Raw genomic sequence first — 71,551 nt, 5'->3', positions numbered from 1 at the left:
ACTCGGGCCGCACCCCGGAGCTCCGGCAGCCACCAGACGTACCTTGGACATGAGTTTGAGACCTCGTTCTATCCTGGGCAGGGGCTTTTTGTCCAGGATGCCGGCCTCGTACGGGGACACGATAGCCGGGTTGACAAACCGCAGAAACATGGCACTGCCCACCGCGCCGATGCTGTTCTGAGGAAACCGCTGACTCACCACCTGTGTGGGGGAGGAAAAAGGGTGGAGTGAGGAGAGACAATGGAAGGTGAGGGAGGGAAATGAAGAACAGATGGAACAGGAGAGAACAGTGTGAGAAAGGGAGCCCGTTGGAGCAAAAGGAAAGAGAAAGTACTGCAAATTGATTTGAGCACATTGAAGAGCAAAGTGGGGAATGGTGAGAATAACAAAATGTGCACGTTTCATTATGGGTGACGGCAGAATGAGCTGAGCCAAGGCCAGAACGGCGAGAGATGCCAGGTGGAACGGTGGTGGGGAAGACAAATGTAGGGGAGACTTGGAAACAACCCCAGTTCTTTCTGGGCTGTAACAAGAGCTTAAAGAGCTTCATCCTCTCTCCAGTTACAGCCCAGGAAAGACTTAAGAGAGAAATAAAGCAGAACAAGAAACCTCTCTGGTGGTGAAAGATGGAGGGTTGTTATAAAGTAAACGATGGCAGGCGACAGACGTGGAGCCATGAGTTGTGGTGCGAAGCAGTGGAAGGTCCAGCCACGAGCGACCGTCCGCATACATTCCAAGCTGCACATCACATGTTGCTTTGGAACAAAGCACAGCCGTGTGTGATGCGACTTCAGGCAGGTTGCAGAGGAACATAACGAGTCCCTGCATAGGACATCGTGGTCCATCTCTCAGTCCAGACAGTGGAAGACCACAAACGTTATAAAATAAAAGTTTGTCGAAGGTATTCATATTAACAAATGCCCACAACTTGGTAATGGATGAGATAAGTCATCAGACCTACGTCCACACAGATAAAGATCATTAACCGAAGACTTTTTATGAAGGTTTTCTCTTGCCTACCTAAACTAAAAATGATTGAATCGGGGTCAAGAACGACCACTTCTCATAATCAACTGGCTCTACAACTGAACCTCAGACAAACAGTCTAAATATATAATCCTAATTGGGACTGCCTTTGCCTTTATTATCAATGAAATTTAACATAATATAAGGCCACGTCCTACTTTACTTGAAACTGGAAGTTCCCATCGGTACAACTTTCAGGCTTCTTGCCTGTAAGAACCAGCCCCTAGTTTGAGTTTATGAGGCGGATTACCCCCTTTCCTATAAGATCGGCTTTAAAATCTCCTTTCAGATAAAAGTTTATAGGGCTTGCTCAGGGCACCCTTATCTATTCATTATTTATGTAGCATGACTTTTATCGCGCGTCTTTTGTCCCAAACAGATTACTTCCTTTTTTTTCATTTTTTGCTCCCTGCAGATGTTTATTAGTTAACTGGCCACTGTGTTGTAGTTTATTCGATCATCCAAGTTGTGTCATTACCACAATTGCTCCATTTTGTTTTTCCTCTTCCAAGGCAAACTGTTGTAGCTCTTGATCTCAATGTGTTTCTTTTTTTCTCTTGGATCTTATTACATTAAATACCCCGCTGAGTAAATTAGAGCAACAAAAATCAATTTCAATGGAAGTTACAGATTTGACAAGTCTCGTCTCCATTATTTCTGTCACTAGTCAGTAGTGGATAATATAGATTGTACATTCAGCACGAGCCCAACATTTAGGTGGAGTATAGATCGTCAAACCAAAAACAGACTGAGAGGTGGATCAAGAGAAAGTCATGTCCGATCAGGGAGCGCCCACACTGAACCGATACAGCACATCGACTCTGCATGCACGAGCACACACACAGTCCATTCGCCGTCGAACACTCCAGAGTTCGACAAATGCAGAGTTGGGTGTGACTTTCAATCACAGAAACTGGACTGTAAGTGCAAAATCCAATGCCGACACGATAAACAGACAAAAAGTAGAACAGCTGCACTGATTAAATATGGGTCAATCTTTGTTGCAACTAGGGAGACGAGGTCATGCGTGTCGATGGCCCATCAGGGATTTTACCCCTACACAACTTTAAAAAAAACACACCAAAAAAACCAACAACATTCTATTCCTGCTGGGGAAACAAATAAAAGACATAAACCTATGTTTTAAAATGATATGAGAATAAACCAAAAATTAAATTAACCCTTGTGTGAAACAATAAAACACCATTTACCAAAAAACCTCAACCAACCAACAGAACTCCTTTCACCTCCAATTATCTATGAATTCTCTTATCTGAAGAGGATCTCGCGAGAGAACTGGAGAGAACTTTAAGCTCACTAACTGTGTCATATCACTCGCCAACATCACTGCAACAGTCAGACTGTAAACCAGACGAGGGAATCGAGGAACACCGTAAGGTCGTAAAAACTTTGCATTAGTTCTGCTGATGTTGCAAGACGTGATCCTTCCAGGAGGAATACTGAAATGAATGAAGTTCAAATAATGAACCGAGTACAACGAGAAGCCTTCCAGTTGGCTCCACTTGTTACAATACGGTGTTTCCCGCATTGGAGTCACGTGTGCATCCTGGACTGTTGAGTCTCGTATCTAAACTCATCTTTAATTAACAAAAGAAAAAAAAAAAATCGATAATCAATGGCCGGCTTGAGATTGGAACGGTCGTCAAGCCAAGGATGTTGAACCTGGGGCTCACAAGGGGGGGGGGGGGGGGGGGGGGGGGGGTGACAACATTCTGGATCTGACAGATTTTTAGTGATCTGGCTGCAGCATAAGTTAAATCAATATTCAAAGAGCAGACAGAGCAGATCTATTTACGCTTTGTACGTCTACACATAATAAATGCAGCTTTTTTCCCCTTCCAGTAGCTTGAGTCCCTCGCTTCCCGTTTGAATATGGTACCATAGCAAGATATGTTAGGTCCGGTCGTAGTTCCTTGTCACCACACCACCTTGTGGTGCACGGTGGTATGACAAGACACTGCGACGCAAGGCTGGTTCGTTAGCGTGTTAGTTTGAATGCTTTCGATAAATGTGGCAACATGGGAGTCGTTCTCTCATGTTTCATTCATTTGAGTTCACCCAAACAACACTTGTGTGAATAAATGTCTTAAAAACTACGGAAACTTAATCAGTACTTTACTATTTTAGTAATGAAAGTCATACAAGATCTATTAAAGAATTAATGCCGTCAATGATGTAGAGCCTACAAAAGGAACTGTTGCAACCAATAACTAAGTAATTTTGGCCATTCTGAATGTAATAAAGCCATCTTGACCATAGTTGGGAGTGTTTGAAGAATTTCTATTCTGAATGAGTGAATATGACCACCTTCCATTCTCTACACCGGTTTTTTTTTCCAAGCAAACTGCATAAAATCTTCAAAAGCCCAAAAAGCTATTTTCAAGAATGTAGCCATATTTATCTATTCTTATATTATCGGAAGCATTTATATTTTAAAAGTAAACTCAAGTCATTTAACTCATAACATATATGGAAGAAATGTTACAATAATGGATGAATAATCTTATCACACTACCATCAAGCTATTGGGTTTAGTACACTGAAAAAGGCCGGAATTATTACATCATCAGTTCACAGGACCCATTCTGCACTCAAAATAAATTAAGAGGGGTTTGTTTATTTCACAACGAGAGCACAGGTCACATCTGGGGAGCGTCTTTGTAGTTCTTCCAGCGACAAACTGCATTAAAGACTTCCAGTAGACGTTGGACTAAGAGGTGGCTCTTGTGTGAGAAAAATGTAATTTCTGAGTAGTGAAAGTCAAGAAAAAGTGTTTAAATGCCAAGCAACCAGAATTTGAGCATGAGAGATGAGTTTTGAAGGGATATCACATGTAAAGAAAAAGAAAAGAAAAAAAAAAAGCACTCTCACAGTCATATATGGCGGAGAAATGTCACCATACATCTGAGGAATCCAACCCATGACAGACGGAGGCCAATTTATCAGAACATTTCATCACTAAAAAAAAAGAAGAAAGAAAGACGTTGTGTCTTTCATGAAGCCAGCAGCTTAAGCAGCTGAGTGCGAATGTGTGCGTTTACATTTGTTTCTGAAAAGAAGCCAGATGAGATGGAGGAAGGTCATTTTTAGTGCAGATGAAATGTTCTGAGAAAATGTCTCCTGAAGTGCAGAGTCCAGAAAGAGACGAGAGAGAATGCTGCTGTTCTCCCGAGAACTGTTAATTGAAAATACATTTTAAAAAAATGGCGCCGATATTAGTACGATGATTTTAAAGAAAGGGTTGTACACAAAGTTGAATATGGGGAAAAGAAAAACAAAATTTCCAGAAAAATACAAACAAAACGAAAACCCACCAAATCAGAACCAGATTTTTAACGAAATAGAAGAAATCAAATTCAGAACTCAAGAAATCAAATGAATAAAATGCAAAAAAATATTTTTTTTTTGCTTCAGGGGAAAAAAAAAAAATAAAAAAATCTGAGGGAAAATAGATTCTCCAAACTTACGGCTTTTTTGTTTTCCTTTTTTTCTTTTACTGTTGCTTTATTCAGTAGAGAGTGGCAAGTAGCCTACAGAACAGAGATGAGCACAATCATGGTCACAGCACCAGCTACACACACACACACACACACACACACACACACACACACACACACACACACACACACACGCACACACACACACACACACACACACACACGCGCACACGCGCACACACACACACACGCACACACGCACACACACACACGCGCACACGCACATGCGCACACGCGCACACGCGCACACGCGCACACGCGCACGCACGCACACGCACGCACACGCACACGCACACGCGCTGCGCAGCCCCTGGCCACTCGAGGTGCACACACATTCGGATCTGGTAAAACACAGGACAAAAAAAAAAAAGTATCAAAAACTCCTGTTAGAAAAGACTTCATCACTGTTGCGGGGACAGGAAGCGTGTCCATGCATGCGCCGGCGTGCTTGAACGTCAGAAGACTCCGCTATCGTGTCTGTGTGTGTGTGTGTGTGTGAGTGGCCACACGCTTGCAAAAGGGAATCCAGGATGAAAAATGAGAACTCAAACATGGTCAATACATGAAAAATAACAGAAGAATCCATCATTAGATAACAGCTTTTATGCGGTTAACATGAATGAGAGCGGAGAGTCCTTCCCGCTGTGGTCGGAGCGTGGAGCGGCAGCGGTGTGAAGCTGCATGGACACTCAAGTTGAAAAAGGCAGGAAAGGGTGTGCGCGGTCAAAATGGTGCGCGTGTGTGGAGAAACTGGAGGACGCCAGCATGTGGAAGCATGATTTGGAGTCGACAGCTTTGATCACACCGAACCGAAGGGGAAAATCAATATTCCTGATTTCACTTGAGTTGTAATGTAAACGTGTCCTGATGAAGCCTGCGGACTTCTATTGTGATATTTATAAACACTCGAGCAGATGAGATTACTGTCTGACTTGTTTTTTTTTTGTTTTTTTTTTATAAATACCAGTACGCTTTCTCTCGGCCCAAATTTATACCAGTTATAACTGATTTTTTTTTTGCTCCTCATCATATTGCCTCTGCAGTTGGCACCAGCAGCATTGTTTGCCATTTTTAGTAGATTTGCTTCTCTTATTTTTCACCAGGTATAAAATTATTTGAGCTTTCAATCAATTAAACATTTATTTGTAATTTTTTTTAATTGAATCATGCAAGTTTTTTGTGGCTTAATCACACTTGGGATTTCAATTTACAGAGCAATGGGCTGCACAATATATTGCAAATGTTTTGTAATCATGGCATCAATATGCACAAAATGCATGTAAAAGACTGACTGAACTGTGATAAATCACGCTGCATTGTACTGCAAATTGAAATCTCCGAATTAATGATAAGAGGTGTGTTTGGATAACCGATGTGGAGCTGAGGCAGGCAGCGGTGAGCGGAGCAGCGTTGGGAGCTTGAAATGTTTGAGTGACACTGCGCGCACACACACACACACGAGTGAGAGCGGAGCGAGTGGCTAAGCAGCTGTGGGGGGGGGGGGGGGGGGGGGCATGGTGAGAGAGAGCAGGAGAGTCATAGAGAGAGAGAGAGAGAGAGCAGAGGGGAGGGGTTTACCTGGTAAAGACAGTGACACACGCTGCGGAGCTGTGGGGGGAACTCGCTGGAGGAACCGATGATGGCCTGGAAGAAACGCTCGGTGATCTGCAGCAGGTTCCTTTGGTTCTCCTCCAGGTTCTCGCCCTGCTCCAGCCTGATCAGACAAACCAGCGACCACACGCTTTAAACCACACGCTCCGTCCCGAACGACAACCCACGACCCAAACCAAACAAATTGACCAGCAAAAGAGAGAAAATAACTAAAATAATTTTTTGCTCAATTACCTGCATTATAATGAAAATATAATTTCTTCTTCTTCAGGAAATTCAGCCATTAGGAACAAGTTCAAGTTTTTTGCATTTTCGTTTCGGAAAAGTTTCACGTTTACATGGCAACGTTTGAAAAACGTTGTCCGTTTACACTACTGCGCATGTGCAGTTAGCTGTCAACGCAGAGGCGGAGTTGGAGCGTTTTCAAAAAGTTGTTTTCAGTGTACACGGACAGTAATCCGATCAAAAATAGAGAAACCAAAGTCCTGACCTGGTGGGGTCCACCTCGAAGCTGATGTGCTCTGGGGTTGTGATGACTCCTCGCAATAACGGCTCCAGTAGCTTCTGCAGGTAGGCCGCCCCATAAACCTAACACACACACACACACACACACACACACACACACACACACACACACACACACACACACACACACACACACACACAAAAAAGAAAATATATCACGGTATGCCGCGAGGAGACAACCCAAGTCGTCAAACAAATTCCACAACAAGAAGTCGCCTTGATTTCTTCTCGCTATTCTTTTGTACCTTGAAGCAGAAGGTCATGATCTTGCTGGCCAGGCTGTTTCCTCTGAACAGAGTCTGCATGGAGTCGGCCAGCTCCACCTCTTTGGAGAACATGTTCCACAGCAGCTGGTAGAGCAGGTGGCGGGAATCGAACAGGGTGACCAGCACGCGGGCTAACTCGTCCTGGAGATTAAATGGAACGCGCGCTTCAAAAACACACTGTATGGATGCAGTGTCATCAGCAGTGCTTTGCTTCAAGGACGACAAACAAACGGGATGTGTGTTGCCGCCCTCTTAAGGATTTGTGGAACATTTAGAATGTTCAAAAAAAAAAAAAAAGGAGGAAAAATGGAAAGTCCCTCTTTCAAACGGCAAACAAAACTTCCAGTTGCAGTTTTTTTTCCCCCATTTCATTTTTCAGAGTAATTTAGGAGTATTTCCATAAGTAAACACTTTGTGGGATTTGTAAACAATAAAACTCATTCAAAAGAATTACTTCAACCAAAATAACACCCACTTTACCATTTCTATAAATCTATACATTATGGAGGTTTCTAGTAATTCTGCTTTTTTTGTCTGTTTTTAACTTTTCAAATGGCTTGAGTGGTTGCAGTTTGTTTTTTTCCCCCCATTCTTTTCAGTCAGCCGATAAGAAGCCTTCTGAAAATGAGCGCGATGAACAAATTAAAAAGTGAAAAAGGTGACAACACATGTCGGAAGCAGGAACTACCTCAATTATCGGTGTGAAACAAATGAAGAGAGATGCAGAACGTGACTTGCTAAATAAAGGGCCAATCATGCCGCGTGCAGATTCGAGATGAACTGTGGATGTGCGTCTGTGTGGGCTCCGTACCCACTGCGACCCAGGAACCACGTTGGCCAGGGCCATGGCGATGGGCAGCTCCCCCTGGTCCCCCATCATGGTGACCAGCTCCACCAGCCTCTCGAAGCGGTCCGCCAGCACCGTCTCGGCCAGCGTGTCGAACTCGGTGCCCTGCTGCAGGATCTTGGTCAGCACCTCCATGAACGTGGCCCGAGTCTGCAGGTCCTTGTGGTATCCTAAACCTGGAGCGGAACCAAACACTTTTCTCACGGCGGACTCGCTCTCCGACGGGCTTCAAGCCTTCGAGGCTCGCGTCTCGACTCACCGATGGAGTGCATGAGGCCGCTGTCCACGTTGGCGTTGAGCAGGTTGGACATGGCGAGGACGGTGCAGTGGCGGAGTGACGCCAGGCGTCGGGACATGCCTCTCTTCCTCCCGCCCACCGCCTGACCCTCGTCTTCCACCTCGCTGCAGTCGTTCAGCAGGTTCATGAACAGGGTGAAGTACCTGCAAACCGCAGCAGGAACGTCGGGGGGGGGGGGGGGGGGGAAACGACACAAAGAAGCATTGCGGGTGAAAATGCAGCGTCTCTGCGTTTCGTTTCGGAACAGTGTCGTTCTGTTCCAAGTCGCGAATGCTCAAACCTGGAGCTTTGCAAGAACGTCAAGATTAAATGACACGAAAAAGGTTGTGGAAGTCTTTTCAATTAAAATTCGTGCAAGTATCACTTAAATTGGGTTTTTTATAGAGTATAAATGTTTAATGAAATATTGCTTAATAATACAGAACAGTAGGTGTTACTGTTAAAAATCTATCTGAAACATTTAAATGAACAAAAGAACGAATTATACAGCAGTTATTGTCATTTTTCTTCATCACTAACAAGAGAAAAAAACTATTGGCATATAATTTTGACAGCAAATTAAATTTGATATATATGTATATATATATATAAAAGTGGCCCACAGGCCAGTTTAAACCATCCGCCGTGTTTGGCTGCCTTTCACAGTTTAAGCCAAAACAGACTCCAAACGGCGTTCTGTCAACAGAAGGAGATCCATGTTGGTCTTACTTGAGGAAGAGCTGCGATTTGGCCTCCATCAGCTCAACTCCGTCTCCCTCTTCAGGCTGCAGAGGAAGACCAGCTAACAGAGAGACCACCGCCTCCATACTGGCCTGGTCCAGGTCCCTGCACATTAAACACACACACACATACACAGGACATTGATGAGAAGAAGGGCTCACTCCCGATGCCTTCAGTGTCGGGATGAGGCGAGACCGACCTCGTCAGGCACTTGATGTCGTCGTCTGCGGCTTGATTGGAGGTTCCCATGACCCAGTCCGTCAGGTACTCCACCATCTTGTTCCTGAACACGGGAGCGCGAGTGAGAAAACGGATGCAGATGGAGCTCGACAGCGTGCCGCTGTGAGGCGGCGTCACCGACCTGAACTTCATCTCCTGGCAGAAGGACAGGTCGTCCCGTCTCTCCATCATCACCTCCACCAGTTGGCACAGTTTGGTTTTGATCTGGATGGCGTGGACCACGTTACCCAGGATGCGCACGTACCTGAGGGTTTGGGTTCGGGTTCGGGTTAGCTACTGCTTCCTGTGCACTCACGCGGTTGAATTACAAAAACACTGCATCAAACAGTGCAGGGTGTGCAACGTTTTGGTCCACAGGCCAGAACTGTCCGGTTTTAGTCCAGCGCAACCCCCAAGATGACAATTGCCAGCTGTGAGTAACACATTACCTGCAGTACAGTTATGTGACCACCAGGGACACACTTTAGTCTGTATTATGTGGCGAATCAGTTCAGGTGATCAGGATTATCACACAGATGTAGAAATGTGTCTAATTAAATATTACTTCTAGAAATAATTAGTCTGGTTATATAAACCGGTTGACCGTATTTCCAAGTTCTAGCTACATGTGGCCGAATGTTTTTAAGCCTTTGTGACCTAAGCACATTGTGAACTGAGGCACAAAATTGTTGAATTTACAATTCTTTTATTCACATTTACCATGCGTTGTGTATACGGACAGTTCAATAATTATGAACTTAATAATATATGAATAGTTTGTTGCATTATAATAAAGACCTATTTCGATTAGTAGCGGTTTGGACATCTTAATACTATTACTTACTGGTCTGGAACACTCGAGATTAAATTGCTCTCGAAGTAAAATGAGTCCGACATCTTTGAACGAGTGGCCGACATCCAAACTGCCGTATTTTCTGTGCTTCTGCCATTTGCACGTGCACATCAATTGTTTTCAAAACATTGTCTGATCGCGAAACTCATCTAATCTCACGTGAAACCTTCAGTGTTTGAGGTCCTACCTGACCAGGTTGAGCATCATGGTCTCGATGCTGGCCTGTCCCAGGTGTTCGGAGCTGCCTTCTGTGTGGTTATCCAGCAGGTTTTTCATGATGGCTATAGTCTGCTCCACAAACTGGGTGTTAGTGTCGTTGATGGGAACCTGCGAGCGTGAGAAAAAATAAATAAATAACCAATACGTGTCGGGAAGATACGATAACAGAAACGTGGCCTAAATAGCCAAGCAAAAGAAATTATACAGTGCAAATCAAAATCTGAACTTCAAAGCTATGCTATTTAAATAGTCGATGAAATCCTCAAAGATACGATGATGTACTGAGAGAAATAACCCCCCAAAAAACTGACTTGTGACTGAGGAACTCGCAGAAAAAGTTAAAAGGTCCTACTTGTGTTGCTTTATTTTTGATATTAACAAGATATTTAACTCGCTCCGAACTGCCTCCAGCACGCAGTACTATATTGTACTACAAGGTGGCGTCGCAAGTCCGCGATTAAAGAAAATCCTGAAAAAAAAAAAAAAAACGTTTCTCTTCTTTGCTCTGGGCAGCACTGACCGGGCCCTGGGCGTCGAAGAACTTCCCGATGCTGTTCCTCAGTTTGTTGAAGAGCATGGAGTAGAGGGCGGGGCTCAGCTCCAGCCCCAGCAGGTCCTTCACGTTGGTGCGGACGTGCAGGCCCACTCGGTCGTGGCCGCACACCAGCAGGGCCAACAGCCGGTCCACGAAGCGGCTGACGAGCGTCTCGCTGGAGGCCGACGAGGAGCAGGAGCCGCTCACGGGGTTGGACCCCTCGCACGGGCCCATGGAGATCATGGAGTGCTTCCGCTCGCTCAGGGGACCCATGGGCGGGCTGTACGTGGCGGGGGCGGGCATGCTGCGCTGCTGGAGGCAAACGCCGCCAAGGGCGCAGAGGAAGCCCGTCATGTTGATCCACTCCTGCTGTGAGAGGAGGGAGGTTATATTAATAATGGTGCAGCAGTCAGATGTGTTACAATTCAATGGTGCAAATCGGCGCCGCCGACATACAATATGTGAATTGATGAGATCTGGGAAGTTTTCCAAATGGAACAACCGACATTCTCTGAGGCTCGAAAATTATTTTTATATTAAGTAGAAGATTTTGATCAGTCGTACCACTAGCTCCTCATAAAAAACATGAACTATTTTACCAATGCCACCCCCATTTTCTTTCTTTTTTGCTTCTGATAGTATTATTGGTAAGTAATGCTCATTTTCCTTTTCTGTGATATCGCCTGAATAAAAAGCAGCTGGACGGATTACAAATGACGTAATCGTGAAATGTGTAAATCAATGTACAAGTTGTTAAAACCAAAATAAAACTCGGTAAAAATAAAAAAAATACAGAAAACACAATGTTGAAACTGATGAATTTTAGATTCTTGCCAATATTACGCATATTCTTACTTTCTGTGAGATTTTGGCTGCATACTTGTTTTTTAATGCAGGTCTGGACTTCCTCACTAAAAAGCCACGGAGTCATCTTTATAAGCAGATTGTGATTTTGCAAGTTACAGAATCACATTTCTTTAAATTAAAGAGCTCTAAATACACTCTGCACATTTCAGTGACATCACAAAGATAAAGCAGCCCCTCTGTCCTGCATGTCACAAACTGGGCCTCTGTGAAAATCAAAGTTCATTCATGAGATGTTACAAGTTCCAGCAGCTGTTTTTACACAACTTTTTACAGTTTTTGAAAGCGGTGGATTTGACAGGTTTCCACATGAATAGGTTGGCTTCACGACTAACAACACGAGGTTTGATTTACTCAAACGTACGCATCATCCCATTTACAAAAGAGTGAATCCTTACCTGCCCGTCGTCGCCCTTGTTTTTTGGGGAGTTGAGGACCTGCTTGGTGGCCTGGTCCCATTTAGTGTGCGTATCCTCCCACGCCTGAAGGTGGAGGCAACACACGTTAAGAGAATCCATTGTTAACGAATGAATGCTGGGAATTTTCAGAATATGCGAGTAAAATAAACCCCCAAAGATCATCATCATCATCATCATCATCAAAAGACTCTGATGAAGGAGGGCCACTCAGAGAAACAGGAAGTGAACATTACGTCAATGTTTCCTGGAGTCGGGTGCTCTATTCTCCGCAGCAAGGCCATCACCCTCTTCTGTAAAGTGGAGCGGCCTGAGGAAACAAGAACTCATGATTGGATTTCATTCCGATGGCATCCCATTCATTCTTCACCTCTGACAGAAGAAACAACAATGTCTGGAGCAGGGTGTTGAACACATTTCGAGTCCAGCGGCAACATGCAGCCCCGATTCCATCTCCGGGGGGGCGAGAATGATGAAATAGTTGCGGCTTAATTCTTTTTTGACGTGCGGCAGCAGCACGGACCTGTCCCCATCATGTTGCTGACGGACGCCAGCTCGCTGAAGGTGGCGTAGTTGGGCAGGATTGTCTGGACGGGCACCTCGTCGGCGGCGCTGCGGATGTCGGCCTCCTCGCAGAGGTGGCGGAAGCAGGACATGGCCACCAGCACGGCCTCGGTGTCCGGACTCCACAGGAACATGTAGAGGCTCACCTCCAGCTTGGTCTGCGCCTGGCGGCAGATGGGGATGCCACTGCCCTTCGTTGCGCACTCCTGCAGGACAGCCACCAATAGAAAAATCAAAGAATAAAGCTTAAAGAATGGAGAAAATCCCAATAATAAAAGAAACCCATCCAGGCAGAATATAGAATCCCAGTGCAGGTTGCACCAGTTATGCTTTTAAATCTAATTTTTGCACCTTGTTCTTGAGCAGAAACTTGTTCCTGCAGATGAGAACCTCCCTCAGCCACTTCAGCACTTCGGTCCCGTTGACCAACTGCTGGCCGATCAGTTTGGGGCAGATCAGGAAGAGCACCTGTGAACTGGAGAGGGGAGACGGCAAGCGGTCAATTTCTGACATTTAACATAGCCAGAAAACCATTTTACTCGCTTGTGTGCATAATCACATTTACAGTGCCAACATGGCTGTGAAAGCGCGATGGGAGAAATATGTCTGTTTGGCTTTCGGTATCATAACTCCACTATTCACATCACGATAGAAACCAACTGCATCATTCCTGTACGGGAGACTTAAGGATCAAGTCATGGAGACCCCTTTTCATTTCGGTCATCCTGGCCAATTCAGCTTTAAAATGGCTAAACAATAACTTCGAAAATCTTAAACCTAAAAGAAACATTCAGTACCTGATGTCCCAAAAAGTCTCGATTGGAGCATCTGGGTTCCATAACTCGATGGTCTCCGGCTGGTGCAGAACCAACAATGCCTGAAAACACAACAGGACACGGAGCATTGACGAGGAGAAAACTGAATTTTGTTCCAAATCATCATTATCTTCCATAAACTCACTTACATATTAATTTATCAATTTCACTTCCATTTACTTCTACTGAACAGCTTCAGGTTTTTTTTCTTTTTTCTAATGTTATTATAAATATTGTTTTTTCCATTACTATGTTTTTCTAGTTATTAGTTGGGAAATGTGTGTGACTCGTGTTGTACATTGCTTTTATCATCTTAATCAATAACCCCCCCCCCAATTTGTGTGACTGAATCTCTCTGGGGAAAAAACCCAATAAACAAGGTTCGGGGAATTTTCCAACTGCAGAAGAAACTAACCATTTGTGCCACAAATACCTTTCTTAAGTTTGTGTGAGGACTTTCTGTCAGAGGATTATTGGACAAGCAATTTTTTCCCAATGGCAGTTTGTGATCCCCCCCCCCCCCCCCGATCATGTTTTTCCAATCAAACGCATGTAACTACTGGAGAAATAATAAGTTGCTCCTTTGGACATTATGAATGAACCGTATTTTATTTTGATGCACGCGTTTATTATTGTATATTTATTAATGATTTGATCACCAGATTATTCAGGCTATTTGAGTGTTTCGTGCCACTTGTGAATAAAAATATGATATTCAAGGTGAGGTGTCGAGCGTGGCTCCTCCTCTCTGACCTCCATGGCTTCTTGAGAGAGCTGAGTGGTGTTGGTTGGAGGCACGAGCTGGACGAGGCCGGTGATGAGCTCCGCGGTGCTGCTCTGCATCTCCGGAGCTTGTTTCACAGGATTCTGACACACAGACAACAAGCAGACCAGCCAGTCTGTGACAAAATTCGACTTCAAACGGGATGTTTTTGACCCAAATATCTCCCAACGGTGTGAGGAAAGGAAAAACCAGACTCACGTGCAGCATGAGTTTGGGGTCTGCATGGATGAGTTTGACCAGAGCGAGGAGGAGGCACTTGTAACTTCGCGTGTCCAGGTCTGTGGCTTTCTCTTTGAACTTAAGGCTGGTGGTCTTCTTCCCGATAAAGGTCAGACTCTGCAAGGCGGGGGGGGGGGGGGGGGGGGGGGGGCAACAACATAAAGCTCCAGTAGCTTCAACAAGTTCAACCAAATTCATTTCACCTTACATGGACTCAGATCTTGAAGAACTTCTCCAACGATCACAGATAATGCATTAAAAGTTACACTGCAAATCAGAACCTGATGTCTTAAAGAGCCTCTAAGTGCAGCTTCATGTGGTTTGCATTATAAATTGATGCTTTCTGTGTTCATCAGTAGCTTCAGAGCATTTACAACTAAATATAACGTTAGCGAGAATATTTATACAGACATCTCAGGGCACATTTTACAGCAATGGAGTTGAGATTTCGTTCGAAATAAAATACAATGAATGAATGACTAATGCTGAGAAATGGAACGATTCCAGTGCCAACACTGGTGATAGAAAATGTTCACACGTTATACGAATAAAACATTGAACATATTTTTAAAAACAGGAAGCGAATAATCACAGTATTTTCAGATTTTTGGAGAGGCTGACCTACTAAAAAAAACAACAAAAAAAAAACACTAAATGAGATCCAATGAGTTTGTTTTTAATACAAAGCTCTCTGTGTGTGAGACGGCGTAGCCTCACCGGCGCCATGCGTAGTGTAGGGTGTGCGCCGGCGCCCTGGATCACCCTGTTCAGGGTGTCTGAGAACATGAAGCGAAGCTCTCCGGAGTAGCAGTACACCGCGTCGATCTTGGGCCACCAGTCCAGGTGAGACTGGCAGGAAACAAAAACACCATTTAAGAAAGGAGGAGGAACACGATCCCAGAGCAGTTCGCCGACTGCGTGAATGGGGCCGCGTGCACTCACGTTGGTGATTATTCTGTGCAACGAGTTGACCAGGACGAAGTGGAAGGTGGAGGATGAGGAGGCGGCCAGGCAGACCTGCAAGGGGGGCGGAGAGGAGACGCACGGTGACAATCAGCCGCGGCGACAGAGCGCCGCTTCCCCACCACCCCTCCGACGCCGCCTCACCTTAAAGTGCTGATTGTTGTGAGGGTTGAGTCGGAAGCATGAGACGAAGCAGTCCATCATGAGCTCCACGTCTGCGTTCTGACTGCCCGTCCCCCTCCAGAAGGGCTTGGCCGGGTTGAAGAGCAGAGCCTGACGGGACACGGCGCCTCGTCAACACGCGTTTGGAGAAATCACACCAGACGTTGCGAATACGTTTGGCTAATATCAAATAAGGTCGAGTTCTTCGTTCTCAAACATGATTACTGCCCGTCTGCGTGTGTGGTGCGAGTTGGGTTTTGGATTACATCGAAACGGGTTTAAAAACTTGTATGATTTCTAGTATGTTGTGAATCACACATCTGAAATAAAACTCATTCTCCTCACGCCAAGTGGTAACTTATTATGAGATTTTACATGTTAAAGCCTCATGTTAAAATGAGAAAAGGATGTTAACATAACATTTTAATCTTGTATACCATGTGCCACAACAGAGGAAAAACCCTGTGACCTCTGAACTATACCCCCGCACCGAGACAGGAGGCATTGAGTGTGTGTCGAGTTTGATATCCAGACAAAAACATCAGCAGGGACATGATTTTTAAAGCTTTCGGCTCATTTGATTTCAGTGGTTATCACGAAAAGAAGAGTGTGAGACCTTGAGATCCATGACGATGGACTGCACCAGGAGGAAAATGGTGGAGTGGTCCTCCCAGTTGATGTACGTGGAGGCTTTACACAGCTTGACGCAGGCGATGGCGGCGCTCTCCATCAGCTGCTTGCTGCCTCCCTGCCCGGCTAAAGCTTTCCGCAGACTGTCCAGGAAAAGTTTCTGCCGACGAGGGAGGTGTGTGTGTGAGCGCAGGATTCACACTCTGCCCGGTGTGAATTTCGGGTTTGTCCTCACCTTGTTGGCCTTGCTGTCCTCCACCGTGTCTTTGGAGATGGTGTGTGTGATTTCTGGACAGAGGATGAGGAGGATGATCTGCAGCGGCCACACGGCGGCCTTCCTCTTGGGGCTTTCGGCGAAGCTGTCCACCAGGTCGAACAACTTCTCTGCAGCTTCTGCAGAGAGGAAAAGTTCCACAGAGACAAAGGTGGAACATTTTCAAAATGGTGAACAGTGGATCCGAGTAGATTTTATTCGCGATATTTGAAGTTGTACACAATCTTCAGCCCCAAAAAGTTGGTGAAAATTTTGCGACTCCTGTCCAGTCATTGCACCTTTCATTGGGAGCTGGCATCTTACCTGCCATGTCGGCCTGCGGTCTCTGGTACAGCATGGTGAACTCGTCTGGGTAGTTCTCCACCCAGTTCCAAAACGCCTGGAGTGGACAAGAGGAAGTCGTTACTACAGCACATACTACAGCTTTTTAAAATACTAGATGATCCATTTCAAAGTCAGGATAACGCACCTTCTCCAAGCTATTGATGACTGCGAGCTGCGCCGGCTTCTTCAGCGCTCTGAACTTCAGGACGGTCTCTGAAAGAAAACATCCGTTTATAACAAACACCTCAGATTTGGTGTTTCTCCATGAAAAAAAAAAAAGACCTTTACCAGACATGGTTATATTAGTGTAATACAATATTTTACTTCAAAATAATGATTAAATGGGGAATACAATTTGGAAAAATCAAGTCAGCTCATAGGCTGCCGTGTGTCGAGTCTCTAAGAATTTAGATTTTTGATCAATGAACAACAAGGCTGAGATGGAAACACAACACGGCTTTTAAAGTTAGAATGCTAAACCAGGCAGAAGTGGGAACAACAGTGAAATATTTAGCAAAAAAAAATAAAAAATTTAACGACTAACTTGGTACCATTTACTGACTGAACTCGGTTCAAACTGGCTCAACGTGAATGACACTGACCTTGCAGGAGCCTCTTTAGCTTGGAGCAGTCCACGTTGATGTACTGCATCAGCTCTATGTCGTGAACGTCGACGTTATCTTCCGAGCACACAGTGAGCTCCTGTAGCCTGAAGAACAACGTGCAAAACGCATCAACACAGGAAGTCCTCACATTTCTACTGGAAAATAGTTTTATATGCTGCCAGGTGACCTCATCCCGGCTTGATAACCTCTAGAAAATGCCAGGAAAAATAAAAACAAACTTGTACAGACGAACCAATATAAAAAGGTTTGCAAGAAGAGAAAATGAGAAACAAAAAATATTGCATATTTAGATTTGTTGATGTGTAAATCCTGCCTGGATCGCCAGTGATTGTCGGATGAATCTCCTCAGTTGAATTCTGGCAAGCCTGACGAGCCACAACTGGCGGCCCGTTGACAGACTGGAGAAGCGAGCTTACCTGGTGGAGATGCGGCTGAAGACGGCGTTGAAGTTGTTGCAGCTCAGAGAGAAGAGCACGGCGGAGGCGGAGGCCCGGAGCTCGGCGGCGTGGTGGTGACCCTCGCGGTACGTGTGGATGAAATGGCAGATCTCGGGCAGCAGCTGTTTCACCAACATGGTTTCATCCAGACGCAAGCAGTCCTTGGATTGCTGCGGACGAGACAACAACATTTTGAGAAATTAATCTGAAGATGGAAATGAGATTTTTTTTTTTTTTTTAAGTACAGGAAGTACAGGAATATAATTTGGTTATATATAAGATTTTCTAGTAGTATCATGCCAACAATCGTGAGTCAGACATGTGCGGAGAGAAAAACTACGTACAAACAACCTCAAATGTCTTCAGCTTGAATAATGAAATAAAAAAAAAAAAAAGTGCTTTTTTGTTTGTTTGTTTTTTTTCCTTTTCTGCTGGAGCAGCATCTCTAAACTCCATTTCATCCACCACCAGGAGGCGTCCTACATATTTTGGCCTAACTTTTGGGGAGCGGCCTCCACCTCCACACAGGCCCTTGGTGTATGGGAAACATAAATGGAGCAGCAGCTGGATCGTGAGGCAGTTTGTTTCTTTCTTCTTTTTTTTTTCTCCCAAAAGCGAACTTGGACGCCGCTCCGTTTCGGGAGCGCGAAGCCTGCGGCCAGACGCACGGAGGAGAAGGCTGCTCCGTCTCCTCCGACTGCAGACGCTGATGACAAAAACCTGTGCAGGAAACCGGGAGCAGGTCCCAGAGCGTGTCGGGCTCCAGCCATCTGATGGGAAGTGCTCTGCAAATGTAATCCTGCTGGGGGGGGGGGGGGGGGGGGGGTTTATTCACCGAAGAACCTCCCAGAGACGCGGAGAGGGTGATTGATGGAGGATAAGTACATTAACAGAGGTCTGCTGTGTGCAGGAGCTCCGACTGCGGCAGCCTGGAGAGATACAGTCCTTTCTGGAGTTGTTTTCGTAGTATACAGAAAGAACCGGGGCGGATGTTTGTTTTCAAATCTATTGAACAACATTCAATTAACGTATCTCACCCAACAAAAAAATTTTTTTTTTTTTTTTTTTAATGATAGATGGAGGTTTTCGCACAGGGTGTGGCTTTAGAAATTATTATTATTATTTTTTTTTTTAAATAACCTTTTTTCCCCACAAAATTCATGTGCTAACTTTTGAACTCTTCATTGAAGCAGCATCCTAGATTAGTTTGACAATGATGTAGCGTGTCTTTAAATATTAAAAACGGTTGCCTCCATGGTTGTAGATTTGCCAGGTTTTGGCTCATTGAAATCGATAAAAAAAAAGAAAGAAGGCACTTTTATGGTGTTGGAGCTCTTTATTCCCACTGATGCACATCACATGTGCTTCAAGAGGAATAATATAAGCAGGCTGGAGTTAGTAGACGATATTGGCATTAAATTGCTCTCAAAGAAAACTGTGAATTTGATCATACTGGAAATTGATTTAGATTTGTTTTACACGTAAATATTAAGGTTTTCATTTTGAGGCGTTTGAGCCAAACACTCTTAAAGCCTTTTATATGAACTTTTTACATTTTGTACTGCTAATAATTTTAATGATTCATTTGATTTCTTTCTATAAATGTAACATTTTTAGATCCAACTGCTGATTGTTAGTTAGCGAAATGTGCCAACAAAATCTGAGGCTCAACTTGTTTTTCTGTCTCGCTGATGATAAGAGTGCAAGACTGCCACCTAGAGGACAAACACGACACGGTGCTGTTTGACGTTAACGACGGATGCTGGAGAAAGCGTCTTGCCATGTCTTTTGATGGGATGGAATTAATAAGATTCCGAAGAAAATCACAGCCCGCATTACTTTCCCTGAATTTGTTTCCCCCCAAAACAGACCAGTACGTCTGCACCAAAGCAGAGACACGATGAGGACAGAGGAAGACTCACCCCAGCCAGGCACTTCTCCAGCGTGTCCAGGATGATGAGCTGGGAGAGGTAGAGGTTCTTCTCGGAAGCTTCTCCAAATATTCGCTGTGAAGACGAGTCGAGTCAAAATCAATACTCACAACTTACACCAGCCATTTCTTCCGACGAGAAGGGTATCAATAAGAATTCTGGACATGCTTTGCTACTTCGAAGGGTTTGGACTGCTTGTGGAATTCATTCCCCCCCCCCCCCCATCGAGAAGAGCATTTGTGAAGTCAGAACTGAAGTTAAACCACTCAAGTCGATCCGTTTTCATTCATTGGTGTTGGGTACGTTTGAATTTAGCTGCTTTTTAAGCAAGACCAGTCAAGTTGCTCAGAACCAAAGACAAACCTCTTGACTTCTGTTTCGCCAAACTGTTCCCACGAACGAGGAAGGCTTACATTTTGAGTAAAACCTAATATAACAAGTTATGCCTTTACACAATCTTTGTTTCTGGGCAAATTAAGCTCACGAAGGAAGTCCAGGAAATTGTTGCACTTTTAAATTTACTGCAACTAAATTGCAAAGGGTCAGGGGATAGGCTTCAGACGAATAGGAATGTATTTTGTAATAAGACAAGAAGTTGTGCCTATTTTGAACCGAGGCGGCAATACCTCTGAAAACACAACTTTTTGAAAACAGTTTCCAAAGCGGACCTTTTTGAAAATACTCAGGACTTTGTGGAAACGGGGAATAAGGTGGTCATTGTGTGCATATGTGGGTGTTTATTACATATAAACAGCACCCACTCGTGGCCCTACGGGAAAACTACACCATTTCCACTTTTTTCAGCCATTTCTGTGTAAAATGAAATGGTTTTCCAAAACGTTGCCATAGAAACACAACTTTTCTGAAGCAAAAATGAAAAAAAAAAAAAAAACCCAAACAACATAATTTTAACCCGAGCTTGAGGTTTGTTTTGTGTGCAGTTTGTGTTTTTGTTCGTGTGAGTGCGTGGCTTTTCTCCATTAGCATTGGTTTCCTCCTACAATCCTTCAGAAATTATATTGACCGATGACTCGTGAAGGTGAAGGCAAGTGTGTGATTGTGTCTGTTTGCACTGCAAAGGGCCAACGTCGCCCAAAGTCTGCTGGAATTCGCTCCGACGCCTCAAGACGCTGAGCTGGACGAAGAGGAGATATGAGACTATAATGCAGTCAGGTGGACTTTGTCACACGCCTTGAAAGGAGCTTAACCCCTCCTCGTGGACAGGACCAGAAGCTACCTTCGTCTTATCAGTCTGAACGGCACGGTGAACCGTCATGAAAACGCCGCGTACGGAACAGGAAGAATTGGAAGAAGCCCACTCACCATGTTGTTGACATTTTTTAGGATGGTGGTGAGGCCGCTGATGACAAGGGAGAACTTGTACTTGGAGATGTTGATCAAACATTCCTTGTTGTGCTCGGTGCTGATTTTGGTGTGGGTGTTCTGATGTCCGACTTTGCTGGGAAGCTGCGGGGGGGGGGGGGGAAAGACAAAGAGAGGACGAGGACGAGGGTGAGGTAAACTGCTGGTCTGGCTCGTTCTCGGCGGCTTCTTTTCAACATGCTATCATTTCTGGGCCTGCGAACGTTCTGGATTGAAGTAGACGCACCGCGAGGCGAAAAACCCAAGAGCAACTTCAAAAACACCACACACGTTTGCGACCCCCAAAATCCAACGCAAACGTTTGCCATGCGTACATGAACGTTGAAGTGCGGTGACCAGATTTTCTTTCCGTTCTTTTTTTTTTTTTTTTATGACTATCATTACATTTTATCACAGTTTATCAAACCGGTGACCGTTTCATTACTCATCCCCTGCTGCTGTAAATGGTGAAGCAATAAACAAACCACGTGACTCACAATTATAATCCACAATGTTAAACAGGCCAAGCCTCTGTTTGCAGTCCAGTGCTGCACAGCAGGGTCAGTGAGCTCTTTGTTTCACCCCGCCAGGCCCAGCCGTCTCTCCAAAAGGTCACACACACACACACACACACACTTAGTAGGTTACCAGTTTAAGAGGTACATCTATCTTCAAGCTATGCCAAATACTTTCCAAAGATTGTCGTTTAATCTGTATTTCAAGGTTTGGGACGGCCGGCGTTCGGGGCGTCAGCATACAGGAACGGGGGAAAGTGCACCATGAATCGGGAAGCGGAAACGTAGATTTTCTGCACAGTTACGTGTAGATCAAATCGAAAAAAGGCAAATTCAAGACCAATTTTAAAAGTTGAACATTTTTAAGCAGGCCTAGGTCATGATGGACAACCATTTTAAACTACCTGGTGTTTCCACCTGGAGTGAGTCAGACAAGATGCGTATGAATTCACAAAGCCATGAGAGTTTTGTTAAAGAGCTTCATGGTCAATGGATGTCTTCGACTGTATCATGTATTATGTTCAAGTAAAGGCGGCGAGAAGGTAGATGACCGAGTGGAAAAGCTGAAGTGTGTCGACCTTCAATACCATCGTAGTTCAGATTTTATTTGTTGGTCTAAATGCTCACAAACGCAGCTGTAGAAAGGCCAGAGCTAATCCTTCTACAGGAACCACCGCAGTGATCTCTTTACACTTTAAATAATTCAACATGTATGACAGGATTCACTACTGTATCTGCTGCCGATAAATCTCCGTCTACAGCCCTCGAGTTCCTTCGAGCAACACCATCGGCAGTTTGCCCACAATCCTTGTGGTGCGATCGCTTTCAAACAAATTGGGGAAAACCTCGGTTTAAAGCACCGTGGTCAAAAAACAACAACAAAAAAAACAATTATATCATGTTCCAGAACCCTTTGTTTTGGATTCCTGGTTCATTTCAAACACGGTGGAAGTTGTGACGCGATTGAAACGCTCATAGTTTTTTTGCCTAGCGGCACTTCAAATATATACGCAAACATGAAGTGGGTTGTGATTAAAAGCTACTTCAATAGCAAGATTGGACAAAATACAGCAAATGTATTAAAAATGAAATGCGTCTTTATTTATAAGCCTGCACAAGTCGTGACTTTTTTGATCATTTCATATTCTTTTCATTATGTTTATATTATATTCAAGTTTTAAAAAATGTTTTGTTTGCCAAAACCTTTAACAACAAATGTGACAAGTACAGAAAACCTAAAAAACATTTTGAATACCAACGTTTGATTGGAACGAGTTCAAAATAAATTGAGGTTGAACCGAACCCTTGTAGATTAAGTGAAATGTTCATCCAACTCATTTCACTGCTCGTCACGTGTAAATTCACCCGTATGGTGCATGAGTGCAGATTCCTTTGTTGCAATTCCCCCCCCCGTTAACTATATGTACAGTACTTGTCAAGAAAACGATGCAGGATCGTCCATTGTGAAAAGCAGTGACGACCTTCATCCATTGTATCAGGGATTCTCATCGCGGACTGAGGATCATTCAGCTGCGACAGAGCTGGAAGCCGGGACGTAAACAGGAAGTGGGCCACATCTTCCCAAACCGGATCGTGATTTTTAAAAGCGGGCAGACAAGACTTCATTGTACTGCTGAGCGAATGGTCGACTCCTGCTTTTGGAGTTGCAACTTTTGAGGCAAAATGAGCCGTGCGTAGTAACAGTAACAGGATGTGCGTTTTGCAGCTTTCGAAGCAAAAAATAAAAAATAAAAAAATCACACCAGAAACCTCAACAGAAGCCACGGGCTGTGCTTTTTCCCTGCAAACATCTGGATCGAAGGCGATTAAGTCAGTTTCAATACTACAAGATGACAACTTAATGCCTCAAGCACCAGATTCAGAAAACATGGTGACAAATACCACCAAGTGAAGTAATATTAGTCGTTATTAAATTAAGTGATCTGTCGCATTGAAACTACAACAGGTAGGTAGAGTATTACAAGTCTAAACTCTTCATAGCAGTTTGTAAAGGAGCTCCGATTTCTGCAAATCATTTCACTTTACCCACAAATCTGAACTGAAACTTACTATTTAAAGGATAAATGCAGATTTCTGTTCTTTTGATTCCAGCCCATTTGACCCGGACTGAAGTGAAAACATAATAAAAGTGTCCAGTCGTGAGGTCAATCAAAATATGATTTCTCTGAAAGCTTTGAATGCTGTATCCTCTCAGTAATCCCGTGCACGAGGTGTGTGTGACCTACTAAATTAGATTTGCATGTCAAAGAAAACAAGACTGGGAAACTTTTTTTTTTTTTAAGGCCACAGTTACGCAATGTTTAAGCGAAAACAGAAAATGTTTGTGTTGTTTTGCATGTCAGTTAACACAGCGTTGTGCGATTTCATTGCATAAACCACCAACAGCGCCCGCTAGTGGTCTGGCATTCTACCAACATACATCATTGCTACGTAAATTTGAAACTCTTCTGAAACAAATACCGACAAACAATGCGTTTTCACTTAAAAGTGTAGTGAAAACAAGGCCTTAATCAAGATCTGCAACCTGGAAAACTCAATTTATATATATATTCTTTTGTTCCTCCTTGTCTTTGTTTGAGATAAATTGATTACTAAGGTGCATGGAGACATAACTTATCACACTCCAGTCTATCCTTTTGCACATGCTGATATCTCGATTATACATTCGCAAATATTACGCAACAGGCCAACGTTTGACTCCACTGTAGTTTTTTACAAATCGAAAGATGAAGTAGGAATACAGGTTGAGAACTACCGTTTTTCCACCTCATCATCAACGCACTTCAAAAATCTGCATCTATGATCACGCCATGGGTATTCGTGCAGTTTGCATTGGCCAAGAGTCTCATCCTTTTTCAAACTGAACTACGTTTACAAACTTTGGTGGAACCAAAGTGTATCCCCCCCCCACAGAATAAAGAGCGAAAACTCAGAAGTGGGAGCATGCCACTGTTATACCATGTATTACTTGCAAAAATCTGAAATGAAATTCCATAGTATCAGTATTTGAAGTGCAGTTTTTGTGCTTTAAACGCTCCACTTTTTTTTTTTTTTAAACAAGCCTCAAAAAAAAAAAGTTTACTGAAAACTAGACGAGGTTTTCATTGCAGCTCAGGCAACAAGGAGCTGTAACACTTAAAGCCACTTTTCTTGGAGCGTTAGTAATCCGAGCTGAGCCTGCTAAACCCCCGGATCGGAGCCGCGATTTGTGCCTTCCCAAGCAAAGACTTGAGACGACTTAACCGGACTCAACGACTTTTAAATGCCGCGCAGTTTTTGTTTGGGTCAGACTCGATCGTTTAACCATAAAGAGGCTTGAAGGTCAAAATCTTTAATTTTAACTTCCTCAATTTAGAACCACAAGATCGATTCACCAACATCAATAGTTTTAGACACTGCGATGGGTGGATATTTTCTGGAGCGTCTGTTTATGGTGAAAAGTGCATTTTGAATCGAAATGCATCAATGTGTTGAAAAGGGAGAGAGATCTGATGATGGTGGTGATGATGAAGCACAGAACACAATCCTCAGATACTGGGATGAAATGGAGGTAGAATCAGAAGAAGATGGGGAACACTGATCTGATTATATCTCTTTTGAAATGTTATCATATGCATGATCAGTAAATTTGAGAATTTGCCACATGCAACCAATTCAAAGAGCCATTGTCACTGTTGCAACTTCATTGGCTTTCAGAAATTATCTGAAGGGGTTGCTCTAATGAGCAAATACATGCAAGGTACAGTTAAAATCATTACTCATGTGCAAACAAAATTACAGACGCTTTTCTGGAGCCCCCCCCCAAAATTTTTTTATAATGATAAAGGAAAACAAAATACATTGAAAATGCACTATTATGGTAGAAATCAAGACTATTGCTGTCCATCAATGTCCAAGTACTTATAAGGACTGCACTCGTACTTGTAGAGAAAAGATAACGAAAAGTTGATGCACAAACACATTGCAAGATGAAATGAGTGATTAATCTAACATCACCTGTTGTTATGTCTTAATTTGTATGGATTATCAGTGAATCAAACTATTGGGACTCTTTTGCATCTTCAACTCCAGTGATGGTACAGCTGCAGGGTTGTTCGCGTTTGGAAAAAAAAATGCACGATAGAGTAAAATGCATTAGATGCAAAAGAAATTAGAAATGCTTTTGTGGACCAAAAAAAAAGAAGAAAGAAATCATAATATTATAAGAAGACTGGATACACTCAAGTTGCATGAAGGTGTTCACGAGCAGAACAGACTAGATAACAGTGAAACGGTGATGCTGGAGGACATTACATGAGGAACTTGGTGACTAAGCCAAGATCATCTGTTAGCTCTGTCCGATTCCTATCTCTTAGGTTTTTTTTATGCTTGAGATCAAGTGGAACTTCATTGTGCACCAAGAGTCTAATGATAAATCATGTGCACGATGATGCAGCTGCAAGACTGAAAACGACATGCACGATCATAGTGAAATGCATCCGGTGCAATGGGGGAAATCGGAGAGGATCTCCTCGAGGAGAACATGAAAACGTAAAGTTTTGTTGGGACAATCGGTTGTGTTGCGGGCCGTCGTGGTCTCCGTTTAATGAGAAACACAAACGTTAGCCTGAGAGATCATGGGCATCTAAAGTGTGTCTCTAGGCTGGAAGGAACCGGGGCTGACGCTTCCAGGGCTGGATGACACATACAGGCTGACAGTGTTTGCAGAAAGCCGTGAAACCTCGGCAGCTCGCGGGGATGAAGCGTGCTAACCCGCTCACATATTATTTGTTTACATTAGACAGCCGGGCCTGCTAACGTTAGCCGGTTAGCTCACCGTGGAAGGGGACGAACTTTAAAACAGACACAGACGCACTCAACGCCGGGTAACTTCTCCCCGACGTGACGCGGATTGTCAACAGAAAGAATTAAGAGGTTTCGTTAGGTAGAAAATTGGATGAAATGCGAGACAAATGTGCTAATTGGTGAAGGTGGAGGTGGTGGGGAGACGGCGCGAGCTCCCGGAGCTCCGGGGTTGTTGCAGCCGGGACAAGCGAGCTCAGCTCATCCGCAGCGGGGAGAGTTCGAAGAGGAAGCGGGGGGGTAGCGAGCACCGGAGCCCACCACACCCACCCTCACCGGAGGTCGCTACACCCATCCCCGCTGAAGCAGCCCATCTTACCTGCTCATCAAATCTGGTAATCACGGCCTGGACCCATTCCACTGGTTTGTGAGCCGCCATGGCCGGGCGGAGGAACGCCGCGCTGCTGAATCCGAGGAGCGAGGCCCGAGCCGAGCTGCTCACTTAGGCATGAAAATCTGTCCCGAGTCTGTGGGGGAGGACGGAAGGGGCGAGTATTTATCCCTTTCTGTAGGATTCACCATGCCACCGCCATGACACACCACCGGAAGTCTTCTTCAGAGGAATTGATGGGAGGTGTTGGGAGAGCGGCATCAAGTTAGCTGTAGTGCGGGCAACCACTTCCGGTAAAATGCGATTCATTATCAAGAGTCTCACAAAATAATATATTAAACATCTCCATAAGATCCACCCCAAATACCTGATTTACAAATAGATTACAGGACATTCCCCCCACTTTCCTCATTTGTTTTCCTTTTCATTATCCCTCGTTTAGCTCAAGGCATCTTCCAATTTTTGATTATGAATAAATTATGCATATTAAAAACGTTTAATCTGTAGGAATACACAAAGAAAACCACACATCTGTATTTAAATGATCTGCAAAAGCGTCTATGTGACATTCTTTTGGTTTTATTTTGAGGAATGCGCCAACTGACTTCCGCTTTCTGTGTGCAGAACAGGATGTCTGACACAGTGAGGCGCGCGATGTGCGCATGTGCAGCAGGAACAGAAACGATTTTAATGTTTTTTTAAACAATATTATGAAAAGGTTCAGAACGTTTAAAGGAAAACAAAGCAACACAATTTGGGAGATTTAGCACCAGACAATTAAATAATGACATTGTAGAATAACTGGGAAACATTGTCTCATGGTCATTTAATAGATTTCACTTAATTTTTGATTGTCCAATTCTTGTGAGCTCATAATATTCAAAATAAACTGGTCTATCTACCCCTTTTCCAACTCAGCATCTCTGAGGCTCAGATGCCGTTTATTTGAATCATATAACGATATGATTCAAATAAACGGCATCTGAGCCTCATATCAATCAGAATCATGACATAGAAGACAAATGCCTTTTTAGTTGGAAATGATCAAATACTGGTATTTTTATTACATTTATATGGTCAAATCATCTCAAGCAGACTATTGCATTTTTGGGACCCCCACTATAATTAAAGTTGCCCCTTCCTGGACTCTTTATTGCCTCTGGATCCCCAAACCTGTGAATAATATGAGAGACAATAGGAAGTTTAGCATTCAACCAATATTACTGCTTGGTATCGCACCAAACACTGTTTATAACTTAATCGGAAACAGCAAAGACGCTCATTCCCATCAGGTTTATGTTTTTAATTTATAAAAAGTTATGATAATGACTCAGGATCACAGTCGGTGAAGTCAGATTCTACCCGATCACTCACATTTTTTGGTTGGCAGCGCTATAAAGAAAATTACAGAGAAAATAAAGAAAAGGTGCAAAATATATAAACCAAACTCAGCATGAGTCGAACAGAAAATAAGCAATCATTTAATGACTCTGTTAAGGCACCTTGTTCCATCTGCGGACGTTGTCGACAACTGAATGGATTCACACTGAACACAACCGGGTGTGGCTAAAGCGACGTGGGACGAAGATCCGAATACTGAAGAGTGAGTACTGCGCTCTGCTCCGATTGGGAAATGTTTTTTGCGACCAAAACTTTGGTTTCGTAAGACATCGATGACGTAGAAGGCACAACGCCCCCCCCCCCCCCCCCCAGTCCTGCTCCGAGCAGGCGGATGCTCTTTGGAGGAAGCCGTCATGAGACAATTCCTTTTGGGCACGTCAAGTCTCTTTGGGTAAAAAAAAAAAAAAAATCTCGGCTGTCTACTCGATGGCGTCGGGCCGCGTGGCCACGTAGACGAAGAGCACGATGAGGAGCACCACCAGGGCCAGCGTGGGCAGCACCACGGTGGAGATCTGCTGCCGGGCCTCCTGCATGGCCTGCTTGCGCTCCTTCTTGTCTTTGGACGTCTCCTTCTTGGGTTTGCCCTTCAGCTGCCTCATGATGCGTCGTCGTCTCTGCGCTCGCGGCGATCTGAGGAAGAAAACAAACAAACAAAAGAAAAAACAAACATGCTGCTGGCTTCGATTTGGTGACAATGTGACTTAAAAGAAATAGCTCACCTAAAACCCAAGCTGCCCTCGATTATGTTATAACTGCATTTGTTTGAAGATTTTTGTGCTTATATTCATCTTTACGCTAAAATCATGGCGCCAAAAGTAATAATATAAAAAGAGAAGTTTGTCGCCAAATACTTTATTTAACTAAACGATGTGTCAAGTGAAAACACAGAGTTTTTACTTCAGAAAAGTCTGTTTGCATGGCAACGCTTCAAAAGAAATGTCCTTTTAGATGCGATCGACAGAAACTCTTATGTCGTTTGAACAGTCGGTACTGTTGTTGTTTCTTTTCTTCGAAAGTAGCAGTAGCAGCATTTCAAGTTGTGGTTTTCCATTTCCATGGCGACGGAATTCGAGTGTCTCAAAAAAAAAAAAAAAAAAAAAAAAAGTGCTTCACCTTGGGGAACAGTTTTAAAAAGGTTTTCAGTGGCTATGAGTCCCCACAATGCAACAGGAGTTTTGCATTTCCACTTAAAAACATTGCGTAGACAAGTCCAAAGTAGATTTTGTTGCATTGTTGTCGTTTTTTTTAAAACCCATGTAACACCAATTAATAATGTAATTATTACCTGCATCTTCTTACTTTTAGCTAGACTGAATGTAACAAAACCAATAATATAATGTCATAAAAAATTATAGCGAGTGTTGCAGGTTGTTTACTCGATTATCTCGTCCACAAGACCTATTTCTTTAAGCAAACCATTCAAAACCTATTTGGCGTCTATTTCCAAGAAATGTAGATTTATTTATGTATTATTACTTTATTGGCTGCAGTTATTACATGTTTCAAGGTTTTCAACTTCAATCATATAATAACACATCATTGGCAAAATGTTATTGCGATAATGGATTAAATATATCGTTACACTTCTGTAAAATTACTATGATCTGGGCTTTATTATATTGAAAAAGGCCAAAAATACATCATTGACAAGTATTGCTGTCGTGCTGGTTACATACACACCAAAATACTTTTTCTAGTTTCTGAAACGCCACGGTACTTTTATTCTACTTCATTCAAGTAAATAATTGTAATTCCCCCCCCCCCCCCCCCCTTATTATTGTAACGCAAAGTGCTCATTAAATTAAAAAAGCTGTGGATCTTTCTTGACATTTCTGAAACAGCGCCTTCCTGAGACCAGAGTCTGTCTCTGCCTTGTGATAAACTGCAGTAGTCGAGTACTCAAAGGTTAATCTGATTACTGAGCAGGCCTGACAGTGTGTTTTAGTGACCGGCCACAAAGTTGTGTTATTGCACCATCTAGTGGCCACACAAAGAATTTGAGTTGCAGGAGAAAGGCCTCCATAGAACATAAATGACCATTTGCAGTTTATTTTAAATGGATTCTTTATTGAGTCCCTTCATAATTAATCTACGATGAAGTTTGAACTAATTCACATCTTTTAAGGTCAACGTATGCAGAGGATTTTAGGATCTGTAGCAGTGATGTCAAACTCAAGTTTGATGATTCGCGGGCTGACGAGTAAACCTGCAGCCTTTTAAATGCACATTTTCTGCCAACTATTATTCTTTTGTACGATTTGAAAACAGTCTATCAATTGGAGGAAAAAAAGAACATTATGCAGAAGAATTGTTGCAAATGTAACATATCAACTTTAAACGTCACCAAGTGTAAAATATAAGATAAACCTACTTCAACTGTTGCATTTTGCAGCCTTCAGGTATGTTGGGTTTTTTTTGTTTTTTTTGTCACATTCACTCCCAAATTTAATGCTAATGCTACGTCATTAGCAGATACGCTGCTACAATCACTAATAAAGGGTAACTTCGAATCAGAAAAAGCACAGACTTTCATTGAGAATCTTATGTTTTCATTCTAATTTATTGGGCTTCAGTGCATTTTCTGGCAGTCTGGTCTTGGTGTTTTAAACAGAAGAAGAAAGCGCCCCCCTTTTTTTTTTTTTTTTTTTTTTTTTAAAGACTGTGCCCACACATTACAGTCGAACTAAAATTAAAAGAAAATTCCCATCGCTGCCTTTTTAACCCTCGTGGACATGAAAGAAAAGCTTTGTTTTTGACTTTGTCCTCCATCCATCGATCCCCGACACCAACGCCATACAACTTCATCAATCAACAACGACAGAAACGCTGAAAACAATGTAGTTCGCATTCCAGGCCACAAGTCGGCACTGTTGGTCGTTTCCCCTAATGAAACCACTTGTGCGCGGAGAACAAATAGCAGGCCAGGCCATGGACCATTTATCTGAATATGCAACGTTGGAGACGGAGACACTAACTTGTCCCCAACAGCTGAGGAAGAAGACGTTTCATGTGTTGTTTTTGTTTTCATGATGAGAAAAGGGGGATTAAAAAAAAAAAAAAAAAGGTCCAGGAACAAGATAATCCTCTAAACTGGCTGTTCAAGGCAGTGTGAAAACACAGATTGACATTCGCTTTATAAAAGTTGTGTTTTATCACCTACAGTTTAATAACGGTGCCATTTCTCTTGCCCCCAAATCTTCTCACGTTCGACCGGGCGAGTTTCAGGGTTTTTTTGTTCTTAATCTGCAGTTTCCCCAACAGCTATTTTAGAAATGGAGCAATTTGACGACATTTTATTTAGTTTTTCTTGATTTTTGTATCTCTATCTCATATTTTTAAAAATCAATTGCAGAATTTTCATCTATCAATCACGACTATATAACTTCTATCACATTTAAAATGGTCATTTTTAATACGCAGAACATGCATTAATGGAATTTATGTTGATATTGTGATAAATGTGCTATATATTGAACACCATATTCAGCCTAATCAACATTAAGTACTTTTCTGTCGTGTTTAGTCTGTCCTGTCCAGAAAATTGCAAACGGTAATACATTAAAACGTAATTTGTCAGTTTATTTGCAATAAGTATATGACAATAGGTTCATATAGCATCACATGATATGTGGTATATTGCACAGCCTTAAATATTAAGCGAATATAATAAGCCGAAATTAAGTAATCGTAATGAAATTTGTAACTTTTGTAAGGTTTCATGTTAACTTAGTGGGATTAAATCAACTGGTTTAAATGTTTAATAGAAATATAGTTGATATTGTAACATGTCCAAACTCCTCTGTTTAAGCGGAAGTTTTTGATATTAAACTCTGAAACTCTTCGCGGAATATTTGTGATTATTTGTATAAATATTGCACTAAAAGTGTATAAAAAGTACTTTTTGGGGGCTGTTGAGAGCAGACTGGGGCACACCACGGAGGAAGTCTTGCTCGCGGAACTTAAGCCGGGTCGCTGCGGGCCCGGTGCGCTCGGTAACCCGGCTAAGGTGACACTCCCCGCGGACACCGACACCGACACCGACACCGACACGCACCGGGGCTGGAAGTGACTCTACCGCGGATACGAGCGAGCTAGCTGTCCGCCCAAGAGCCCTCGGTGAGCCGGGGAGCCATGAGGCGGGATATCGCCCCTCTCTCGGGGCGGGTGGGGAAGTTAGGCTGGTATATCCGGTGCTCCTTTTACGGCACGGTCTAACTTTAGGAGCAGCGGCCGGACTTAAACACCGCGGGGCGGCTGAGTTCTTACAGGTGGCGTCGGAGGCGGGACGGCTACTCCTCCGGGGGCTCTGCCGGGCTCCGGGTGGCCGGGAGTGGTGGCACGGCACTGGCGAGCAGTTACAGGAGGTTCCGAGCCGCTGGTCCTCACGGAACTCGACGTGGCAGGTCCGGAGAGGCGCTGCTGCCGCTGGAGCCCCGCCGTCAGCACGCTGGAAGCAAAACAAGCGCACCTTCCTGCTCCGCGTTCCAAAATAAAGCTCTGCGCGAGGGCGGGGCCATAGGGAACACGCGCTGTCTGATATTGATAATAACAAAAAAATAGCAATGAAAATAAATATTTTTGGATATACCGTAAATACTGTATAAATAATCCTTAAAAATATCTGTAAATATGTATATATTTAGGGTGTTGAACATTGTGAAGGTGTTGCAAGGCAACGAAGGGGCAGACATAAGAGTAAATCTTCTGTTCTGCTCCTTTCTATTCAAAATGTGAACTGGAAGCATTGCTCCGAAAACTGTATTTTATTTTGTTTTATTTTTTTTAACTTTTGCATGAAATAAAGAATTATATCAACAACTTCCCACTTGGGAAGTAGGGACTTTCTGAAAACTGTCATTTAAAAAATAGCTTCAATAAACATGAACAATAAACATATTAAAAGTGAAGAAAAACGTATATGGATCATTTCTTGAATGATAATTCCTTGTGGTAAAAATGCTTTTGAATATTGTCCAACTGGGAATGTCCTACTTGGGAAGTCTTACTTTTTGGTTCATATAATACAAAATGTAAATGTACAACGTATTATAAATAGTAATATAAATATATATGGATTGCTGCCAAAATGAGAATACCCAGTGGGAAATATATATCTAGTAAATTCTGTCCAACTGGGAAATTCCCATTTGGGAAGTAGAAACTTTGAGTGCTCAAATAATAAATGCAAAGCTTCAATGTTCAATACACTAATATTTGTATATGTTCTTATAAGAGATTCAATATAAAAGTAAGTATTACCATTATGAAGAGAGATAGGAAATACATATGGGTCATTCATAAAATTATTATTCCCAATGGGGGAAAAAATATTTGAGCAATTTTCAACTGGCAATGTTTCAGTGCCAAAATAGGAAATATCTGAGTGCTTCGATAATGAAGACATTCAAAAGATGATAAAAGATTGATTTACAGTATATTGGTCATTGAAGAAAATGGTAATGTGCTGTATTCTTGACTAAGTAAGAAGTGGGACAGGTCCCATATGCTAGTGGGAATAGAGACTGCTTTCCAAATGGGAATTTCCCACTGGGAAAGTAGCATGATTCTGACAAGTTGATGTAATGATGATCTTCATCGTTCACCCTTTATAACAAAAAAAATTAATCATTTACGTCGATTCTTTCAGTTTTGAGGGAGTTTTTCCTGCTTATATCAACATTACTTTGGAGAAATCAGTTTGGACTTTTTCATTAAAGTCTTTATTTAATAGACAAGATGATATTCGCCATAACACAATTACAAAAATGGGAGAAGCTTACGATGGCCTTTTATAAAATAAACAAACAAACCGCAAAACATAAATACCAATGTCATATAACTGAATCAGCAGGCTGGGCGTGTGTGTAATAAGCAGATATGGACTTTTATTGCCTCTCTAACCTAATGCCTTCGAATTAACAAAGACAAACTGCTGAAATGCATTGAGTTTCTTGAATTGCTCAATAGATCACTCCTCCACGCATGAAGACATCATTCGCCTATTAATATGCATGGCCCATGAATCATTTTGACACCACTGTGCCCAACTTAAACATGGTGGGAGTCGGATGCGAGAACCATGTTGGTTTGAATCAGAGCTTTTCACCCAGTTTGTCAATCTCAGCTGCGAGATTCACCTCTTTTTATTAATTTTTTTTGCAGATCAAGTTGAATGACTTGCATCATGTACATTTACTTCTCAGGAATTTCTCATTAAACATTGGAGCACATTGTTAATAGCGCACTTTTAAAAATGCTCATTTCTTTTAACATGAATTTGTCCTTAAATGTCATCTGATCCACAAAGTTTAATGAACCAATAAGTGGATGTAAAGCTGATTGAAACTAAAATAACTAATTAAAAAGGTGACATTTCTGTTCACAAGATTTTTTTTTTTTTTTAAAGTTGTTTTTTTGGAGGGATTTTCTTTTATGTTGAGTTTTTTTTTTTTTTTTTGAAAGATGTGATCCTAAAGACCGAGATGAGATGTGGTGTTGTGCAGCGGAGCATCAAAAGACTTCACCTCCTTCACCCGGACAGAGCAACACGGACAACCAAGGCTTGGCTTTCTTTCAACGTCACATTTAATGTTCTCACCATCCCTTTCCCCCAGGTGGAATCTCTCAGGCGATCCTCACACGCTCCAAAAAAAGTGACCAAAAAAAAAAAAATAAGTCAACTGGATACCTAGTCATTAACTTCGATTTACAGTGCTTGAACGCAGAGTTTAATAGATACATCTATGTACTGTATATACTGTAGGTTTTATTCAAATTACAATGCATCTGATTAAAACATCAAATATACAAACATTGTTTAGGACAGCAAATTAGAAGAATTCAAATAAGTCCAGTAGTTGCCGAGTTGTGGTTAGTCTCTCTCTCACACACACACACACACACAAAAAAAGTTGTATTTATTATTACTCTACAATTTTCCAAAAATGAGCTTTTTATTTTTTTCATTCAAGTACTTCATTCCAACACAAAGTTAAAACAAATAGGAAACTACTGTATCTACACAAAGTTTCTAGAAGATGGGGAGAGAGAGAGTGACTGCCTGTTCCACCGCCTGCTGCGTTCATTCCTGAGAAAAGTCCCATTCGGATTCCAATAGACACTCCCAGCGCTTCTCGGATCTACCGGCTCCTCTTTACTCATTGGTCCTTGTCGAATGGGGGAGGGGGTGAATTCAATATACGTATATATAGCACAACGCTATCAAGGTCAGCAGATTCGTCACAGGGAACCAAAGTCTGTTCCAGAAATAGCCAAAGAAACAAAGCTATGTTGGGTTCATTTCACACCGTTAACATAAAGATACGCAAAATGTCATAAAGCCATATCAACCAACGATCCACGAGGTAACTTAACCAAGTTAAATTGGTATAAATAATCTCTATTCCGATGAGCCGGATTTAATCCAAATGATTCGAGATTCATTTTCAATTTACGTTGGTTGTGTTCAAGCTGCAGTGTGTGTATTTTCCAATGCTACTTTTGCACACCGGGTGGCAGTAGTGAGTCAACGCCGGGTCCATTTCATCCATTTTTAGACTTTCCAAGCTTTGATCTTTGGTGGTTATAAAACGATTCATTATTATTCTCAACAGGATTTCTTATGAGTAACTCAATCCACCTTCTGGTGAAATGTGGTATTGCAACCTGGTGGTTCTCGGCGATGGTCTTCTGTCATTACCTGCCATCTTCTCACATCGTTTCCATTGTTTAATCCATTTTTAATCATGATATATAGTAAATTAGATCAACTTTAAAGTATTTTAAGAGCCCAAATCTTCTGCTTTCAATCAAAAAGCCCCATCAGATCTTTTTCAGTTGTTGAGACTCTCCTGCCACAGTGCACGCTCTGACGTTTGTAAGATTTGAGACTTTTGAGTTATATTAAGTTATATTCAGCTTTCGTATGAATCCTTTCCTACCAACTTGTTTGCAGTTTTCATTGGATCTATAACAATAACTATGACTATAATAAATCATTCCAACAGCTATGAAGCAGTGACAAATTTGGATCCATCGGTCCAAAGCAAACGGCTTGAAGCCAGGACACTCTGTGCCCTCCAAATAAGAAAATAATGCGACAGTTACCTTAAAGCTAGCTTCGGTTGCTTGATCCTGCACGTGAGATAAGCTATAGGGAGGAATGTCTTGACCGAACCCCCCCCCCCCCCCCCCATCTGTTGCTTCAAAGAAAAGCTTGGTCAAAGGTCAAAGGACCTTCCAATGCTTGAGAGATTTAATACTGTACTCCTGGGTTTTTTGCTCTGATCGTGAACAACACAAGCTGAAGGACGAAGCGTGAAAACACTGGTCCCATTCTGGATTTTGACGCAAGCCGAGTCTTGGATGCTGATCTTTGAACGCAGCCTCGGTGGCGGAGGCAATGACTTTCCCGCCCCATCGGGACTTGTATCTTATCAAAGAGTGAAAATTGACTAACAGTCAGGTGACCCTTGGCTATCGGCAGGGCTTCGTAATACAAACGGAACATTGCGAAACTTCAGGTGGATGGAAACATTTGAGATGAGGAGATGCGGGGCGGGCGGGAGCCGTCTGTGTGTGTATTTATTTTTTTATCATTTAAGTATAAAAGCTTGAATGGACATTCAAGTGTTTTTTGTTTTCTTTTGAATCCGTCCCCACATATAACAAGAAAACACGCGGAGGTAAACAAAGCAGAGTTATTGAGCTCAAGAGGTAGAGACCAACACGGTGAATCCTTTATATACATATTCACACGGTGTTGCTATGATGAAATAATCAACGATAACAGAAAAAGAAAAAAGAAAAGGAATCCAAAAAAAAAGGCTTCTCTTTAGATATATCTACAACTCTGCTGTACACACACGTTACAGTTAACATGACTGTGTATTCTGGGAGTCGTTTACAGGATCCGGTTGTCTCCTACACCTCCTGGCCGTAGGGTAAAAATCAAGAAAATATATACATTTTGTATGCAAGTTTTAAAAATAAAATTAACTTCACAGCCTTTTCCAAATGAGCAGGCTAATACAATTTCTATACAGTGGTACTGGGTTGTGTTTTTTTTTTTATTTAGGTCAGTGTGTAGATTTGCTTCTCTATTTAACATATATACACAATCATACTTTTGAGGTGAGAGGAGGATGCATGCCATAGGACACAAGGACAGTAATAGAAAACAATTCTAAAAATATATTAAATAATTTACTTCAGAGCTCTTTTTTCTCATTGACAGTGTACATGTATGAAGAGGAGCAGGGGGAACACGAGCACTGGATTACCATTCAGGAAAACAAAACAACAAAAAGAAGGTGAAACCATTTATATGCTACTTGTTGCATGTCTGTGACGAGCTGCTTGAATTGGTGACGTGACGAGTTGGTCTTTAGATTCAAGTAGACAGAAATAAGAATGATATTGCTGGTTTAACTGCTCCTTCACCTCGGTTGCTCCTCTTTGTTTTTGTTCGCGACCCGAGACGTCAGCTTCTCAACGCCGCCGCTATGCTGGCGTAGCACTCCTTCCTCACCCCCGATTCTTGAAAATCTGGGTCTTTATTCCGAGGCGAAGCGACAAAAATTGAGGAGCGCATTTGAGGAGGAGGACACTAGTTGATCAATAAAAAAAATAAAAAAAACCCCAGCATCACTGGTTCGAAGTCGCGTTACTCTGGCGTACAAAGATTTTGATCCTGAAAAAGCTGGAGCGAGAATTTACGACATCCGAGTCTCAAATTGGAGATATAACAAGAAATACTTGTTGAAAATATATGTCCCTTTTCCCCTTACTTTGTCTCAATATCATCCTCCTACATTGTTTTCAAGCCCATGATCGTATTTTCTGCGGCGACGTATATGCGTTTTTCTTCTTCACGAAACTTTTTTTTTTTATAGAGGCAACTTATAGTCTAGAAAATACATTATGGTCCGTAAGGTAATCCGGTAAGTCTTCGTTAATGTTCAACTTGGTCACAGCACATTGAGTAGTCAATGATTTCTCATGTGGGGAAACAATATAAAGTTAAAGAAACACTCATGTTGGGCCTTTGAAACAGAACAAACTGAGATCCACCCACTCAACATGACAAGTCCTTCCTTTTTTTCTTCTTCTACAACCTCATCCGGCCTTTTCTAGAAAAAACAAAAAAAAACAAAACAAAACAAAAAAGAACACGTTGGTCCATCTTTGGGTTGATCTGGAAATTATGCACGAATGCAACACGAAACAAGGTGAGTTGAAAGTGGAAAACCTGCAACTTACGCAAGAAAACGGCACCAAAACACAACATGTCGTAAGATTCAACTGAGGATTTTCTTCATCATCCAAAAAGTAAAGAGACGTTTGAGTTAGATTTTAGCAGCGCGAGTCAAGACGGGTTGTGAAAATTTAAATAATCTTCTACAGTGGCCGTGCTGCTGACAAAAAGAGTGGTTTTGTCTCATTTTGCAGATTTAAGCATCTTTTCTGGTAAAAGGGACGTCAGATTGAACAAATTTGCCTCCAAAATTGGTTAAACTTATTCTGCTGGAGAGCTTTTCACTCACGCGACATTCAACATCGCACCCAGAAGCTATGGCAGACAATCTTTTTAATCCATGAGTCGATTTCTTTTTCTTTTTTTTTTTAACTAGAGGTCACTGTCGAATCAGCCTGCGTGCAGAGAAGACATTTTGTTTGTGCTTGCAGTGATGAGCCGTGGTCACAGACGATGGTTTTCTGAGGACGTGATGGTTTTTAACTACAAAAGGATTTTTTTTGTTTTTTTTGTTGCAGTACTACCTGAGAGCTGCAAGATCACAAACATCCAACATCAGATTTCAGCTTTAGGTTTGCATAGAGAATTCTTTTAAAATAGCACGTTATGATATAACCAGGCGGTTATGAGTCTCCTTCCACAAAGACAACAGTATCTACCTGGCTTTTCTGTGTGCAGGTTGCATGTTCTCCTCCTGCTTTCTTGGGTTTGTTTGGGTTTTTTCCCCCCAGCTACTCCATTTTCACAGTACAATAAGTAGCATTTGAGACCATTTGACCTGAAATGGGTCCATCGTGATAAAACCACCATGGACTTCACAACTTTGTGCTGAAATCACTTACTCAATAGTTGCGCCTCTGCACACAGTCTAAGAGAGTCAAACTCTTCCTCCTGAGTATTTCTAAAGGACTCGGATTTTTTGAGATGCACTTTTCACTGTCATGTAACTTACGTGTTGCTTCTCAAATTCACTAAAATTCCCCAGTATCCTCTTATGACATGTAGCTTTAGTGTTTTTATATATATATATATATATATATATATATATATATATATATATAATCGCCGGCTGATTTCTGCATTACAGTTTGGTTTTAATTCCATAAAAAAAAAAAAAATACAACTTCTCCAGGACTGAGGTTGTCTGAACTGTGTTGAGTTTCTATGGAAGCTGAAATAACAAAAAGCAGAGAAGCCTAAATGTTTTCATTCGTTCGCCATAAGAATAAGACCCAGATTTTAAAGAAGCCAAGATTTCTTCAGGAGTCTCCCCTCCTCCTTCTCTTTGGGGTTAAGTTTCATCCGAGTGTGTGAGGAGTTCCCTTTCTGTCCAAGCAGGGACTTTATAGGAGGCACACAAGTAGACGACACACATTGCTTCATCAAAAACAACGACGTCATGACGGGGTTTTCTTTTTCGTTTGCCCACAGGCGAGTAATGAACTGGAGTGTGAGCAGTGGGATTAAAAGCCGAGTCCGAGGAAGGGGCCTCCTCATCGCCGCCGACGCTCTTTGGGGAAGTCGGCGTTGGTGCGGTCGGGTTTCGGAAACGGGACATCGCTTTACGTCGAATCCAAACTTCAACCTTCACCCTTCAACCCTCAATGATCTTTCCCGACACAGAAATCAATCTTCTCTGGGTTACAGGACTTCAGCCACAGTAAAAAAAAAAAAAAAAGGTGAATTGAACCAGTTTCTTCGTTCGGAGGCCTCATGTTTATGTATCATCACTGGAATCGCTCCCAACACAGCCGGGGTGTACATGTAAAACTTCACGTGTCCCGATATTAGGCCCCGTTTACGCGACTGAGTGAAAACTCGTAATTTTTGGCATTTTCGTTTCCGAAAAGATTTGCGTCAACACGGCAAGGTTTACACAGAAACGTTGAAAACGTCATAGTTGGCATGCCAGGCTACAAGTTGGCAAATGCAAGGACATTTGAGTTGTTGGGGGTTTTTTTTCGTTTTGTTTTGCGTCGTCGTCGTGTAAACGGGGCTTTAAACTAGATTTGTGCAGGTATCATCTATTTTTGTTTTGGATACATTTGTGCGTCTCCTCTCATAATTTTTAGTGAGCAAGTGACGACTTGTTGACTTCATGCAGCTTTTTAAATGATGCCATTTTCAGAATAAAAGTTTTGATTTTAAAATAGAAGCTTCAAATTGAAGATTTAAACAAATTTGAAAGGTTTTACGCACAGTTCAGCTTGATCACGTCCGTTCTTTTTGGCTATTAATCGGTAAATTACACCAATAATCGGTTAAAAGCAGAGTTGTGCCATTCAAGAAGGACGATACAAATTTGAGACGCACACATATCAGCCATAACTTTATGACGACCTGCACAATATAGTCGTTTTGTCCCACCGGGACTCCAGTACTTTTCTTAAGTGTCACAATTAAAAAAAAAAAAATGTCAAGATGACCAGAGCAAAAAAAAAAAAAAATTTTTTTTTTTTAAAAACAACCCAGTGATGATGCATAATTCCCACACAAGTATCACAATCTTTGGCAACCTAATAATTTTTTGGAAGGGGAAGGGACAGCTTAAAGCAAAGCTTTTCTAAAGGTTACAAGACAAATGTGAAATAATTGGGGAATCTGACAATCGATTGTCTGAGAAAGAAGCAACGTGAGGATAAATTCATCTTCGGGGGGGGGGTTCAGTGCAGGGGAAGCAACATTGTGTAAAAACTAATCAGCGTGTGATCGAAGGAATTTTTAAAATACACATCTTTTAAAATTAGTAGTAGCATATATAGCAAAACAGATGTACTTCATTACCTAAGAGTTAAACCTTATCTACCTGGAGGTGACTAAGGGTTTGTTTTAAACATTCTCATTTGGTCTAACGGAGCGTTCGGACTTTTGCATACCGACTGTTCAAACAAGCGAACCCCCTCCTGTAAAAATGCCATTGAACAATGGATTTCCTCTTCATTTGTTCCATTTTTCAGCAGACCTGCGAGTCCCGCTCTCCAGTGACATGCTACACAGGTGATAGAAGACTTTAGAGACGCTTTTCTTGTTCCCACTTTAGCAGCTTGTCGATTGGGAAAAAAAAAAAGAAGACGACGAAGAAAAGACGATGACACACAGCGGCGGCGGCGGTTATTCCCACACCAGCGGAGATGGAGGCATTTCAGACGGCTGAGCCACGGTGGAGCTGTGCGAAAAGCAGGCCAACAAGTGGGTGAAGTTAATATTAGCTGCCCGCCTGCTTATGAGCTCAAGGCATTTGTTGTTTGAATGTCTGGTGGTTAACTGGTGCCGCATTCCACACGGCCGCGGTCAAAGCTTTGGTCACTTATGAGCTGAGTCAATTCATCTCATACTTGAATCGATCAAAGCCATATTTATTTATTGAATGAAAAAAAAAAAAAAAAAACACAGAATAGATGCATGGAAAAGGCAAAAATCAAACTTTAAAAAAACTGCCTTTTTTTTTTTTTTTTAAGGATGGAAAGATCTAATGCAGGGGTGTCAAACACATACAGCCGCACCAGTGAAATGGTGACAAATTAACCCTCAAATTTAAACTTTAAAGTCTTTTTCTGTCGAGTGAAAATACAATTACGACCAAAAATGAGTCAAATCTCAACATGAGGCCAATTTGTATGAAACCTCCTGGTGTAAAACACAGAGGTAGTGAGCTTTCTTGACATCTCGGATCTTAGTGTTGCTTCGTGTTCACGCAAGTGTCTTAAGAAATTTAGTTAAGAAAAATACTACTGCTAAAAAAACAAAACAAAACTTTGACTAGTTTTTTTGGGAGGCTCTTGCGGGGCCGGGTTTTGGCCCACGGCCCTTCATGTTTGACCCCCCTGATCTAAAGTGAAGTTGTGGATGTCTTTGACTTTGACACGGGATTTAAAAAGACGCGCTTCCCTCAGTGGCCTACAGTGGCGTACCGTTTGGTTGGTAGATAGAGGTTGTCTTCTTTGTGCTTTGAGATTTGTTCTTAACAGAAATTCTGCAACTTTTGACACATTTTTCCGAGATTTTCTTTCTCTTTACCCTGGAGCCAACATGTGTATATTATTTATAACAGTCATATTTTTTAAGGGGATAATTGCACACTTCTATGAATAACTCATGATTAATCACACTTTTTCCTTTTTATTTAAAATTCTATCTGTTTAAATTTGCAGAACTTGAATATACAAAGCATGCAAAGGCAATTTAATGCAAGAAATGCATTTTTTTTTAAACGTCGATATCATGATTAATATTGAATTAGTGATATTTTGTGCAGTTCTGATGTGCTTTTGTCTCACAGGATGAGTCAGGCCTTGGTATTGCTTTGTGGCGTTTGCATGTTAACTTCACTTAAGCGCGACAGTACAGACCTCATCCTATCACTCGATAGCAGTTGGAAATTTAACGTGGATAACCTGGTTATAGTAAGTAAATAGATAGATGAATGGACCGCAAGTTGAGGTTCTGTGCAAAAGCAGCAGCTGTCATCCTTTGCACATATTCTAATCAAAGTGAAATATTAAAAAAAAAAAAAAAAAAACCTAATCCCAGATGTCTTTATATCCCCTGCCAAGCTCAAACGCATCCACAAACTTTGTTGTGAAGGCCTCACACGGCTCTTTAGATCTCTGTGTGAGGCGTCATTAAAGTCTGCTGTGAAATATTTCAGGGTTACAAATGAAACGCATGCATGAGAGCATTGAACCAATGTGACATCCAGAAACTCTCCAATTCTCAGATCACCAACGTTACGTTTGCTGAAGTAAAGATGTCTAATGAACAAATATGCAGGAGAAAAGAAGAGGTTACCTGATGAAGCTTTTGAACGCAGCTGACTGAGGGTTTATGCAGAGTGGAACTCGACTCCCCTTCTGCTGCTCCAAAATGAACTGATGGATGATCTCTGTGAGGGAAGCACAGCACATCTTACTGATCGACAACTTAAACCGAGACACGGTGGACACAGCGGCATCAAAGAGGCTCGTTTCCTTAAATGGCTTGATGATTTCGGTGAGTGCCGCTTCAGAGAGAAGCGGCACGTTCAAGTTCTTGTCACAAAGCACAAAGAGGGTGAACGAATTACTTTAACAGCTTGGAAAATAAAATGGATCCTTCTCTTTCAGTGATCGACGCTACTTCCTCTGCCGACCAGACAAACAGGTGTCAAATTATATTAAAATAAACTATTCCGGTTTATACGGAAAAGGCAGAAGTGATAAAAACAATGTAGTGTGCAGGTTTGGCCACCAGTGGGTGCTCTTGTTTGCGTTTGCGCAGAGAGCAACATGATATAAACAGTAATGAGAGTACATGGACATTCTATGGAGACAGCGCATAAACGGACACTCAAAGCACAACAAACGTTTTCTGTGTTCCCTTGAAAATGTTGTGCAAATGGGGCCTTAGTTTCTAAACCTGAAGCTAAATGACTCCTGGTTGATTTGGAGTATTTTTCCAATAGAAAATGTCATTTCTAACAGCTGATCCCGATTTGTTACTTTAAAAAAAAATACCAGTTACATTGATGTTCGTGCATTATACGTTACTTTATTTGACACGCACGTTTCCCTCTTTATTCCTGCTGTATGTTTCTCTTATTGCTTGTAATAATTCTGTTATCTACCCCTTTGTGTTGCTGCAGCCGTGAGTTTTGTCTCTCGAGGTTGCAACTATTTATACTGTTAATATCAATACGAGTAGCCTGTAGTAGTGACACTGTCGTCTCTGCATCTTATTCACGTCTCCTTTCCCCATCAGACTCTTTGGAGGAAGGCAAGCTCAATGTTAAATCGTTCAGCACGATTGCGGCGGCAGACGTGCGTACCTTTGACGTGTCTGACAGAGCTCAGGTTCTTTTCAAACCCGTCGTCAAACTTGGGGTTGGTGACCGGCTCAAAGTCGCTGGTGTAAACCCGGCCGGACGACGTGGTGTAGCAGCATTTGCACATGCACGTGTGGTAGCGCAGTCGACCCTCGTCCAGGTACGGGTGAGCCAGGGCGTCCTTGGCCGAGATCCGTTTCGACTGGTCAGACACGTTAAAAAAAGGAACGATTACATGAAAGGGGGGGGGGAGCGAATGGCATGCTGTCAAGCAGGATGACCGTGACATTAAGAACGCTGACTGAATGAAGAGTTAATAAATGTCGGGGTCTGAAATAATACGCGTGAAATTAAATGTAAATGAGGTCAGATGAGGCGGAAATATGTGATCAACCGATACGCACTGGCATTTAAGTGGCAAAGATTAAATAAAAAAAAATAAAAAAAAGACTACGAAGCAAGTAAGAATGCAAAGCTAATTTCATTTGATATACAGATTGTAGAAGCTTCAAGGGGTTTTCAACCAAATCATACGCGGGAGGGTTTCTTCCAGATTTTGTGATTGCGAGATCATATTTAACTGATTACGAAGTGAAAACACAGTCTCCTCGGTACTTTTATGATTCCCCCCCCCCCCCCCCGGGCACATCTGTGACCTGTAAAAATCCTTCTTTTGTCGCGAAACACTTGTTGTACAGTCTGTGCGCCGTCCCACACGGCGCCGGCGTGGCACTGCGGTGACTCCTGTTTATTCATTTGCAACACATAATGCAAAGCGGCTGCGGTGACTCACCGGATCAAACACCAGCATCCTGCAGAGGAGGTGCACCGCCTCGTGTGTCGCTTGGCTAGACAGTGTGTAGAGAACAGGAAGTGATGGCTGCAGACAAAACAAACATCCAATCAGCTTTTACAGTGCTTGAAAGAGCAAGGAAAATCCATTTATCTGCTCATTAGACCTCATGGATATTCATTCCAGATCAGAGTCTGAACTGGCTGCCAGCTGCTCGGAGTGCTGCATCGATGATGTTCAGGATTTGTTGCTTCAATTGCACATGAAGTGTAATAAGGATTTATGCATAATCATGGATCCATGACTTCTAATGCACATGGGACACCAATGCTTTTTAGGATTTGCACAGTGAGAACCCCTCGAATCTCTCCGATCTCCAAATATAAGCATGAGTTGGACCAGACATATCATGTAGACGAGGGTCGGGCCACTGATATTTGATCCTACCAAGTAAATTGTGACCCAACATGTGTACAACAACGGATACTTACAATTCAACATCCCCACCCCCCCCTCCTCCTTCAGGAAAATCAGATCAGCAGGGGCTTTAAAACATTTATATTACTTCAATCTGAATATCGCGCAGTCAATTAAGGCCGTTGACTTTTGATCTTTTATTCTGCTAACGGGCTTCATGCCGCCAGATTCTACTTCTGCATGTAGATGCATGCCGTTTTCAGCCTCCGCTTCTCCAAAACGTGCCCTAAAAGTGAGATATTTGCTCTTCGTGAGCTCGTCTTGTGCCGCTTTCCGTGGTCCGCAGCTCCATCAGCTGACAGCCGTGAGTGATGCGTTCAGGTGCGTCACATAAAGCCGCCCCGCGAGACTCCATGGCTGAGAAATCTTCCTCCTCAGAATCCCAATTAGCAAATAACCGATAAAAAAACCCCAAAACTTTATCAATAGAGATAAAAACCCTCGGTGACCCCCCGCGGCTCGCCCTGAACATACGGTACCTGCTTGTGAGGTCCTCTGAGAATGTGTGCGCGAGCGCCTTCGCACGCCGTCCTCATCGCCTCCATGGAGGGAGTCCCCAACAGGTCAGTGATTAAATCCAACTGCACGCGAAAACATTCCAGTTAAACATTGCGGGAGAAAATAGCCCGGTGTTCCGGTTGGATTGGCTGAAGGAGCGACCTGCTGGATGGGACTCTGGGCCTGGAAGAGGATGCGTCGTCCCAGCAGCTCGGCGAAGATGCAGCCCACAGACCAGATATCGATGGAGTTGGAGTAGTGGCGGCTCCCCATCAGGATCTCCGGAGCTCTGTAGTACTGCGTCACCACTTCCTGAGTCATGTGCCGGGACTCGTCCGACTCCTCAACTCGCGCCAGGCCAAAGTCACAGATCTTAAAGACGAAAGCATTCAGAGGCTCCTTACAGAAAGCCACATCGGAAGGATAATCTGCGTTTTGTCCATAAATGTAAGGAAACTAGCGGCAACTTGAATCTGACCTTAAAAATCCATGTTACTTCTGTCAAAAAACAAAGCTCCGCATCTTTAATGCACTAAATATCTTTAGAATATATCCAAATGAACATCTACTACATAACTCCCATTACAGATTTAAATGATAATAATGACTATAGACTAGAAATGACTTAATAGTACAACATTTAGAATTGTTTGAGGATAAGTCCACTTTCACAGAGCTTAAAACACATTATTCCACCAAATGTACCTTTTAACATATTTTGTTATGGCAAAATGTAGTTTCTGGTTGAATGTTCGACTTTCTTGATGTCTTTCATATCATAAACTTTTCATAGAAAAGCAAAAAGAATCAGTAAGAGTTTATATTTTAAATACATGTTGAGTGTTCAAGCATTTCTTTTTACATTTTAATCCATCTGCATTTCACTTAAATTGTGTTTTTTTGCAAAATAATTCATAGTTTAGTCCAGGAGTATCAACATAAAGCTCATAAGCCAAAACCAGCCTGTAAGAGGCTTCAATCCGAAATTGTAAACAGTTTTGAGAAAAATCAAGATTATTATTTTTTTTTTTTTAAGTTGCGGACACAACACTGAGACCCGAGCTGAGATGTCGGCATGACAACTCGCCACCTTGTTGTTCAAAGGTTTGGAAATACATGCATCATGCAACAGTTATAGCAGATTTTTCTTTGACAATTTCAGTGTATTTTGCACCAGAAAGTATCTCTAAAATTGGCTTCATGTTGAGATTGTGCACTTTAAGTTGAGTTTATTGCGTTTACACTTTTGAAAATCGATTTTATGGCTTTTTCTTTCCAAATGCAATTCCATTGTTTGTATGGTGACATATGGATGACGACAATGAAAGGATACTGATTGTAGTTATATACTATAGGAATTGTTTGATTATGGGAAAGAAATTGGGCCGTATGTGGCCTCTGAATTAAAATGTGGTCGACACGCCGGTTAAAATCTATTTCTTCATCTTCTGTATTTTGGGTCTCTGCTTTGTTCAAACTGCGGATGTGTACCCCTGAGCCTTTATGCTACATGCTGTACACGAACCATCAACTCCAGATTGTTAAAGCACTGTGATGAGAAAGTGTCTTGAAGGATTTGTGTCTGGTTCAAACACGAAACACTTGACGCTTAAACATGCTATTTATAGCCGGAGCGTTTCACCGAATTTGCACAGATTTCTCTTTAAAGTGACGGCTTGAGCTCGGTGGATATGAAGAACCGACGCTCCTGAGCTCACGTACCTTGAGCACACAGTTGCTGTTTACAAGGAGGTTGCCAGGTTTGATGTCTCGGTGGAGGATTCCAGCTGAGTGGAGGTATTTAAGTCCTGGGGATGACATGCAGACAGCGCCAGTGGGTGAATGCACAGGCGGTTATCACGAGTCAAAGCAATACATTTCCCGTTTTGAAGGGTAGAAAACACTGTTGGAGTCGCTGCATATTGGACATGTGCAGGAGTTCAGAGGACGGCAGCCCGGTCGGTTCTTAATTGAAAAACTAAATACTTTAATGGGATTTTTCCACAGGGGTTGGGCAGTCACACCAAGCACTGGAGCCTACTCCGGAATAAAGCTTTCCATGGGAACCTGCGTGCACTTATTGACCGTTTCATTCAGTTAAATGAGCAGCTGACAAAGAAAAGGGCCAGGTGAGGAAAAGAGCGTTGAAATTCCAACAAGTCTTTCAAAACTAAGGAGGGCAGAACGTCCCCACAACATTGTCATTATCATCATTGGCTGATCCATTAATGAAAATGCATGATATTCTCAACTTTTGTTTTAGAAAGGGCTTCTGTGTGGATAGAACCCAGAATATTGGGTTTACAAGCTTTACATTAACCGATGAAAATAACGACTGTCGATTTTGATCAAACCATGACCAAGCACTCCTACATATTCAAGGAAAATATAGCCACTGAGTTCATGAAAAAAAGCCAACTATGTATGCAAGTAGTTTAGTATATCACATGGAGCTTATCTTTCACACATGAAATGTGAATTATACAGTTATTATAAAGCATTTACTGTTAACATCTGGTTTGAATGATTTCAAAACAAACCTTCCTTTCATTATAACTTGTGAAATCACCCCGCAGGCCACAGAATGGGGGGAAAAAACAGTTATATGACCACATGTTAGTTGCCCACGTCTTATTAAATTAGCGTCATCCTGTTCAGATTTGACAAGAGTCATAACAGCCTCCCTGCAGACACGGAGACTCATTTTTGGATCAGCTATTCTGCCAATGGGCTGACTTTATTAGCAGCTGCATGAAAAATCTAAACTAATTACAGCATCCTGCTCACAGTGGGGGTTTTTCCTCATCATTTTGAGGTATTAAAATCTAAAAACTGTGGGCCACACACTTTCATAATCTTTCTTTTAGAGATCTTGAAGATCTTCCCATGACTGGCAAAAAGATCAACCACAAACAGAAGTGAAATATCCCTTCACAACAAGGTTAATTTACACCCAACCTGAAACCACAACCCCAACTTGACAATTTTTTTTTTTTTTTTTTAATGCTGGAGCCCAATGGATGCTTAAAAGAGAAAAAAAGAACTGAAAAAGTCAGTTTCATGTGTCGTTTAAACGACCGAATGGCCCACATTTGTCAGAAATCAGTTTACCTTCCACAGTTTTCAGTAAACGGTAGTAATTAGAAGGACCTACCTCGCAGAATCTGATAAAGAAAAACTTTGGCGTGGTCTGAGCTCAGAGGCTGTGGTGATACGATGATCTTATGGAGGTCACTTTGCATCAGTTCAGTCACCACATAGCTGAATAAAGACGAGTTAAGGTTTACCAACAGCATAAAAAAAACCAAAAAAAACCCCAGCACAAACGTGGATCTAACTTTGTGCTACTACAAAGCCGAGACTCGTGTCAAACCACGCACGAATTAGCAGGTTTGTTCCATTTCCCTTATGGCACCAAGTGCATTATTTTCAACCTTGAAGGTTGTTAGAAGTACACTGAAATGGTAATCGGCATGTTCTCACATGCTTTGTGTTGCTTTGGGACCAGAAAATCTGTACAAAACAGGCTTTAATCACTGTAGCGTCCAAACACCCACAGTTAATGTGCAAAAGAAAATCTAGTGTTTGTCTGCGTGGCCTCGGGGCCACATTAGCAGCAGTTTACTTCCCTCGCCTCAATTCCATGTCGAGTGGAAGGTGCTGCGATGTGAAGGGAGATGAAAAGAAGAGGAGAGCAGGAAAAGGAGCAGTGTCGAGGAAGAAAAAAAAAAAACCTTGAGTTGAATTTTCTCATGTTACAACCTTATTCCGACATGAATTAAAGTCATTTTTCTCCTGAAAATTCTACCCGTAAGGACAATGTTGACAAATAAGGAATCACATGTTGGCGTTCACAGCTTTTGCTCAATACTCTGATGCACCTTCAGCTTGACATTCCAGCCTCAAATCTTTTTGAATACGTCGCTACAATCTTTGTGGTATCAGAATATGGTGTAAGCACACAAAAAAAACGGAAAAATAAAACCAGGGTCTTGTCACAGCTAGTATAAATTAGAGGCAAGAGAAAGAGCACAGTTACTCATAAAAGACATCAACATCATCCCTCTAAGAGTTTGTATTTATCACGAACAATACCGTTATTTCAATATTCGATAAAACCATTACGTGTTCATACAATATTTGTACGGCCCTACAAGGAATCACTCATTCAAATCCAAGTTTGAATGCATTAGTTAACTGAGGTCAGTCGGTGTGGATTAATCAAAGGAGTCATCATCCAAAAATGGAATTACAATTCGCACCATGGTGTCGGTCCTCAGTTGAAACGCTTGAAAATCTGGAGTTTCAAAGCAGCTAAGTTTTTTGTTTGGGCTCCTTGTTCAAACCAGAATGAATTTTAAAGAAGCCTACTCATCATGAACATCAGCTGCTTCTGGATTCTACAAAGCTTTAAATAGTCTTTTTTTTTTTTTCCTTGAACAATGACAATAAATTCTATTTCGAGTGCAGTTTTTTTGTAAATAAGTGCTCGTTAATCACACCATGAAACCATGTAGAATCAGTTTCGCTCCAGATTCGAAACATTAATACTTGGTAACACAAAACCAGAATTTTGAGATGGAAAAACAAGATAAGCAAAGTGTTGCAATAGTGATGTGAAGAAGAAGAAAAAAAAATGCTATCTGTGATGCAATGTGGTCCATGCACTTTTTCCACTGCCAAGCTTTTTGAAACCCTGATTTGAAACGACGGAAGGAATCCTTTAGTTTCCCTCTGGAAGGGGTTGGTGGTCCACACTTCCTCAAAACTACCATGTAATTTGATTCATTTCTCCAAGTGTTTGAGAGATCACGCTCACAATTCTGAGGGAGGTTTAACATGAGCCCGACATTACTGTAGGCGTACTGGGGATATTGCATGAAACAAGAAATACTGATAACACCCTCACGACTTCAGAAGAACTTTAAAACTAATTCAACTCATTTCTGCTTTTTAAATATGATAAAAAAAAAATATATATAGCAGTTATTCGACTGCTTGCTCCCTGCACTTTGCTTATCTTGTTTTTCCATCTCACGTAGTGGCCAGTGAGTACAGATCCACAAATCATTTGGCCTTGGGGGGGGGGGGGGGGGGGGAGGGTTGTGGTTCCTTGAAGCCTCTAAACCACAGGTTTCGTGCAAAGATCCAGCGTTACACGTGAAGTCCTGCACAGCTTATTGTGTTTGGGCTCACCGGCAGGTCAACAGCTGCTCTCTAAAGCTGTCAAAAAAAGACACTTTGCCTCGGATCACAAGGGTCTTGCTCTTTGTTAATCAGCGAGTACAAACAGAGACTGAAATCAATAACTCCCCGTTGTTTTTGGGGTTGGTTTTTTTTTTTTTTAAGCAGGCCTCTCTCTGCATGCACCACTGAAGCTCGCAAGGCTAAAGCTTTCACCTCTGGATGCACGAATTAGCCAAAATCCATGCAGCACTTTCCGCGACGGGACACTAAGCCGCTTCGTTCTTTTTGTATGAATAATGAAGCAAGCTCAATAAAAGTAATTGGAAGACGACGTTTCAAAGGGCCCTAATGGCCGAAGAGTGCTCGACGTGCAGAACGCCCGGGCTGCAGAGGGAGGAAGCCGCCAAATGAGTCGATGAGGGACATATCCCGGCTACAGAGAGTCACAGTGAGCGCCTCTCTATGTAAACAGCATCTGATCGTTAGTGTGGCTGTTTGGATACGAGATCATGGACGCTAGATTACGGAGAACTGAAACGCTCGCAGCAGTTGTGAAGCGAGCGAACGTCGCCAACAAAGAGGTTTGTTTCCATTTGGTGAAGACAAAAGAGAGGGATTGTTGAAGGGAAAAATACGTTTTACATTCTATATCTGCAGAAGAACAAATGAAAAAAAAATCCTTAAACATAAACACTTCCAGACAATAAATACTTATACTTCCTGTTGTAGGTTAGGGTCAGCCTACCCCTAAACCTGGATTTATCTGATGCCAATTTTATTCAAAAGTCTTATGACGACGACTGAAAATCCAACTCCTTTGTGTGCACATTTAAATATTTTCAATCAAATACTAAATTAATTCTCTTCAGTTCCATGGGCCTTGAAGGAGATATATATATATACACACACACACACACACACACATACACAGTATAATTTGTGGTTCACAATAACATAATTATCAAAACACTTCACTGTATTTACAAGTACGTAATTACACAAAATAGCTTCCAAAGGTCAGTCATTAACATACAACGCTATCTTACCATCTTCACCAGTTAAATGTGCCATGGTCATTATTTATAAAGAAACAGTATTTGTTCATTTTTCCGCATGCATCTGTTAATGCTGAGGGTCCCCAAAGACTATCTGAACCTCGGCAAACTGTCAATAATGCTAAAGTTATCCTGAGGGGAGTTTTGGCCAAACGCCTGAAATTCAAACGTTTCAAAGAGTGAAGAGAAAACTTATTGATTTAAAATTCTAATTTGGACTGAAACTTGTGAACTCCCACTCCTATACAGGAGCACCAACATGATGTGTTCCAAGACAGAAGACATTCTGCAATACGTTGCATTAAAAACAGTTTGTCCCACTACAGATCATTTGCTACCTTTCTTTATATATAGATTCCCTCCATAAGATGTTCTGATCTACAGATCTGCTCATGTACGTCCTCACAAAGTGCAATTGCCACGATAAACCAACTTGTAAAGGAGATTTCAACTGAAGTTGTGCAGATATGGTAAAAAAACTGAACTTTTGGTCCCGCTGCTAAAAAGCCCAAAGTGCAAAGTCAAACTTAACTCTGATATCAAGCGAGAAAACACCAGAGTGGAATTAAAAGGTTAAAGTCAGAACTACTGTAAAAGGATACATTTCTTCAAAGTAGTCGATGTGTGGAGGTTGCAGTATGTCCAGAGCAGAGAGCACCTGAGGACCAAGTCAGAGCAGAGGTCAGACAGATCCCATATTCCTCTCCATTTCTGCGAGGCCGTGGTTCAGTACTCACATTTTCATGTTTGAAGAAGCACAGCATCTTCAGCTCCCGGAACACCCTCTTGCAAGAAACGAGGTTTTGGAAGACATTGGGCATCTTTTTGAGAGCGACTCGCTTTCCGTCTCGGGGGTCCGTCACTGACCTGGACAAGTTGGACAAACAAACACAACAATTTCTCGTGAATACTTTCATGCAGCCGAGTGAATTTGATGTCTTGGAACTTGATTCGGTTTCGTTTCTGTTCACGGTGCGAGTCAAGGCAAGAGAACCAAAAATTATCAGAAGTTTTGGCAATGCTGTGGTGTTTTTTTTTAGTAGCTCGTTATGGTTCTCTTTCTTTCCCAAAAAAATCCAAGAAATGTCAGCAAGTTGCAACTTTTTCCAAAATGTTTTTACTCCTTGTTTGGGCTACATTTTGCAAGAGTGAAGCGAAAGCCAACGTCTCGATATGCGAGTGCTCTATAGCAACAAAAGGGCTTCACAGTGACATGGAGATGTGTGTACCGTAGTTTATCAATGTTCAACAGAATCATACAATGTCACTTACATAAGCTTTCCACGAGAGAGAATTTAAAAAGAAAGCACTCAAACTCGCTCAGTAAAACAGAAAAGTAGGAGTCAAAATCAGAATTTTTGAAGAAATAGTGGCAGGGTCGCCATCGCGTATCACTTATTTATTTGGTGTTAAACCGTCAAATAAAGTCCGTGGCAAACCAAAACACAGAAGGAGTCTGAAAGAGGAGAGTGGCAGGATCGAGTGGGACATTTTTTTTTTTTTTTTTTTTTTTTTTTTTAAATCAGTCATGCGTTTTCATTACTGTTTACTTCCACTCAGCTTCATAAATAAATTCAGCGCCGATCACGTGATGATGCGAGGGACTTCACACTGTGAGGAGATTTTTTTAAAAATGACCGAGCCTGTACAAGGCCTCTCGTATTAAAAATCCCTTTGATTATTCCAGTACGGTTTGGGCAGATTGATGAGCTTCAATGTGCAACACAAATAAAAGGGTTGCAACTTTCTCACCATCCTGTTATGGACGTACATGTTTTCCCTGATTAAATTACAATAAACTTGTTTGCATTACGCTTCACATTGACGCGTCATCTGTCAAAGTAGTTGTCCAATTAGAAAAAGCCGCTACGTAGAGGAGAGTAGCTGAGGTCGTGGGGTGCTTGGAGAGAGAGAGCTTGGCGAGCGTGGGGATGGTGGAAGGGACACCGTCAAGGAAAATCTGGGCGACGGACAACTCGTGCGCCAACCCCGGGCGAGGCGACGCTGCAGGACTCGGTATAATTAGCAGTCCTTTCGGGACATGCTTGTGGTTACACCTGGAGCAAATCGATGTTTCCACTCTGTGGACAATATGGCCATTTTGGGCGAGAAGCCACGTCAAGACACACACAGAACATCGAGCCAGGCTGGAGACTTCCCACACAAAAGGATGAATTCAATCTCATGTGGTCAACTGATCATATCTCAATTTAAAAAAATAAAAAAATAAATAAAAATCAAGTCAACAACTACTGCTTTCTGAAACGCTGCGGGTGGGAACTGCAGACGTCCATATGATGGGGAAAAAGAAACTTGTTCCAGTCATACTGGCAAGCAGAAATTTCTTATAATTAAATAACCTAAAGATGATCAAGAGGGCGTTTCTGACCGCCGGCGAAGCCAGAAAATACCCTGAAGTGAGAGTGTGACCAGGTGGTCGAGAGATCAGGCGAGTCAAGCCTCCACGACTGTGATTGGCTGAGTGCCGGGCCCGCCGATAAGCCGGAGAACCTTTAAGAGCAGGAATCAGGAGCTGGAGGCCTCGTGAGGCACCCGGCAGGTGTAAGAGCAACTCCACCGTGCGCACAGCTCGCTGCCGCGCAACCTTCAGGGAACCTTCTCAAATAGGATCAGTCGGAGGAAACAGATGGCTGCGGACTAAGGTCCCAGGTTTCACCGAGACGGTGATCCAACCACACCGGCGATAAGCTCACCGGCTCAAAGCCAGGCAACTCCAAAGAAACAAAAAAACAAAAAACAAAAAACCAAAAAAAAACACCACCCAAACCGCAGCATAATTTTACTGACAGTAGTTCACAGATATGCATTGTTTCGATCCACGAGTGTTGAATATACTACCTGTGTTTTGTTCCGTCTGTATCTTATGTGAAGTCACCATTAGCGGTTTGAAAGGTGTATAGAAATAAAATACATTATTATTATCATTCCGATCTCAACATTAATATCTGGATACCGCCACAACAACCAATTTAACATAGCTCACCTCCTAAGCAGGTCAAGCGTGTGCAATGCCGTTGTGATTATTTGACAGGTCATTAGAATTAACTGCAGAAAGTGGTGATAAAATTAATGGCAGTAATCCAGCACTCTCCTCATGGAAGAGTCACAGTTCAAAGCCTTGGTTTAGAAGATTGTCGAGAGCTCTTGAGATGAAACACTTGATGTATAAATACATCCTGTTAAATATCACTCATTAATTATTCAAACCCAATGTGGAACCTCTGATCCCAACCTATGTGGATTTTATGACACGATAAGGAGAGGATTACTCAAACAGATTTGTAATTTATAGACAAAAATGGCAATTTTATGTTCCAGGAAAATGTTTAGGCGAGGATCAAATGCCTCATTGTCCAAACATGCCAAAGAAACAGCAGCGCTGGTGTCATTTTATCATTTCCTCTCCCCGAGCTGTGGCCGCTGAGTGAGACGGAGGATTTACAGGATCGGTGGACAGAGACGCGGGGACGGAGCCGTAGGCACCTGTCAAAGTGACGAAACCTTTTATGGGAACAACAAACTCGCACTCTTGCCATGTGACATTCTCCAGACGCCACTGTCTTTCACACTGTACAACACGTCTCGGTGCATGACCCACACTGTGATGAGAACATTAATTTAGAATACTTTAATATAATGCAACTCTGTTCAGGTTGCGCTGCACTTTGGCAGAAAGCTCTCGAGCTTCCTCAACGCAGCTTGTTTATTACAGTAATGAACAATAAATCACAAAAGTAACCATCTTCTGATGAGCAGCAGACGATATGGACCAATGCCGAGAAGAGTACATATAACATACACAGTAGACTGAATTATTACAAACACCTAAAGGACCAAAGCATGAATGGCAAGTTTAAAAACATCCATGCTTCAACTTTTGGTATTCGGCTGCTCCAGTCATCAATATGGTCAGATACATGTTCTTATACAAACTGTACCTTTTACAAATGCATATGTAAAACATGTCACAAGTTCGAAAACTTGAATCCAACTGCAGCTCCAAGCCTTGGACTTTATCAAAACAACTGTGTGCAAAGCAACGGTTATATTCTGGTTAAATAGATTGATTTGATATCAGATCGTTTTAAACACTGAAACAGAACTTGACGGACCAAAGAACCTGTCGAGCACCATGACCAACCAGAACATCCAGTTTTACAGGATGATTTAATAGTTACAGACGGCCCAGGTTGAACAAATCTCCCACACTGTAGATTGTGACAGCAGATAGAAACCAGACCATGTTATGAGCAACACGAAACTTCTCGTCTCAACTTTCTGACAACCTTTCAGACCGTTATGTTGAGCAGCTTCAACAGCATTTCATACATCTGGAAGAACTCTTCAAGGAGACTGAACTCCGTGACAGCAGATGGTTTAAAGCCAAAACTGGTGTCTGCTAGATTGCTGCTACTTTCACTCTCTTCAGTGAAAGCTCTTGGCTACCAGCCTCTCGGTTTCCTAAATGATGACAAAAATCTTTCTTGGAAACATTTAAAAAATATATATATATATATAAATATATATATATGCTTCACAGTGATGTCGTTGAAAAGTCCCAGCTTTGTTAAAGAAGCCTGCCGCTCTCGGCGGAAACGGTGCATTTTGTTGGGGACTGTTTTCAGGCGTAGATTAATCCTAATTTGGTGCTCGAGTGAGTATTTGGGACAGTGGGACAAATAAACTGCAGTGTGTGTTCGGGGTAATAAAAGGGCCGTGTCAGCCGGTGTGACAGGGCGGCCCGCTGATGTCTCTTCAGTTTTGTTTTGGGTTTTTTTGTGGAGGGGGGGGGGGGGGGGGGGGGGAGTGAAGCTCTGTGGAGCGGAGAAATAAGACGTGTCGGGCTTTGATACACATGCGCAACATTCAGCTCCGGTTTCAGATCTGAAGAAATCAGCTCGCCCGAGTGATCGTTTAAGGAACTTCCAAGCAAATACAGAAACGGCTGGTCGGCCACAGAAAACCTCTCAAATTGAATATCATTTTTGCCATTTAACGGAGCATTTACATAACTGCGTGCCTGGCCAATCTAAAAAAAGAGACACAAATGGCAAAAGAAAGAGTGAGCAATAGAGGGAAAGTAGGAGGGCGAGTGAGAGAAAGCTGCATGTGAGGAAGAAGCTAAAGTGAAACTTGTTTTACGTAAGCCAGAGTAATTCTGTGTTACGCGCGTGTGGTTGACTGAACTCAAACCAAGCGCAGTGTGATCGGAGAGACTGAAACGCAGCTGTAATGTTTGCTTATGTGGCCGCATCTGACGGCAGGTTCATACCGGACAAAGATATTAATCTATCTGGAGCTGCTTGGGGGGGGGGCACGGCCCGGGAAAACACAACTTTATTACACAACTTTATTTACCCGCCGCCGAAGCCAAAAGCAAATTTCACACAATCACATTACTAAAACATAAAATAAAAAATCACATTTTAGAAGAAGAAGATTTTGACCTTTGACCTTTGACATTGTGCCTCATGGTTACAAGAATAAAAAGGTGTTATGTGTATTATGTCCATTATGAATGCATTTCTGTCCATAACATGGACAGCTTATGGACAATTACTAAAGGAGTAACAACATTTTTCGTGTGGAAATGCAAATGTTTTTGGATCTGTTTACACAACAACGGTGGTCGGAGTCAATGAAAACAAAACTTTTTGAAAACAGCTTCCAAGTTGGAACTTGTTTAAAATGCTCCGACTCCGTGGAAATGGAGGGAAGTGACGTTTCCTCCAGAGTATCATGACTCCCAGTCTATATTCTCCTGGGACTCGGTAGTTTTATAGTTAAACCTTTCGTAGGACTATTGAAAGGTTCTGTCCAGTTCAGGTCCAAAGACACTCGTGGTTTATTTCTTTTCTCCTGTCCTCGTCACGGTCACCGTTATAAATCTATAATTGTCCGTTTTTACATGAAGATGGACTGTGAGGATTAAGTCCTTTTTAGGAAATCGTGAAAAGACATTTGAACAACCTTGTGGACGTCATAGTCAAGAAAATGGTAGTTATGCAAAGATTTTCCAAAGAAGGAACTATAATGAAGATTTGATCGTCTTCAAAACACAGATGCCTTTGTGTCACAGCTTGAAGGCTGTGTCGAGTTTTCTTTTGTGTTTTTGAGACGGACAAGACGCACAGTTGTGGCAAATTCTTCAGCTAATTGGCATCATTGGTGACAGTTATTGTGCGGAGAAATGTACGAGTTAAGAAAAAAAACAAAAACTGGATGACTCAAAGCTTTGGCTGCATTTCGACGATAACACACCAAACACCGAGGTGTTGCCTTAAAAAGTCAGTCAGTAAGTAATTAATATCATTGATAATAGAAACAGTTGGAGTGTGAAGAGTTGCAAATGGAATGTTCATTTGCAGTACTGCAGCCAGCCACTGGAGCGTACCGGCTGACTCACTGCATTAGTCCCTGCTATTTATACACCTGTGATGTAAACAATGTGGGTTCCTCGCATTTTTTTTATTTTTAAAACGGCGACGATGATGCTTTTATTAGAAAGGAAATGCATCGAACACATGGGACGCGTTCACTCTGTGCAGACAGAAAGTGCAAGAAGAAGCCTCCTTATCTATTCTCGCTCAGCCTCCTTTGTTTCACCGCTCCTTGCCTTCACCTCAAGCATCCTCTCGTGCTTTCCACTCCCCGTCTCTCTACTTGTGTTTTCCCCGCTAATCTCCCTGCTCAGTGATCTTGCATTCCTTTGGCAACATTGCAAATCCTCGCAGCTACATTCACCCGCATGACAGCTTGTGTGTGAATGTAGGACGGTTGTACTGGTTCCTGACAGAAAGAAAAAACGGCAACACAAAAAACAAAACACCTTGTTATTGTGCGAGACATCGACAAGACCTGTGTTCTTTGCTTATTGTGCTCCTACAAACGTATTCACGAGCTCACGTTAGGCTTCAGAGAGGGATGGTACAGTTCAGCTGGATGGATCAAGTTCATCAGGGCGACTTTTAAAAAGAAGCCAAGTTAACTCTTCCCAACAAATCTCCCAAGTGTGACAAAAGTCAGTCCCATGAAGCAACGCAAATTCATAATTTCATGCTTTGCCGCAAGACAAAAAGCCTTTGGAATGACATTTGGAATAAGTGTCATTATCCTGGAAAAACCCTATAGAAACAGATCCAAAATTGAATATTCTCAGGATTTCCCCTTTCAGAAACAATTTCCTATTGACCAAGAATGTAGATCGGGTCATTGTTTATATCATATTCAGAACATGAAGAAAAAACCCATAAACTCAAAGATTAACAGTGGAAGGTAGACTTTTTCCTTTCTCTTTTCCCTCTTTAAGGTCTTTGCCTCTTCTTCTACATTGTAAATACACTAAAATTTGAAGTATTTCAGTATTCAGTACCAACCCTTTGACTTTACATCCCATTATGAAGCTTGAAACTACTTGTTAATGAACAACTCTGTTCTCCACTTAAAGAGTCGTCAGTAGAATGTGGGGGAAAAACAAACTTTCAAAAGAACATGAAACTTCACAACTCCTTGGTCCATCTTATTTTAGACTAGAGAACACCCACGTCATCAAGAAAACCAGTTCTCACAAGCAATGTCTGCACACCGACAGTCAACTGCCTCTCCTGCTGCATTCAACAGGTCGCATGAGTAACATTTCAACACCACGAAACAAAACAGAAAAGCAACATGTGTGATGTTGAGGAAATCTCTCTGACGTGTATAGGGAGGTTTTAACCTTAAGGTATAGTCGATGGGTGTTTCTATACATGAAGACTTTCAAGTTAGTGTGAACAATAGCAGATGATTAAAAAAAAAAAAAAAAAGCTATTGTAAAGTGGTTGAAAATAGTTTATAGTTTCTTGTTTACGAGTTATAGTTTATTGTTTCCAAAGGATACATACTGCCATCAGGCGTGTGTGTGTGTGTGTGTGTGTGTGTGGGGGGGGGGGGGGGGGGGGGGGTTAATTATAAAAAAAAAAACAAATTCTACACGTGTTCTGCCGGGCTTACCAGACCACCCCGAACGCTCCGTAGCCGATGGGCCGGTCGGGCTCGATGTCCACCTGCGGCTGCAGGTGGTGCGCGTGCGGCTGCTGCTGCTGCTGCTGCTGCTGATGGTGGTGGTGGTGGTGGTGATGGTGGTGCGCTTTGACGGCGGCGGCGGCGGCTTGCACCTGCGCGGGAGCCGCCGCCGCCGCCGGCCCGGGGGCCTGTCCGGGGGCGGGTGAGGGGAAGTAGGGCTGCTGCTGGCCCGGGTTGAGCATCACCGCCGCGGCCGCGGCCGTGGACGTGTGCTGCTGGGCCGTGTGCACGGCGGCGGCGGAGCCCGGGTGCTGCAGGTGATGCTGGCCGGCGTGGTGGTGGTGGTGGTGCATGTGGGGGGGCGGGAGGTGCTGCAGCTGGTGGTGGTGGTGCGGGTGATGCGCGGCCACTGCCGAGGAGCCACCGTTGTACGCGGCCATCATTTTGGGAACATTGGCGGCGGTCGCGCCGCAAAGAGCCATGCGCCGTGGGCAGAGACGGCCGCTCCTCCCGAGTGGCGAGGCTGGCTACCAGGCTGCAACACTCCGGCTGGTGAAACTTACCAAAAACATGCAGGAGACGGACTCCACGGGGGGAGGAGGGGAGGTCTGGATGATCCAACACCAGCTACTTTTGACTCTATGGAGAGAGAGAAACTCTTCGGACGCGCGTCTTTATCATAATGCCAGCAAGGATCTGACCCACTTCCTCGTAATTAATTCTCTTGCCTGCACACCATCAGACTCCGACAGCCGGGGGCGAATGACGGGAAGCGTATCATGAGCATATGCAGCTATGATCACCCCAATTTCAGATCTGTGCTGAACTCAAAAGAAAGAAAAAAAAAAAACCCGCTCCCCCCCTGAATAAATAAAAAAAAAAAAAAGTCGGTGGCCCTAGATGTCCCTCATGTTAGAGGTGGTGCCCCCCTCCCTTCTCATGAAATTCAGCAGTGAGATCTGAAGCATGTCACATGGAAAGCACGACATCCATCTTTCTTCAAAGAGTCCAAGTTTCCCTCCGGTCCGGCGCCCGGAGGAGCTCCGTGCGGCTCCAAAATCGCATCTATTAATCCCAAACTGATTGCCCCACCATCACCACCTCCTCCTCCTCCTGATCGTCCTCCTCCTCTTCTTCTTCTTCCTCCTCCAGAAGCGGCAGCGGCGGCGGCACCTCCACCTTCCACCGCTTCAGATGTGCGCGCAGGCCAGACAGTAAACAGGGCTAATCTCCAAGCCGTAATTAACGCCGCTGATCCGGTGCAGGGGAGGTGGATCCCAGCCCAGGCCACGACACGACAGCGCACGCAGGCAGGCAGGCCCAGGCCTCGGCCATCCGCTCCACAACTCGCATATCAACACCGCCACTCCGCGGAGCCGCGCGCCGGGACACAGACCCCCATCACGCTGACGGAACGAGGACGCTACGGCTCAAAACACGGGCAGAGATATCCGCGTTTGCGCTGCCGGGCAACTTCATTCCACCCGCTCCGGCGCCAGTTAGTGCTCCCGCTCCACTCTGCGGTGTCCTCCCGCGGCGAACATCCAGAAAGAAAGCTTTTTTTAAAAAAACAGAAAGTTAAAACATCCAGTGGACGCTGGGTGAACCCCCCCCCCCGCCCCAGGTCAGCCCGGGAAGCTGCGCGAGGAGGCGGTGGGGTTTGAACCTGACAGCTCCGACATTGCTAATAAGGTGTCCGCCGCGTCCAAATAGCTCGTGCCGGCGGGGGGTCCGCGCTGTCAGCGGGCAGGGAGAGGAAGCCGCCCCGGGGCTCGAATCATCCACACTCGGGGGCCCACGACGCTCCGGTGCCGCTTGACACGGGAAAAGTGTTGATCACACGGCAGCTGAGCCGAGCAGTGGATCCAACATGGTGAACGAAGCTCGAGCTCACTCGGCGGTGAGATTATGCAGAGCGGCCGGCCAATCACAGGCCGCGCAGGGATGACGTCTGAGCAATCGCCGTGATTGACGTGGCGAGCAGCCAATGGCGCGCCGCGGTTCGGGGTTGACAGCGAGGTTGACAGCTGCTCGCGAAGGCCCAGTAATGTCCCCCAGCGAGGTGCTGCATAACAAAACTGTTCAATCCGGGCGAACATGAGGAGAACAAGTGCAACGCAGCGCGGATGTTACGGGGAAGTGACACCGAGAGGAAGTTCAGACTCAAGACTGCGTGCGTCGATGTTTTCTGACAGGACATCTCTCCAAACGTCACATTAAAACCACAATCACTCTTTGACTTTGCATACCGACACACCACGCTCAATATTAACTCATGCGCACATGATGGATCAACGTATATTTAGTGAGCAATAGTTATATACACACACGAAATCAAAATGAAGAAGGGGAGCTTATCTTTACATGTTGTCAATTTGTCATTTCGATTAAAAAACTTTTTAAGTTATTGTTTTGTGTGTCAATGCAGTGAAGTTTGGATGTTCTCCATGTGTATGGGCTTTCTATAAAGCAAGCGTCACTGGTTGAAAATTCGGCCTTTCTGTATGGCGTTTGCCTGTTCTCCCTGTACATGGATTGTCTCCCGCAGTCCACAAACAAGCATTTTAGGAGAACCGGTGTGATTGTCTTCCTGTGTCCAGTGTTTAACTTAAATTTTCTCCGGTTTTTGAGAGGCTTGTTCTAACTAATTATGGAACATAATTTCTCCAGTGGGGTGTATATATTCTTGCTTCCATTTCCCACCTTCTTTGCTCCTCGAAAATTTTATTTTGCGCTCCCCACTACCGATCTGTTGTCAACTACTCTGTCTTCATATCTTGTTTACTTCAATGCATTTTGTACTCTGAGTAAATACATCGCAGCAGAATTCACTCTCGCATAACACCACCAGGGGACGCTATAACGGCACAAAATATATAGAAAATGCTCATTGCGTCGAGTAAATTACTTTAAAGAACTTCCTCACTTTGTTTATAGTTTATATTGTGTGTTTTATTCGTCCACCAGGGAAATTATTGATACAATATTTACTGCAGTACTTGTGACAATGGTGATCTATCCAATGACACGACTGACATGTTGAAACATTAATCAAATTATTTTTTTATTCATCAAGACTGGAGCCTTGAACTGAGTCATAACCATCGATTGGATTTTGACTCAACCCAATTCTCGACATAGAAAAATTAGTCAGACATTGTAATATGAATTAAAATAACATAATATTTCATATTATCAAGAATAATATGTCACAGTTGATCAGAATGCCACAGCAAATGTCATCACCTTAAAGTACACATTTTGAAATGGCATAAGTTATTCAAGACTGAATAAATAACAAATAGTTTAGGTGGGTTTCTGCATTGATGATATACCTGCTGATCAAGCAAAATCTGAATTGAAAAACACACAGCAAATTGGTAATTTTGAAAGTTCTCAGAAGACAGCAAAATTGAAGGACCATCATCTTTTTTCTGTTCTCTATGGTAGAATTTTAAATACATGAAATGGGGCAAAAGAAAGGCATGGTTTGCCCAAAAATAAAACCAAATTTAAAAAAAACTGCCAATTTGTGCAGCAAATTCAGCTGAAGAGCAAATCATCAAATGCAAGAACAAGCTTCAAAAGCCACCAAACTGTCATCACAGGATCTGTAGGCAGTATCGTTCAACAAGTAGAGAGACTGGACCAATTTGAGTTTGATGAGAGTTTTGAAGGAAAAGACCTTTCTGTCTTAAGGAAGCAATATTACACAATCTCACCAACCAACCAAGACATAAATATAATAATAATAATAATAATAATAATAATCAGTTTAGGGTTTACAAGATACTGAGAACATACTTCACAGCTTGGTTCAGAAAATATACTGAACATAAAATGACCACACAAAAAGAAAACAGTACAGTTGGTGATCCAAGTGTACAAAAGGCAGTTCATGCGTGATGATATTGTTGATGAGGAAGACAGTGAAGTCCCTGACCTCAGAAAATAGTTACACTTATGAACATTACTCTCCTCAAGAACACTCATAAAACAGAACAGAAATAAAAATGCTCTTGGATGTTCAGCTCATTTTCCTCTTCATGAGTTTGTCCTTTGATTTTCGCTCATCGGCATCACAACATCAGTTGTTGTCTTCAACCGCTGAAAAACAAACAACATATATCCATTTATTTACAGTGATCATATGCAATTCATGCTTCAATTTGTTAGACGTGTATCTATACTTATTGTTAATTTCCCATACATGTGATACTATCATACAAACATATTTCACATCCATATCTATAGACCGGCTTTTAGCGCGAGTGTTCAGAGATATTTGGTTAAACATCAAAAATTCTCTTCAAACATGTCATCACAATCAAACTTCTGTAGTTATACGTTTCTAAATTTTATCATAGCAATCGGGTAACGGTACAACACTGCCAAATGTATGGACAAAAGAGTATAGAGTACTGTCCCCAGCACTGCTCATACCCGTGTGTTTAGACCTCCAGAGTTCTGTGCGACACCGTGCGAGTAGAATCCTTCTTGCCCTGATCCCACTGAGTGATCTGTGGAGCTTCCCCTCGGCTCTTCGTGCAGCACAGAGAAAACTGCTCATGGAAGGACAGCGGAGGGATGTCTCTCTGTAAGATGACAGAGTTCAACGTCCTTCTATAGATCAACACTGGACACACACGCCATTTATTTGATATGCGAGTCAACTTACTTCTCTGTAAAATTCTCTTCCGGGTATTGAAATGGTGGTTAGGGTGACTTGATCACCACTGCGTCTAATCGTTTTGACGATGTCTTCGTGCAACGCAGTCTCAACCAGCTCCCCGTTGACGGCCAGGAGCAGGTCTCCGTCCTCCATCCCTGCAGCCTCAGCAGGACTCAACACATCCACCTCCCTCAGGACATGAACTGCACAGCAGGGGACGGAACAGGTCAGAGGCCTTGCTACGAATCACCCGGTTATTACTAACAGTTCTGTTTTGGGTTTTTTTTCGAAGCCTTTAACATGCTGACGCTCAGACTGTTGGATATATATATATTTTTTTAAAAAGGAATCGACTTGTTGAGGAAATAAAACTAATCTAATGTCTGTCCAGCAAAGAGACTTCTGTTCCAATGTGGGAGGGGCAAACTCATATATATATATATATATATATATATATATATATATATATATATATATATATATATATATATATATATATAGTTCACATTGAGATTAATAAAGTTGTCCGAGTGGTGTATATAACTTTAGCTGCAGTTCAATGCCCTGTTCCTATAGGTCTTGTTCAGGCCTTGTTTGGTTTATAAATGTACATTCTGGTGTTGAAGCTGGTATCTGTGTTTGAGTTTACCAACTCCCCTCTTGTTTCAGGTCATTTTTCCTACTGATTGTTTATTCCCTGCATCCTGTTAAACCTCGGTTCCCTGCTTTGTTTATGTGTGGAGTCATCAGTAATCATTCTTGTTCTGCTTGTTTGCTTGTCCTTGATCTCTGCTTGTTCTTGCCTGGTCTAGGCTTGTTTGATCCTGGTTTAGCCGTGAAAACAGAAAGATTTTGTTAAGTTTTGCGTGTCCGTTTACACGACAACGGTGCTCAGAGCCACTGACAAACTCCACTTTTTGAAAACGGCTCCAGAGGTGGAACTTTCTGGAAACACTCAATGGACAATAACAAAAATGGCGGCCTCCAGCTATTGTTAATTTATAGAGCATATTGTTCACTGCAGGTGTGTATGGATTCATTACAAAAACAGTAAAGCACCATCTTGTGGCCTGTCAGGCTAACTACATAGTTGTCAGTTTTTGTGTCAGTTTTTTAAAATAATTCTTTCACTTAAAGTAATTGCCATGTAAACGGGGCCTTTTTCTTCATGGATGCCGTTGCCTTGCATGGCCTTACCCTGAGAATAACACAGCGATAAAATGAGTTGTGTCAGTTACTGGACTGTATCTGGGGTGTATCATGTTGTCGATAAAATATATCTTTCATTTGTCTTTAACTATAGGCTGAGTCGTAGCTTCTCTTTGGTTGAAGAATGACATTCTATGTTAAAATAATCTCTCAGGACCACGCTATCTTTTCAACAAGACATTGTATCTGCCGTACTGCAATCATTTAGATACTCTGCTGTTTGTGTGCGTGACACATGTTTTTTTGAAAATTTATGTATACACCATATTCAGGTCAACTTTGTGGTTTCATTCTTTTTATGTGTGAAAGAGGAAATAATGGATAAAAGGGAATAAATATATCATAAAACTGATGTAAATCTGACTAAAACCTTTTTTTTTACACTACCGAATGTAATGTAAATGAAATTTACACAAATTCAAATATAATATACATGAAACAAAGTTGTCAAGTATGCTCATACCTATCCGTTGTAATGACGCCAGCCTCTCCTGCCTCAGCAAAAAGCCGTATCCATCAGGTCCTTTCACCATGTGTATGGTTTTAGCAGTGTGGGGGAGGCCACTGCTTTTTGCCAGGATGGGCAGGATGGGCATTTTTCTCCTGACGTAGCAGTACTGAGTGTTACAGTCCACCACCAGCACCGTCACCGAGCCCCCGCTCCTCTTCAGCTGGGAAAAACAAAAAACAAAAACAAAAAAAACAAAAACACCCCACAATAAAAGGCACGCTCAGTTTGATGAGGTGAGAAGATGTGATGGAGTTGCATTCATACAGTTTTGTTGAGGGTGGTGTGTGTGAGCGTCGACACCATGACTCCATTGATCCAGATCAGTCTGTCTCCAGTGAGAACTCCAGCTTCCTCCGCCGGGCCGTCTGTCACCGTGCTGATCATGAACTGGCCTTTCTGACCTGGCGGCACATCCACACTGATATCGTAATCCTGGCCGTTGTTATCACTCTGCAGTTGTGGGACATTGTTATGTTCTCTTACTAGATCAGCTGCTCTAGTTTGTTGAATCGCCAGACTCAGATGTTCTCATGACATTCCCATGGAATGCTCAGAACAATCGTTGAGTTGTTTTATTGATAATTAAAGGTGCTTCACTTGCGTACTTGAGTTACTTTTATATGTCCCTCAAAATTAAATGATGCTTGATTCAAGTGCAAAGCTGCATGATTTTAACCTTTTAACCAGAGACAAAGGCTTCAGGTAAAGGTAAAGCTTCGTGCTCAGGGAGTGACGGCAGCTAATGCAGATGTTTATAATGTATGAATGAGTAACAGCCGCCGCTGAAACTTCTGTTGTACTTTTCACATAAATATCTCAAAAGTAATCTGTTATTAATGCTGTACTACCAAAAGTAACCTGGCTAAGAGAAAAGACTCACGTGAGCTTCATGTTAAATACAAATACGTATATGTACAAGGAATTTCCATTCATGATCTGTGTTCATTTCATGCGTTTTTCTGTCCGTCTCCCGGAAGTTTACGGAAATAAATCTAAGGAACGGGACGAATGAAAGCAGTTAAGTTTGCACCACACGACGTGCACATATCTGTTTTTGGGCACACGATGGGCATATATGAGCCTCTCGCTGACACTTAGACCCCACATCAATGTTGACACTGAAAACATCATTTTCGAGTCTTTGTTTCACAAAAGTTTTGCGTTTACACCGCAATGTTTTGAAAACAATGCTCATTTACACAGAAATAACAGATAACGGATGTAGTTTACATGTAAGGCCACTGGTGGGTGTCGTCGTTTGTTTCTGTAATGAAACCACTCACCCATCTGACCAGAGAACAATCTGCTCTAAACATTAACAGTGATGAGTACACAGGCATTCGCATGGACACACAATGACGTTGGACTGCTATTCCAAATGACTCTCAACTGTAAAACCACCGAGTACTATGAGAATATGAACTGGGAGTCATGACACTGTATCCGTCGAACTATTTACTGCAGCTTTGGAGCGTATGCACTGTAGCAGCGTTTCTTCCATCGACACTGAGATACAGGTGGTTTTAGTTACTTATAAAGAGCAGGGGAACAAGAAGTCAATGATTTATAATAAGTGGATCATTACAGCTTTCGTGATTTTTTGTGACACATTACCATCTAAATGCCCCATTTGCTGTGAAACAGTCAAAGCAGTGTACGGTACCATCCAATGGGAGGACGGTCATCCCCAGGCTGTGAGCCGAGTCCCGGATAATGTGGCAGAGTCGGGGTTTGGACCAGCCTTCTCCTTTGGAGGCTTTAGCCAGAGCCTGCAGATCCACACCTGAACACTCTGCCTGGAGGAAAGAGAGCCAACTCAATTATTTTCATTACAGTGGGCATCTTATAACGCAGTACGAGAGATAAGATTCGACATGTATTTTCAGTATCAGCATGCATGGTTAAAAATCAACCAATGAAATTACATGTAATAATCGAAAAGCTCCTCATGCTGTACCTGTTCATACTCTTCTCTCCTCAGAATCAGGAGAAACAAGTTCAAGCCACATGCTTGTATCGTCCTCGCAACCTGTAATATGAAAATTCATTCATGTTTTTCGACAAACCAAAGTAGTTTTTTTTCAACCAATTGTACTTATGTTTATAGAGCTTTTTACAAAGACGGGTAAAATGATTTTTTCTGACTACTAACAAAAACATTGTATGTGCAAATCACACATATTTTTAAACCTAAAAGCAGATTGAAATACTTAGTTATTTATTAGTTTCACTTTCAAATATTTATATGTAACTTCATTAGAGCTTTTCTACACCAAACCCGATCATTTTTGTTGTTTTAAATCATTATTACTGTTTTTTTTATTTTGATTGTTATTATTTATTTAAACTTCTTTTTATCTGAAAGAAGAGGGTTTCCATTTTACCGGTGACTCTGGAAGCCGACATTGTTGCTATTGTCCATGAAGTCGCTCATTCATAGAAGAATTGTTTACTACAGTCGTAGTTCGCAAGTGAAGTTCCGGCATTTTCAAAAAGTTACAAGAGCTTTTATCAAAAAGAGTCATTTTCAGTGGGTGTGAGCTCTGTTTTCTTGTAAAATGGACACCCAAAAAACAAGATGTTTTCTGTTTTTGCTTGAAAATGTCATTGTGTAATCGGGAATTGAATCTGTAGTAAATGTAAATGATCAGTAAATACTTCACTTAGATTAAAGATAATATCAGGTTGTTCTTTTAAAAAATTATACAATATGTTTTCGGAGTATATTTTCAGACAGAAATGCCGTTTATTGGAGGAAACCCACCTTGATCAGACTGAAGTGTGTGTTAAATCTTCTCTAAACAATTTAAACAGTAGTTTTGGGAACAAAAAGCTCCAGGTCCTTTATGTTACTGTGAAAAGCAAATGAACTGGACCGAATGTGACTGGACACCGACCCTGGAGAAGTCCACGCCGTCCACCGGCTCCTCGTTGACCTCCAGCACCCGGTCACCGTCTCGGAGGCCGCTCCGCTCTGCGGGACTCCACGGCCTCACGTCCACAATCTCGTACGGGCGAAGCGGCCTGATGGAGTCCATCCGCAGCCGGAAGCCAAAGCTCTGATTCTTCAGACGCTTCAGCTGGCAGAGCCGGGGAACCACACTGGGATTGGGCTCTGTGCACAGAGGGGTGGAGGGGGGGGTTAACATCGTCCTATCTTTTAGAAATGTTATGATGGTTTTAGTGTGAGTCAAGCCTCACCAGGGTCATCAGTGATGACAAGCGCTGGATTATCAATCCCTTCCTTTGGATTGAAGGTAAAACTGAAAGAGAAATGAAGGTCAGCTTGACACTGTAGAAAAATCTCCAACCCAAACACCTTGGATAAAAGCAATTTCCCTTAAAACTGGAATAAAGACACCAAATCAAATGTTGAGTCTTTTTGGTGCGAGGGGTGGGACTTTACATTCATGTTGTGAATTAAAATTTTTATTACAATTTTCTTCACTATTCAATATACATTGTTTCCCCCCAAAATTTGGTGTTACACAACATTTTTTTGCAAACAATGTCTGTTTACACACAAATGACAGAAATACTGAAAATTATGCCGTTTTCATGTTATGCCACTCGTGGCTGCCGTTGTTGGTTTTTGTAGTGAAACCACCTTGGATCACCTGTCATTGTCCACACAGGGACCGAGTCAGAACGTTTTCAAAAAGTTACACTTTCCTTCATCTATAGGAAGACGGAGTCCAAGCGTTTCAGAAAAGTTGTGTTTTCCCCGTTTCAACCGAGATAGAATTGGAGCGTTTTCGAAAATTTCTGCCTGGAGAGCCTCTTTCAAAAATGTGCATTTCTCTGAGCACCATTGTCGTGTAAACAGACACCCAAAGTGCAACAAAAGTTTTACATTTTCACTTAGAAATATTGTTGTGTGAACTGAGCTTAAGTTTTTCTCCCATCACACAGACACATAGTGACATAGAACCCGAGAAAAATGCTGTTTCGAGAGTATGTGTGTAAAAAGTCTCATTGTAGTGACATCTCACTGTGTTACGAGGGAAACAGGGCTGAAGTTTTTGAAGCGGTTTCGCATCAGTCCGTCTTTAAAAGCTTCAAGCAGCTCCAATTACTTCAGGATACAATAAGATATAGTCATGGAACAAAAATCAAACAAAGGTCTGAAAGTACTGTCTGTTGGTACAAATGAACATAAACAACATTTTGCGCTCTGGACATTCCAGTTTCCAGCATCCAGATAAGGCTCCCTCCACATGGAGCTTACAGTTCAGCTCTTATCAGTGCTATCAAACCTTGGCCATCAATGCATGGTGTTGGATACAAAACACGCTGTGGCAAGCTTGTATGTATCCTTTGCTCTACGAGTGATACTGAGAATCGGAGAGATTAATGTCGAAGAGAGATTTCTGTGTCGGCATTTTGTGGATTTCCCACAGAAAGGTAATTTTGTTTGACGGGTAAAGCTCACCGTGGAAATTCCATCGCATCCTGGCAGCCTGCGGATAAGACAACAACAATGTGAGTCACCTGTACTTTCTACTCAGCCGAGCCCAGCCGCTAATTAAAAAGATAACTCCCACAAGGGTGTCTGTTCTCGAAACTGCCGTTTCTGATCCCCTTTTCCTCACACGGCCTCATTCGAGAGTTTGTATTTTGTTTGTGTTCAAAACGTTGTTTGTCTGCCACATATACCTTGTTAGTTACCACAGATCACATGGAGGCACTTCAGTGTATTTAGACATATAGACATGGTCATTGTGAGCTGCAGACCATAGGAAGTAATATCGCTTTTACAGTCGTTATTGGCCTGAATATTTTACAAACTGTTCATCTACTGGGGTTTTCACATGCAACAGGGAATAGCGCGAAAGAGAGGAAAACATCCAGCGAGCAGTAGCCTTGGTGATGTCAGAGGACAGACCGGTTAGAGATGATAGAATGACAGCAGTCAGTCATTCAACACACGCACACATATATATATATATAT

At 42.5% G+C, this 71,551-nt stretch overlaps 4 protein-coding genes across 4 annotated transcripts in view; all 4 read right to left on the bottom strand.

Moving 5' to 3' along the window:
• The window catches only part of nf1a (neurofibromin 1a), a 57,217-nt gene extending 30,312 nt beyond the window's left edge, over positions 1-26,905 (bottom strand). The window contains 30 exon segments of the mRNA XM_080512326.1: positions 43-201; positions 6,123-6,258; positions 6,646-6,743; positions 6,926-7,087; positions 7,758-7,969; positions 8,053-8,234; positions 8,800-8,916; positions 9,011-9,094; positions 9,173-9,295; positions 10,071-10,210; positions 10,623-11,006; positions 11,900-11,983; positions 12,154-12,227; positions 12,441-12,807; positions 12,809-12,956; positions 13,279-13,358; positions 14,050-14,163; positions 14,279-14,416; positions 15,017-15,148; positions 15,242-15,316; positions 15,407-15,535; positions 16,041-16,214; positions 16,290-16,447; positions 16,632-16,707; positions 16,798-16,865; positions 17,255-17,361; positions 17,695-17,885; positions 19,638-19,721; positions 20,970-21,113; positions 26,706-26,905. Coding sequence (XP_080368452.1) covers positions 43-201; positions 6,123-6,258; positions 6,646-6,743; positions 6,926-7,087; positions 7,758-7,969; positions 8,053-8,234; positions 8,800-8,916; positions 9,011-9,094; positions 9,173-9,295; positions 10,071-10,210; positions 10,623-11,006; positions 11,900-11,983; positions 12,154-12,227; positions 12,441-12,807; positions 12,809-12,956; positions 13,279-13,358; positions 14,050-14,163; positions 14,279-14,416; positions 15,017-15,148; positions 15,242-15,316; positions 15,407-15,535; positions 16,041-16,214; positions 16,290-16,447; positions 16,632-16,707; positions 16,798-16,865; positions 17,255-17,361; positions 17,695-17,885; positions 19,638-19,721; positions 20,970-21,113; positions 26,706-26,765 — 4,200 coding nt within the window. The 5' untranslated portion in view covers positions 26,766-26,905.
• Positions 26,906-27,280: 375 nt separating this feature from the next.
• On the bottom strand, positions 27,281-32,549 carry smco4 (single-pass membrane protein with coiled-coil domains 4). The gene is made up of 2 exons (XM_080512242.1): positions 32,385-32,549; positions 27,281-28,748 (listed from the first exon to the last, which is right to left on the bottom strand). The coding sequence occupies exon 2, from the start codon at positions 28,715-28,717 to the stop codon at positions 28,538-28,540; it is 180 nt and encodes a 59-aa protein (XP_080368368.1). The 5' UTR covers positions 28,718-28,748; positions 32,385-32,549; the 3' UTR covers positions 27,281-28,537.
• An 8,488-nt stretch (positions 32,550-41,037) lies between these two features.
• nlk2 (nemo-like kinase, type 2) lies at positions 41,038-60,742 on the bottom strand. Its single transcript, XM_080512420.1, has 11 exons — positions 60,197-60,742; positions 52,921-53,050; positions 52,786-52,841; positions 49,096-49,202; positions 47,664-47,749; positions 46,104-46,313; positions 45,923-46,024; positions 44,967-45,053; positions 44,177-44,375; positions 43,162-43,255; positions 41,038-41,539 (listed from the first exon to the last, which is right to left on the bottom strand). Exons 1-11 carry the CDS (start codon positions 60,688-60,690, stop codon positions 41,485-41,487), a joined length of 1,620 nt encoding a protein of 539 aa, XP_080368546.1. The 5' UTR covers positions 60,691-60,742; the 3' UTR covers positions 41,038-41,484.
• Positions 60,743-64,659: 3,917 nt separating this feature from the next.
• LOC308140740 (Na(+)/H(+) exchange regulatory cofactor NHE-RF3-like) lies at positions 64,660-71,202 on the bottom strand (the record flags this gene model as incomplete). The annotated part of the gene is made up of 10 exons (XM_080510644.1): positions 64,660-64,803; positions 64,887-65,083; positions 66,553-66,760; positions 66,865-67,050; positions 68,259-68,396; positions 68,558-68,629; positions 69,498-69,715; positions 69,802-69,863; positions 71,033-71,060; positions 71,145-71,202. The coding sequence occupies 10 exons, from the start codon at positions 71,200-71,202 to the stop codon at positions 64,660-64,662; spliced, it is 1,311 nt and encodes a 436-aa protein (XP_080366770.1).
• Between the last annotated feature and the right edge of the window lie 349 nt (positions 71,203-71,551).

Source organism: Blennius ocellaris (genome assembly GCF_963422515.1).
Source record: "Blennius ocellaris genome assembly, chromosome: 2".
Lineage (NCBI taxonomy): Eukaryota > Metazoa > Chordata > Actinopteri > Blenniiformes > Blenniidae > Blennius > Blennius ocellaris.
Note: the sequence above shows the minus strand (reverse complement) of the source record. Positions and strands in the feature narration are given on the sequence as shown.

What these genes read in the sequence shown, in the direction of transcription:
- smco4 (XM_080512242.1), bottom strand. Translation starts at nt 28,717, where the DNA reads ATGAGGCAGCTGAAGGGCAAACCCAAGAAGGAGACGTCCAAAGACAAG.
- nlk2 (XM_080512420.1), bottom strand. Translation starts at nt 60,690, where the DNA reads ATGGCTCTTTGCGGCGCGACCGCCGCCAATGTTCCCAAAATGATGGCC. An exon ending in GCTTCTTCAAACATGAAAAT is followed by an intron (nt 52,842 to 52,920) that starts GTGAGTACTGAA and finishes CTTGGTCCTCAG; the next exon opens with GTGCTCTCTGCTCTGGACAT. An exon ending in TCAGAGGACCTCACAAGCAG is followed by an intron (nt 45,054 to 45,922) that starts GTACCGTATGTT and finishes TTTTGTCTGCAG; the next exon opens with CCATCACTTCCTGTTCTCTA.